At 39.8% G+C, this 64,111-nt stretch overlaps 1 protein-coding gene across 1 annotated transcript; it reads right to left on the minus strand.

Annotated features, from left to right (window-relative positions):
- Nucleotides 1-13,968: 13,968 nt before the first annotated feature.
- On the minus strand, nt 13,969-40,277 carry LOC128685374 (toll-interacting protein). Its single transcript, XM_070082808.1, has 3 exons — nt 40,082-40,277; nt 16,047-17,500; nt 13,969-15,562 (listed from the first exon to the last, which is right to left on the minus strand). The coding sequence occupies exons 1-2, from the start codon at nt 40,223-40,225 to the stop codon at nt 17,387-17,389; spliced, it is 258 nt and encodes an 85-aa protein (XP_069938909.1). The 5' UTR covers nt 40,226-40,277; the 3' UTR covers nt 13,969-15,562; nt 16,047-17,386.
- Between the last annotated feature and the right edge of the window lie 23,834 nt (nt 40,278-64,111).

Below are 64,111 nucleotides of genomic sequence, written 5' to 3' on the forward strand. Positions count from 1 at the left end.
CCTCCTTTTTCTTAGAGGAATAAGCCTTGTGCATACATCGAGTGCCACCGAGTTAATCTGTTCTAGGCATAAGTTGGGGTCTGTGTTGCTTAGTATATCTTCCCAGCTTATATCGGTTAGGACTTGGTTTACTTGGTCCCACTTTATGTTTTTGTTATTGAAGTTGAATTTGGTGAATGCTCCCTCGTGACTAATCTCATTATGTCGGTCTGGGGCTCCGCGCATACATGACTGAACCTCAATTATGTTGTGATCTGAGTATATTGTTTTTGATATGGTGATATTTCTTATCAGATCATCATTGTTAGTGAAGATGAGGTCTAGTGTATTCTCCAGTCTAGTAGGCTCTATTATTTGCTGGTTTAAATTGAATTTTGTGCAGAGATTTAAAAGCTCGCGTGAGTGTGAGTTTTCATCAGAGCTGCCTCCTGGTGTTATTACTGCAAAGTTAGGTTTAACATTTGTTTGATATAAATGGTGTCGAGTCTACGCCAAAGTGTGTAGCAATGCTTATAAAAGCAATTATAATAAAAATTATATAATCATGGGGAGCGCTAAACCCGTAGGAGTATACAGCGCATGGGGGGGAGGTGGAAGGTATTCAGGATCAATTCAGGGAACCGGTATTATAATAAAAAAGAATCGCTAAACCTACATGGGTCATACAGTGCAGCAGGGGATGGAAGGATGCAGGGGTATTGGGATGATTATTAGGGCATGGAGTGCAGCGGGACAGTGGATATAAAAGCAAAAGGTAGTCATATCTCTTATTAAATCAATTATTTAGCACGTCATTGCAGTGTATTTTTCAAATAAACATTTGTTTTTAAATAAATGTCTCATATCATCGATGTCCCCGTTAACCCTTTGACTGTTTCAGGTCCCTCTCTGAAACTGTCATTCTATGTCGCTCAATTTTTGAAAAAAAAATTATTTTTTCTTATGAAATGATAGAGAATCTTTTCCCGATGGTAATGACACCAAAAGTTCGAAATTTGGTCGAAAACTCGTGGAATTATGCTCCCGCGAAGTTAGCGGTCTCGGCGACATATGCGTATCGGCGATTTCGCCGACTTTGAGCCCTATTTTCAGCCAATTCCTTTGTTCCAGTTGACCAAACTCATAGCTATTTCTTTAGAACTCCATTTTATCTATCAGCTGAGTACAAGAAACCTCCCATTTACTAATTTGGACTACCCAATATGGTGGTCAGAAATTGGCAATTTGGCCAATTTCACACAAAATAAAAAAGATGCCAATTTCAAAATAGGGTCCAGAATAAACAAGGTAGACATTCGTGGCACTAAAATAACATATGCTCTGTTCATTAGTCACATCTCTAGGCCCCTCTTATATTATTATTGCTTTCTATTTTGATTTTTTATTCATACAAAAAAATACAAAATTTACTGTTATGCAGACGACTGCATTATTGTAAAAATGGTATAAATAATATCAGTGCACTAGTGAAAGAATATTAGACTCCCCAGTTGACGTGTATTGGACGTGTGGTGTGATTTATTTACTCTTGAACATTGGTAAAAATCGAACATTTCCGCTACTTTGAGCTCAGTTTCAAGGTCGTTTTCATCGTAAAAGTAATGAAAATCATCTCTATTTCTGTAATATGTTTTCCATTTTATCACCTAAGACCATGAAAACGCGAATACAACGATAAATACTATACGAAAATACACCTCAAAGTCGGCGTTTTATTCCAAAAAAACGATCCGAGTTTTTTTTTTTCTCATTACGCAATGTGTGCTGCAGGATTTTTTTTATGTGGTGCACACTGACCACACAGACCCATTCTCTCACATGTGGGCCTACCAGCTTTCTCCCACTTGATTTGAAGCTGCTAGAATTATTGAGTATATATACGTCAGAAACATTGGCTCGTAAGACGTATTTATACGTCGAAAACAGTCAAAGGGTTAATATGCACACTACTGTAGTGTCGTGCACATGGCCACAACACAATATAGTGCCGTCCTCATGGCCACAATACAAGATAGTGTCGTCCTCATGGCCACAAAACAACAGTGTCGTCTTCATTATTCTCATTGTACATGCTAAGTCATTTAATTCTCACCAGGATGATATGAAAGCAAACAAAAACAATGACACATGCATTTTGTTGTTCGTACAAGTTTTGGCAATTTTTTGTTTGTAAAGTAAAAGGACACAAGTGCAACTAATGTGACATTTATTGTGGCAACGTTTCGCTCTCCAGGAGCTTGATAAAGCTCCTGGAGAGCGAAACGTTGCCACAATAAATGTCACATTAGTTGCACTTGTGTCCTTTTACTTTACATATTGTCGGTAATTCTACCAACTTTATTACAATTTTTTGTTTATAATTTTCTTAAATTCAGCATGTGTAAATATGAATAATATAATAATTGCATATTAAAAAAGTGATGCTGATCTGACCCTTCAAGATATTTTGTATGAAGGAGGTTGTGCAGTGGCAGCAGAGTGTTACAGACAAGAGGACAATATAATGAAAAATCTGGGAGCATTGGTTGTAATATTTTGCGTAATGTGATCTGGCAGCATCGAGGTCAAATTGGTATATATTGACCTCAATCCATAATTTAGAAATTGTTGACATGTTCCCCACTAAAGAACTGGGATAATAGTGGAAAACCTCTACATTTCGGCAACAAGGATGGAAAAATAGAGGACTCAGATTTTTCCCAGCAGCACACCTTAGCTAAGTGATGCTTACCTATAACGTACAGTAGTTTTGCATTGGCCATCGTCAATTCTAGCTGTTAGGGTATATTCCACAAATAATAACTGTGATCCAGTAATTAAATGGTGAGTGCTCAGGTTAAATTTTCCTCTCTTTCTATTTATATATGCATATATTTTTAGTAAAATGCTGTATACTCAACAGAACCCCCCTCCCTCCTTTCAAATCACAAACCATCATACAGTCCACTCAATATCTTGTAATTTACCAAAATTACTGGTATTAAATTTTATGTTGTTAATACTTGATAGGCCCGACTTCGTGGGTGGGAAAGTGTGTGTGGCTCTCGGAGGAGAGGCATATGTTATGTTAATCAAGGGGAAGAGCTAAACCCGGAGGATTATACAGCGCCTGGGGGGGGGATGTGGAAGGCATTCAGGCTTAATTCGGGGAACTGGAGCACAGATCCAATTCCCTAAATCAAGAGCCCCTCACCAACAACAAGGAACCTTCCTTGACGGGAACGAGAGGCATAGTGCAGCCCAGTGTCTCTGAAACCCCACCAAGCTCTGAGGTACAACTAACATTGGTAAGTACAATAAATTGTTGCTGAGTTATGCCCCCCATAATTTCCTACACAAGTTTTAGTCAGTAAGGAAGAGCAACCACGTGATCTTGTCATGTGTTGTGTCCATGAGAGAAAGTTCATCACCCTCCCATCATGATCACACTTCGTTTATGAACATATCTACAAAATAATTAACTTTTGTCCCCAAAATCAGGAACCATTCAGTGATTTTTTATTTTTTCCCCACTGAGATTTCTGCGCAATACCTTGAGAGCTTCTCATCATATAGACTTGAAATTTTCACCCATGTTGTATGTTACTTAGGAGTCAGGAATCGCGGGAAGAACTAAAAGCCATAAATGAAATCGAAAGAAACCCAAAGTATTTCTTCTATGCCAAATCAAAATCGAGAACAACGTCCAGTATTGGGCCCCTATTTAAACAAGATGGGTCCTACACAGATGACAGCAAGGAAATGAGTGAGCTACTCAAGTCCCAATGTGACTCAGTTTTTAGCAAGCCGCTAACCAGACTGAGAGTCGAAGATCAAAATGAATTTTTTATGAGAGAGCCACAAAATTTGATTAACACAAGCCTATCCGATGTTATCCTGACGCCAAATGACTTCGAACAGGCGATAAATGACATGCCCATGCACTCTGCCCCAGGGCCAGACTCATGGAACTCTGTGTTCATCAAGAACTGCAAGAAGCCCCTATCACGAGCCTTTTCCATCCTATGGAGAGGGAGCATGGACACGGGGGTCGTCCCACAGTTACTAAAAACAACAGACATAGCCCCACTCCACAAAGGGGGCAGTAAAGCAACAGCAAAGAACTACAGACCAATAGCACTAACATCCCATATCATAAAAATCTTTGAAAGGGTCCTAAGAAGCAAGATCACCACCCATCTAGAAACCCATCAGTTACACATCCCAGGGCAACATGAGTTTAGAACAGGTCGCTCCTGTCTGTCTCAACTATTGGATCACTACGACAAGGTCCTAAATGCACTAGAAGACAAAAAGAATGCAGATGTAATATATACAGACTTTGCAAAAGCCTTCGACAAGTGTGACCATGGCGTAATAGCGCACAAAATGCGTGCTAAAGGAATAACAGGAAAAGTCGGTCGATGGATCTATAATTTCCTCACTAACAGAACACAGAGAGTAGTCGTCAACAGAGTAAAGTCCGAGGCAGCTACGGTGAAAAGCTCTGTTCCACAAGGCACAGTACTCGCTCCCATCTTGTTCCTCATCCTCATATCCGACATAGACAAGGATGTCAGCCACAGTACCGTGTCTTCCTTTGCAGATGACACCCGAATCTGCATGACAGTGTCTTCCATTGCAGACACTCCAAAGCTCCAGGCGGACATCAACCAAATCTTTCAGTGGGCTGCAGAAAACAATATGAAGTTCAACGATGAGAAATTTCAATTACTCAGATATGGTAAACATGAGGAAATTAAATCTTCATCAGAGTACAAAACAAATTCTGGCCACAAAATAGAGCGAAACACCAACGTCAAAGACCTGGGAGTGATCATGTCGGAGGATCTCACCTTCAAGGACCATAACATTGTATCAATCGCATCTGCTAGAAAAATGACAGGATGGATAATGAGAACCTTCAAAACTAGGGAGGCCAAGCCCATGATGACACTCTTCAGGTCACTTGTTCTATCTAGGCTGGAATATTGCTGCACACTAACAGCACCTTTCAAGGCAGGTGAAATTGCCGACCTAGAAAATGTACAGAGAACCTTCACGGCACACATAACGGAGATAAAACACCTCAATTATTGGGAGCGCTTGAGGTTCCTAAACCTGTATTCCCTGGAACGCAGGCGGGAGAGATACATGATTATATACACCTGGAAAATCCTAGAGGGATTAGTACTGAACTTGCACACGAAAATCACTCACTACGAAAGTAAAAGACTTGGCAGACGATGCACCATCCCCCCAATGAAAAGCAGGGGTGTCACTAGCACGTTAAGAGACCATACAATAAGTGTCAGGGGCCCGAGACTGTTCAACTGCCTCCCAGCACACATAAGGGGGATTACCAACAGACTCCTGGCAGTCTTCAAGCTGGCACTGGACAAGCACCTAAAGTCAGTTCCGGATCAGCCGGGCTGTGGCTCGTACGTTGGTTTGCGTGCAGCCAGCAGCAACAGCCTGGTTGATCAGGCTCTGATCCACCAGGAGGCCTGGTCACAGACCGGGCCGCGGGGGCGTTGACCCCCGGAACTCTCTCCAGGTAAACTCCAGGTACTTAAAACTTCCACCCATAGTGTATGTTACTGAAACTCAACCATGGTGTATGTTACTGATACTTTCACCTATGATGTATGTTACTGAAACTTTCACATAATATGTATGTTACCGAAATTTTCACCTACGGTATGTTACTGAAACTTTCAGCCATGATGTATGTTACTGAAAATTTCACCCATGAAATATTACTGAAACTTTCACCCATCGTATATGTTACCTGAAATTTTTACACCATATTTCATCTATGATGTTTGTTACTAAAGCTTTCACCCAAAGTGCACATTACTGAAACTTTCACCAATGATGAATGCTACTAAAATTCTTACCCATACCTGAAGTTTACCTGGAGGGTTTCGGGAGTCAACACCCCCGAGGCCCGGTCTGTGACCAGACCTCCTGGTGGATCAGGGCCTCATCAACCAGGCTGTTACTGTTGGTTGCACACAAACGACACACGAACCACAGCCTGGCTGGTCAGGTACTGACTTAGGTGCCTGTCCGGCACCTTCTTGAAGACAGCCAGGGGTCTATTGGTAATCCCCCTTATGTAAGCTGGGAGGCAGTTGAACAGTCTTGGGCATCTGACACTTGTTGTGTTGTCTCTTCTCATATTTTCGTGGTGTCCCTGCTTTTCAGTGGGGGATGTTGCATCTCCTGCCCAGTCTTTTGCTTTCATAGGGAGTGATTTTCATGTGCAAATTTGGGACTAGTCCTTCTAGGGTTACCCAAGTGTATATTACCATGTATCTTTCTCTCCTGCATTCCAAGGAATACAGGTCAAGGGACTTCAACCATTTCCAGTAATTTAGTTCTTTTATGGTTCTTATACGTGCAGTGAAAGTTCTCTGTATATTCTCCAGGTCTACAGTTTCACCTGCCTTGAAGGTGGCAGTTAGTGTACAGCAATATTCCAGCCTAGAGAGAACAAGCAATTTGAAGAGAATTATCATGGGCTTGGTATCCCTAGTTTTGAAGGTTCTCATTATCCATCCTATCATTTTTCTAGCAGATGCAATACGTATATACATTGTTGTGATCTTTGAAAGTGAGATCCTTTGACATTATCACTCCCAGGTCTTTCACATTAGTTTTTCCCTCTATTGTGTGACTGGAAAATCAAGGTTGGAGCGCTATGCACGTGAATGTAGATCTACGTTTGGACAGTTTGAGGGTTAATACCATAACTCAGAGAGATTTAATATGCAACCCTCTTGACAGTACAGCTATTGAAATTACTGAATATATATAGATATATATATATATATATATATATATATATATATATATATATATATATATATATATATATATATATATATATATATTATATATATATATATATTATATATATATATATTATATATATATATATATATTATATATATATATATATATATTTTTTTTTTTTTTTTTTTATAGGATGGGGTCCACCTCTGGTGTAAATTGTGGGACCCATTGCCTCGGAGAAGTGCATAAAAAGACTTCAAGGAAGAATATTTGGATTTCTTCCTGAAGCCGTTTGAATATTCCACTTCCCCTACCACCCCATCTTTTAGTATATTTTTTTTTACCAATAGGAATATTTTATTACATAATATGGTACAGAAGATTTAAGAGATACATTGTTGATATAAATGTGGCATATACGGTACATGTTGTTACGTGTGTATCACCGATTATAAGGCGAAAATCTCATCCAGCTCCTCAGAGCTGGGGCGTGTGCCCAAAATACAGGAGGCATTACCCCTTTGAACAGCCGCACTGAGCCGCTGGAACAGAAAACTAGCTGCCCTGGGATCCCTAGTTACCCTGATGAGTCTTTTTCCCAGCTCCTTAAGGAATTTAGATGCACTCTTTCCCCATGAGCCAAGGGTCTCTGAGCCTATGGGAACAAACATATAATGATGGGCAAGTTCTCCATATTTTCTAGACTTTTGGGACTCCCTGAAGCTGGCAGCTGCCCCTCCTTCCTCCCTGGTGTATTGGAGATAGGTATCAGCCAAGGTAGATGCACATGTATAGTCCCACACCACCTGCTTCCCATCTGTCCAGGCTTGAAGGGTGATACCATCTGGACGCTTCTGGCTGCCATCAGATCTGCATAGTTGGGGTGGCTCCCTTACTGCTGGGCATCCAGCTGTTGTGAGGCTCCTCTTGATAATGTTATTAACCTCCTCATGTCTTGCAATCTTTCCCTCGGATTTACGGCACACAAGACCATGGTACCCGAATCGGTCTGCTGCTTCAATGCCACAAATACACCTGTGTTCGGCGAGAATAGGGGCGGCAAGTCGAAGGGCAACACCGATGCGGATGGTCTGTGGGTCGAGACGTGTGCCAAGGCTGGAGTTGGGAACAGCCAACAGAAAGTCCCCAGCATGAGGGGCTCTCACTGCCAGGAGGCGGGCTCTATCCTTCCCTGACACACTCTGAAGCATTGTTGAGGCAATATTTTCCACTATTGGACCATCCCAGTGCGATTGTTTGTAGTTGTTGGGGGGAGCAGGTCTGGCTCCAGAGCCCGTTAGATTATCCCAGATCATTGCTCCGTCAATGAATTTTTGGTCCTGGACTCCTACCTTGTCCCTAAGATGTTCAGGGAGAATCGCTGCTACAAGCTCTCTGGATGCAATACACGAGGACAGAAAAGCAGGTAACGCAATCTGTGATGACTTGCGGACACCAATGCCTCCTAGTCTGACTGGAAGTGTAGCTTGGTTCCACTGCCCGTCTTCTAGAGTAAGGTTAAGTACTTTCGTAAAAATCTGCCTCAGAATACTGTCATATTCGTGCAGTATAGGGTTATCATATGAAGGTGCACATCTTAGGAAATATGTCAACCTGGGCAGACTCAAGCACTTTGTGAGAAGGTACAAGGCATCGTGGGTGTCCAGATTGCCTATATTATATACATATATATATATAAATGTATATATATATATATGTGTGTATATATATGTATATACATATATAAATATATATAAATATTTATATAATTATTTATATAAAATTTTGTTGAAAATAAGAAAAAGTTTTGGAGTGAGATTAACAAGTTAAGAAAGCCTAGAGAACAAATGGATTTGTCAGTTAAGAATAGGAGAGGAGAGTTATTAAATGGAGAGGTAGAGGTATTGGGAAGATGGAAGGAATATTTTGAGGAATTGTTAAATGTTGATGAAGATAGGGAAGCTGTGATTTCGTGTATAGGGCAAGGAGGAATAACATCTTGTAGGAGTGAGGAAGAGCCAGTTGTGAGTGTGGGGGAAGTTCGTGAGGCAGTAGGTAAAATGAAAGGGGGTAAGGCAGCCGGGATTGATGGGATAAAGGTAGAAATGTTAAAAGCAGGTGGGGATATAGTTTTGGAGTGGTTGGTGCAATTATTTAATAAATGTATGGAAGAGGGTAAGGTACCTAGGGATTGGCAGAGAGCATGCATAGTTCCTTTGTATAAAGGCAAAGGGGATAAAAGAGAGTGCAAAAATTATAGGGGGATAAGTCTGTTGAGTGTACCTGGTAAAGTGTATGGTAGAGTTATAATTGAAAGAATTAAGAGTAAGACGGAGAATAGGATAGCAGATGAACAAGGAGGCTTTAGGAAAGGTAGGGGGTGTGTGGACCAGGTGTTTACAGTGAAACATATAAGTGAACAGTATTTAGATAAGGCTAAAGAGGTCTTTGTGGCATTTATGGATTTGGAAAAGGCGTATGACAGGGTGGATAGGGGGGCAATGTGGCAGATGTTGCAAGTGTATGGTGTAGGAGGTAGGTTACTGAAAGCAGTGAAGAGTTTTTACGAGGATAGTGAGGCTCAAGTTAGAGTATGTAGGAAAGAGGGAAATTTTTTCCCAGTAAAAGTAGGCCTTAGACAAGGATGTGTGATGTCACCGTGGTTGTTTAATATATTTATAGATGGGGTTGTAAGAGAAGTAAATGCGAGGGTCTTGGCAAGAGGCGTGGAGTTAAAAGATAAAGAATCACACACAAAGTGGGAGTTGTCACAGCTGCTCTTTGCCGATGACACTGTGCTCTTGGGAGATTCTGAAGAGAAGTTGCAGAGATTGGTGGATGAATTTGGTAGGGTGTGCAAAAGAAGAAAATTAAAGGTGAATACAGGAAAGAGTAAGGTTATGAGGATAACAAAAAGATTAGGTGATGAAAGATTGAATATCAGATTGGAGGGAGAGAGTATGGAGGAGGTGAACGTATTCAGATATTTGGGAGTGGACGTGTCAGCGGATGGGTCTATGAAAGATGAGGTGAATCATAGAATTGATGAGGGAAAAAGAGTGAGTGGTGCACTTAGGAGTCTGTGGAGACAAAGAACTTTGTCCTTGGAGGCAAAGAGGGGAATGTATGAGAGTATAGTTTTACCAACGCTCTTATATGGGTGTGAAGCGTGGGTGATGAATGTTGCAGCGAGGAGAAGGCTGGAGGCAGTGGAGATGTCATGTCTGAGGGCAATGTGTGGTGTGAATATAATGCAGAGAATTCGTAGTTTGGAAGTTAGGAGGAGGTGCGGGATTACCAAAACTGTTGTCCAGAGGGCTGAGGAAGGGTTGTTGAGGTGGTTCGGACATGTAGAGAGAATGGAGCGAAACAGAATGACTTCAAGAGTGTATCAGTCTGTAGTGGAAGGAAGGCGGGGTAGGGGTCGGCCTAGGAAGGGTTGGAGGGAGGGGGTAAAGGAGGTTTTGTGTGCGAGGGGCTTGGACTTCCAGCAGGCATGCGTGAGCGTGTTTGATAGGAGTGAATGGAGACAAATGGTTTTTAATACTTGACGTGCTGTTGGAGTGTGAGCAAAGTAACATTTATGAAGGGATTCAGGGAAACCGGCAGGCCGGACTTGAGTCCTGGAGATGGGAAGTACAGTGCCTGCACTCTGAAGGAGGGGTGTTAATGTTGCAGTTTAAAAACTGTAGTGTAAAGCACCCTTCTGGCAAGACAGTGATGGAGTGAATGATGGTGAAAGTTTTTCTTTTTCGGGCCACCCTGCCTTGGTGGGAATCGGCCGGTATGATACTAAAAAATAATAAAATATATATATATATATATATATATATATATATATATATATATATATATATATATATATATATATATATATATATATATCTCCTGAATTTACATATTTCATGAAAGAGCCACACTTGATTACTGCACCATACACCAGGGAAGTCTTGATTCTTCATGCTGTGAACAAAGCAGTAGGAAAAATAAGAACATAAGAAAGGAGGAACACTGCAGGAGGCCTGTTGGCCCATACTAGGCAGGTCCTTTACAATTCATCCCACTAACATACATTGCAACAATAATGAGAGAGTTGAAAATTCCAGAGGTGCAGCAAACTCAAGTATCTGGAATGACAGAGCACATTCAGCTGATATTTGTTTGAGCATTACTTACACGAGCCCTCCAGACACGAGACAGATTACTACTTATGCACCGTCTTATCAACTAATCAGGCACAATTAAGCAATACTTTACTATTATTAACTGTTGATCTTTCTTACTGTGATGAATACACCAACTTGCAAGATGTTATCAGAAACAGTCTATCAACCAGGTGGCCCTGGTCATAAATACAGTGGACCCTTGGTTTTCGTCGATCTTAGTTATCACCAATTTCGGTTTTGGCCGGCTTTTTTCATCGATTTTTGGCTTTAATTTTCATTGATTACCTCCGTTTTTGTCGATCGTATGGAACCTGTCTAGTCCCCAGCGTGCAGACAAAGCCGCCTCCCGCACGCATTCTCAGCCAGTGTAGCATTGTTTCTCGGTCAGTGAACATATCCTGCCAGGTCATACGAAACATTTCATAATGATCCATTGTTTTTGCCACTTGTTTATCGTGTGTGACTGCTAAATAAGTGACTATGGCCCCAAAGAAAGCTCCTGGTGCCAGTGCTTTGGTAATGAAAGTGAGGAACACCACAGAACTGAAAAAAGAAATCCTAAGAAAATATGTAGTGGAATACACATTACTGAACTCGGCAGGATGTATGGGAAGTCGCCATCAACAATCAGCTCCATTGTGACAGAGAAAAGAAATCATGAAAGCTGATGTTGCAAAAGGGGTGAATGCAATAACCAAACAGAGATCCCAAACAATTGAAGTAGAGAAATTGTTGTTGGTGTGGATCAGAGACAAAGAGTTAGCAGGAGATAGTGTTGTGCAGTCCATTATTTGTGAAAAGGCAAGGCAGCTGCATGAGGATCTCATAAAGAAATTGCCTGAAACAAGTGGTGATGAAAGTGAATTCCAGGCCAGCAAAGGCTGGTTCGAAAATTTCAAGAAGCGAAGTGACATACACAGTGTTGTAAGGCATGATGAGGGTGCCAGTTCAAACAAATAAGCGGCTGAAAAATTCGTGCGGGAATTCAAATGTTATGTAGAGTCTGAAAAATTCCAACCCCAAAAAGTGTTCAGTTGTGACGAAACAGGCCTCTTTTGGAAGAAAATGCCAAAGAGGACCTACATCATGCAGGAGGAAAAGGCACGCCCAGGACACAAGCCCATGAAAGACAGGCTAACTCTCTTGTTGTGTGGTAATGCTAGTGGGGATTTCAAAGTGAAGCCTTTACTGGTGTATCACTCTGAAAATCCCAGAGTGTTCAAGAAAAACAGTGTTGTCAAGAGTAAATTGTGTGTGATGTGGAAGGCAAACAGTAGGGCATGGGTCACAAGGGAAATTTTCCTGGAATGGTTTAATGAAGTGTTTGGCCCCAGTATGAAAAAATACCTCCTGGATAATAAATTGCCACTCCAGTGCCTCCTGTTAATGGACAATTCTCCTGCTCATCCTCCAGACTTGGAAGACCAATTGTCTAAGGAATTCAGTTTTGTAACAGTGAAGTTTTTGCTTCCTAACACCACTCTTCTCCAGCCCATGGACCAGCAGATCATTGCAAACTTCAAAAAACTGCACACCAAAGCAATGTTTCAAAGGTGTTTTGACATAACCTCGGGCTCTGAATTGACCCTAAGAGAGTTCTGGAAGAATCACTTCAATATCTTCCACTGCATAGGCCTTATTGATGAGGCTTGGTAGGGAGCGACTTCCAGGACAATGAACTCTGCTTGGAGAAAATTGTGGCCAGATTGTGTCCAAAAGAAGGATTTCGAAGGGTTTGAGGCTGACCCTGTTGACCCTACACCTGTTGTGCAATCAATTCTGGCATTGGGGAATTCCATGGGGTTGGATGTGAGTTTGGAGGATGTGGAAGAGTTAGTGGAGGACCAAAATGAAGAGCTAACCACTGATGAGCTGCAAGAGCTTCATCTGCAACAGCAACAGACCACAGCTAAGGAAATTGCTTCAGAGGAGGAGGAAGAGAGATGGAAGAAGGTGCCTTCTTTAGAGATTAAGGAGATTTGTGCAATGTGGACTAAAGTGCATTCATTTGTAGAGGAACATCACCCTGAGAAAGCTGTTGCAATCTGTGCTGGTGACTTCTACAATGACAATGCTATGTCCTGTTCTAGGCAAATCTTAAGAGACACCAGAAACAGACCTATCTGGACAGATATTTTGTGCGACAGGGGTCCAGTGACTCTCAAACTCGTCCTAGCGACAGTAAAAAAAACAAAGGAGGGAAGTGACCCCAGATAAGGACTTGGTACCTAAATTCTCTATGGAGGGGGATTCCCCTCCCAAACAATAACCTATCTTCCCTCTCCCTTCCTCCCTGCCTTCCTTCCAGCAACAACAGCCTTCAATAAAGGTAAGTGTCATGTTTAATGTTCATTCTTTTGTGCACGTAAATGTATATTTAAGGTAAAAAGAATTTTTTGTTGATACTTCTGGGTGTCTGGAACGGATTAATTCCATTTACATTACAGTGGACCCCCGCATAACGATCACCTCCGAATGCGACCAATTATGTAAGTGTATTTATGTAAGTGCGTTTGTACATGTATGTTTGGGGTCTGAAATGGACTAATCTACTTCACAATATTCCTTATGGGAACAAATTCGGTCAGTACTGGCACCTGAACATACTTCTGGAGTGAAAAAATATCGTTAACCGGGGGTCCACTGTATTTCTTATGGGGAAAATGGTTTCGGTTTTGGCCGATGGCTCTGGAATGGATTAAACATGAAAACCAAGGGTCCACTGTAACTGGAATGATAAACCTCAGAACCACTGTTATGTAAGAATAAGATATGGGGTATCCAGCACAAGTATTATTTATGTTCCACTTCCACGGGGAAGTGGAACATAATTCTTCCTCCATATACCATGCATGTCGTAAGAGGCGACTAAAATGCTGGGAGCAAGGGACTAGTAACTCCTTCTCCTGTATACATTACTAAATTTACAAAGAGAAACTTTTTTTTTTCTTTTTAGGTCACCCTGCCTTGGTGGGATATGGCTGGTTTGATGAAAAAAAAATATATTAAATAAAATATCATGTCTGACTAATGATTTATTTATCATTATAAGGCAAGCCTCACATTAATATATGACCTCAATCAAGAGATAGCTATATAATGATGCATTCACAACATTAGGTCATCTTAGTAATATTTTCAACTAATCAAGATTAAGGTCTCACATATATTAAAAGTTGAATTAATGTAAGCCACATTTCACATTTTTCATGTTTTTGACAAATCAACAAGTTCATATCAGTGGAATATAAATCGGTAGACTATCTTATTAATGCCAATATTAGGGGATCTAGGTGTTTATAATTTTGAGGTGAATCGAAAGAGGTGTAGGAAGTGTTAACAGAGTTGTTGGAAGATGGGTGCCACACATTCATTCTTGCTAAGCCCATATGGATCATGCAGTGCCCAGAAGAATGGAAGGCATTCAGATCTGATTCAAGGAATTGGAGCACAGGTCCAGTTCCTTAGATCACGAGCCCCTTCACCAGCATCAAGAAACCTCCCTTGAGGGAATCAAAAGGGGTGCCCATTCCCTTTAATCATACCTGATTACCTCTTTCTCTATCTTTGTATGATCCCTATGGATGTAGCACTTTCCAGTGAATATAATAATAATAATGATAAGTACTGACTTAAACATCCAGAAGATATATGAGCATGTTTGATCAAAATGAGTGAAAGCATGCTGGAATGTTATTCAGGTAAGACAGCTAGCTGGACTAGAGTTTTTAAGGCTGGTAAGTACAGTGCCTGCACTTTATGAAGTGGGAATGTTGAAGTTTCTTAGGTTAACATTAGACAGTGATGGTAGTAGATGGCAAAAGCTGGCAGAGAGACAATGAGAGACACATGACATTTCACCTGCTGTGCAACAAAACCTCAACAAGACCCCCCACAGTAGGTAAAATGTTAAATAATATTTTTTTACTATGTTCATGTCTTTGATCCACCATTAAAGAGATGTCTGTGGCCTTCTCAAAAATGCAGTTATTTTCTTTGGGTTACCCTGCCTAGATTAGAAATAGCTGATGTAATAAATAAAACCATCAATGGAACTGGATAATCAGAAGCCATATTACATTTTGATTAATATTACAGAATTACATCAATAACAAAGCATTTCAAGAATAATACAATGATATATTTCACAAATTTTGTGTGGTAAACTGTAAGAAACACATGTCAAAGAGGATTAATAATCCCTTACGTGCATACTTCATTATGCCACTATCAGACTTATGATACCTCATGAAAGATTCATGGACATTTTTAACTGAGGGAACAAAATGACCACAGTAACACTTCACAAGTGCACATGTACATTACTGTTGTTGTAACAATATACCATTATTATGAAACTACCTTTACACAGCAGGAATTATAATGTGACTTGCCATAACATGGACTGCCATTCTTCGATATGAATACGTTTTAAAACAACACTATTTGATGTAAAGAAGCATTATCTAAGGAAAGTAACAGTAGTTACAAAAAAATCATCATTCTTTAAATATTTTATATACACCTGACAAAATCAAGCTAGGTATATCCTTCGAGGAGCAAGTTCAAAACCAACTGAAATACCAATCACCTTCAGTCTCTATTATTATATCTTTCTTCTTTCTTTCAACACACCGGCCGTATCCCACCGAGGCGGGGTGGCCCAAAAGGAAAAACGAAAGTTTCTCCTTTTACATTTAGTAATATATACAGGAGAAGAGGTTACTAGCCCCTTGCTCCTGGCATTTTAGTCGCCTCTTACAACACGCATGGCTTACGGAGGAAGAATTCTGTTCCACTTCCCCATGGAGATAAGAGGAAATAAACAAGAATAAGAACTAGAAAGAAAATAGAAGAAAACCCAGAGGGGTGTGTATATATGTGCTTGTACATGTATGTGTAGTGTGACCTAAGTGTGAGTAGAAGTAGCAAGACGTACCTGAAATCTTGCATGTTCATGAGACAGAAAAAAGGACACCAGCAATCCTACCATCATGTAAAACAATTACAGGCTTTCGTTTTACACTCACTTGGCAGGACGGTAGTACCTCCCTGGGTGGTTGCTGTCTACCAACCTACTACCTAGATTATTATATCTACCAACATTAAATGCATGTACAGCAATTGGCCACAGACATCCTGGCAGACTATTAAAAAGTGAAGAGACTATGTATAATCCTATTGGTTAGCCTTTTCAGTTAACATCTACTCACAGCCCCACATGTTCATACACATTTTCTCAAATTTCACACTCCATTCAGTGAAAGGAATGCATTAATCAATATCATCATTTCTTTAAGAATTTTTAAATACATTTTCAGCATCATGTTTCATTTTTACATCCTTTTCACATGATTCTATGTGCATTAAGATAGTAAGAGCTTTACCCAATTTAAATCCAAAACTGGCTTTAGGAATATTCAGGAAATGGTTAAAAGTGTGGAGAAGCTATTATATGTGGCCAATCCTGAACACAGTAAGTCATAAAATATAGTGAGATACTTAGACATGATTCCTGTGCAATTTGTCCAACTTGAGCATGGTACTGAGTTAATTATTACAGAGAAAAAAAAACTTTTTAATTTATTTTTATATCCAGACCTAGCTTCATTTTAAGAATATGTGCAGGCACTTGTAATAATAATGAGCAACACCTATACTCCAGAAGAGAGGAAACAAAGACTGGATACAAGAATATTTTAAAATATAAATAGAGCTAATACATAAATAGTGTATCACATAACTTCTCTCACCTAAAAGGAATATATCATTACCAGAAAATGGACAACACACATTTTTTTAAGTAAACAAACTAAGTAATATTCTTTACAACAGAGTATCTTACCTATATTTTTCCATTATATTAGATCATATCAAATTTTTCAGATTGATCATTCCCAATTCTTCAGATATATCAAATCAAACTCAATTTTCCCAACAAATTAAATCATACCTAATTTCAGCACATATTCTCAAATCCAAACAAAATAAAATTCAAACAACTTTCATGTGCAAAAAATGCACAAAATAAAACTCTCTGTAAACACAACACTTACACTGTACTGCACTATACCAGAAAACTTTTTAATAAACTGTACCATATGTCACTAATTTATTACATCCATTCAGCATAGATGTTCACTGCAAAAAAGATCAATACCAACACAATAAAAAATTATAAGAGAAATTCATAAGCAACTATTTAATAAAAAGCTATGTCCTTGATGTTAGCATTGTTTATGTACATTAAAATAATTTGTTTAATATAAATCTGGGCAAAAATATATAGTACATACTTCACAAAGATACAGTACTGTATGTCTTATTTCTGGTCAAAAATACCTCAAATTTGACAGTTTATGATGCAGTATAATAGAACAGCTTAATAAAATTTTGATTTCACAATTGTGTTGGTCATCTTCAATGGAAAGAAAAAATGCTCAGGATTCCTGCATCTGGAGAAGGGAGTTGATGGCAGCTTCTTTGTTGCCCTGTGAGGCCTCCAGCACAGATTTCACAACCTCAGCATCCACACCAGGAAACATTTCACCAACCTGTCAATAAATAAACACATTACCAATATTAAAAGCAATTTAAGAGTACACAACAGAACTGCAAGTATTTTAAAGGTAAGAACCAGGGTTTAGTGATGCATCTCAGTTTAAAGATGAAACATTAACTTGTTTCTCAACAGTGGCAATCCTGTACTGTATTTGTTCCACTCTCGTGTCTGCCTTTTGGATAATTTAGCAGTGATGTACCTTACAGCTGGACTCAGATTTGTGATATGTTAGCTATTAGAATTCTAACAATTTAAAAATTATAAAAAAAATTTTCACAACTCAAAGAAATACTTCTTGAGTATATTTATAGTAAAAGATCAATCAATCATATATACATACAGCCTCTCCTCAATGACAGAGTTCCATTCCTAAGACCACGTCGGCAAACAAATTCGTTGCTAACCAAGGAGCATACTATAATGGTTGTGAGTTTGAGTCAGCCATCTTTGATATTGTTTCAATGTCACCTTTGCACCATTTATAACATTTTTAGTATAATTTTTAAATGTTTATATAGTGTACTGTATATTGTAATAAATAGAATTGAGGAAATCAGCTATAATATACATTATTTATGTATGCATACTAGTCAAAGTAGCCTGTCATAAGTCTGAGTCGTCATTAAACGAGTATGTCACTAAGTGAGGAGAGGCTGTACTAACAGGGGGAGGGAGGGGGTGTCTGACTTACTGAAAATTCTGTTATATTGAATGTTTCAATTATTATTATTATTATAAAAAAGAAGTGCTAACCCTACAAGGGACATACAGTGCAGCGAGGCAATGGATAGTGCAGGATCATAGAGTAGCAAGGGTAGAGAAGACAACAGGAGTTAGAAAGGGCTGTGAGGAGTGCTAGAGGAAGTATCATCAAAGTTTGTGTAGTAAATCAGTTGCTGTCAAAAAGTCAATGAGGGAGTCTTAGTCAAAGGTGGGTCTGTCAGCAAGGAGGGAATATAAAGTAGGATGCTAGAGCGGTGATGACGTTGGAGGTAAATTCTGCGTGCTTGTTGACAGACCAGACAGTTCAACAGAATATGGCTAACCGAAGCTAGAACCTGACAATTCTTGCTCATGAGATACCCATGAGTAAGATGGGTGTGCCTGATGTGAAGACGGGAGAGTGCATTCTCCCAACCTCGGCATCGATGATAAGAAGATGGCCAGAAACCTAAACTTAATTTGATACAATGTAATTTGTTTTGTATTATATCCGAGTATTGTTGCTAATGGTTACAAGGGTGGTTAGAAATTACAGCAAAACAGTCTTTGAATGGAACACCTCTATATGAAACTGAAAGGGCATGTACTTCTGACTGTGCAGCAGTGTCTGCTTGTTCATTGTCCTGTACGTCAACATGACTGGGGACTCAACAGAAAATATTGTTGTTTTTGATAGAGATGTAGCATAACCATAATTGTATATGAAGAACCAGGGAATGAGGTGAATCAAATTTTTATAGCTTGCAAAGCATAAGAGTCTGAGATTACCACAAATGGTGACACAGGCATAGATGAAATACAGATAACTGCTACAAAAAATTGATACAATTTAGCTGTAAAAATGCTAGCCGAGTCTAATAAATGCCCTCACACTACGCTGTCAAGAAACACTGATGCAAATCCGACACCACCAGGGGATTTATAACCATCAGTGTACACTGCGATGGCATGAGAATGTGACTGGAAGTGATTAAGAAAGAGAGAGCAAGAAGCAACTGTAGGCATTTTGGCTTTCACGCATGACAGTGGGGAAGAACAGACATGAACTGTCAGAACCTCCCAAGGGGGAAGGGAAAAGTTAGATGCTACATGAACACATAAAGGGGGCAACTGAAGAGAAGACAATAGTGAATGTAGAAGAAGAGAAAAGGGACGGAGTAAACAGGGGTGCCGAACAAGCAATGGACCTCTACTAACATCCGTAACTAACCTATATATGGAAGGATTGCGAAGGTCATGAGAGAGAAAAAAATAGCAGAGGCAATGAGTATCATGGTAATTGTTGAAGGATGGAATATTAGCCTTTGCATATAGGCTCTCTACAGGTGAAGAGCAAAAAGCACCCAGGCATAAATGTAATCCCTGGTGATGGGTGGGATCAAGATTAGAAAGAGTTGTAGGAGAGGCCACTGAATATATCTGGTCATCATAATCTAGTTTCGATAAATGGGGGGCTGAATGCAGTCGAAGAAGAGTTTGATAATCAGCTCCCCCCCCCATGAAAGATGAGTGAGGTTTTAAGGAGATTTAATCGGTCTCCAGGTGAACCAACGGTCAAACAAAAGACTGAGAAACACAGTTGACAGCATTCTGGAGAGAATCTGCAATGAGGCAATAGCACCTGCACAAGCTATAGTGAAGTCATCAACATAGTGATGACTAAATATTAGATGGAAGAACAGATGCCAGATCATTTATAGCAAGGAGAAAAAGTGTGGTGCTAAGGTCGGGGGAAAGCACATTATTAACCCGATCATGGAAATGCTTCTTGGATAAGAAGTTGTTAAAGAAAAATGGCAGATTGCCTCAGAGTCCTAAGGTCATGGAAGTAGACATTCCATAGACATTCTCTGCCCCCCCCCCCTCTCTCTCTCCTTTTTTTTTTTTTTTTTTTTACACAGGGGTTGACAAGGTTAGGTTAAGGATCCCTAAATTTATTGAAAAGCTAAGAGCTGTTACCTACATATATCAGCTCATTTGAAAGCATTTTTATTGTTATGAAACATACAAGTAAGGAACAGGATGAAGTTGCAGCCATCTGTGGGCCAGCATTTTCATTTGATCAACTATCTCGTTGACATCATAATGCTGTACGAATGTGTTCCATACTCAAGTCGTCCTGGGGATAAATAATCTCTGATGAAGTGATATTCTGGAGAAGGGTACAGCCAGAGTGAATTTGCTGCTTTCTGCCCATCTTGTGGTATAGAAACTTGCTTCACACTGTCCTCGAAGTGGATCCAAGTGTGGTACTTTCACAATACTGGCCTTGTACATAACAGTAAGGCCACCCACATCCCTCCTGTGTTGAAGGCTCTGCTGAAATGACAGATCTATCCAGGATTGGTCCAGGCGAGAGACGAGATGTCTTGCTCTGTTCTCTACTCTGTCAAGCAGTCGCAGAGAAGGGGGGCAGGCGAACCAAAAAAATGGAGCAAACTCAAGGTGTGAGCGTACTTGTGCCTCATACAAAATCTTGCAACCCCTGCTGTCAAGCAGATGTGAGATACGGCGAAGTGCTGTAAGCTTCTTGGCTGCCTTGTTTGCAAGATTTACAACATGGTTTTTCATGGTCAGTTTGGAGTCGAATTTCACCCCAAGGATATCAACTTCTTCCCCAGGTGCCAACACCCTCCCATTCATCCTTATTACTGCACCGGCATTACCATCTTGGTGCCTAGAGATCATCATTTGTGTTTTCTCAGGTGCAAATGTTACTTGCCATCTATTTCCCCAAGCTGGTATAGCTCTTAGTTGGTGATTGATGTAGCTTAGAGCAGCTGGCATTTCTTCTTTTGGATAAGTGAATGTCAGTGTACAGTCGTCTGCATATGCATGGGATTCTGGGATGAGATGAAGAAGGTCATTGAAGTAAACATTCCATAACAATGGTCCCAGAACACTTCCTTGTGGAACACTTGCCCCAATAGGATGTCTTTCTGATTCTGTTCCATTGAAAACTACCCTTAGATTTCTACCATGAAGGTAATCACTGAGGAGACATAGTGTAGAGCCTGCAATTCCCAGAGCTTACAGTTTTGCTAAGAGGCCCTGGTGCCACACCCAGTTGAAAGCACCAGCAATGTCCAGTGCTACCACATAGCTGACTTTGGATTCATCCAGTGACTGGTGCCACTTAGTGGAGAGGTTTAACAATAGATCAGCAGCAGAGTAACCTTTCCTGAAGCCATACTGACAGTCACAAAGTCGTGTGGTAGTCAAAAAACTCTTGTCATTTGTCTTGAGATTATTGTCTCAAGGAGCTTGCCCTGATTGACAGGAGTGACACTGGTCTGTAGTTGTTGATTTCTGCTCTGCTCTTATTTTTGTGAACAGGGACTACAATTGCCTCTTTCCACAGAGAAGGCCATTTATACTGTACTAGGCAGTGCTGAAAGATGCAAATTAGAGGTGCTGCTAGCTGATCTGCACATCTCAGCAATCTTGGGATCAACTTGTCTGGGCTTGCTCTCTCTCTCTACTCTCTCTCTCTCTCTACTCTCTCTCTCTCTACTCTCTCTCTCTCTCTACTCTCTCTCTCTCTACTCTCTCTCTCTCTCTCTCTCTACTCTCTCTCTCTCTACTCTCTCTCTACTCTCTCTCTCTCTACTCTCTCTCTCTCTACTCTCTCTCTCTCTACTCTCTCTCTCTCTACTCTCTCTCTCTACTCTCTCTACTCTCTCTTTCTACTCTCTCTTTCTACTCTCTCTTTCTACTCTCTCTTTCTACTCTCTCTTTCTACTCTCTCTTCTCTCTCTCTCTACTCTCTCCTCTCTCTACTCTCTCCTCTCTCTACTCTCCTCTCTCTACTCTCTCTACTCTCTCCTCTCTCTCTCTACTCTCTCCTCTCTCTCTCTACTCTCTCTCTCTACTCTCTCTCTACTCTCTCTCTACTCTCTCTCTCTACTCTCTCTCTCTACTCTCTCTCTCTACTCTCTCCCTCTACTCTCTCTCTCTACTCTCTCCCTCTACCCTCTCTCTCTCTCTCTCTCTTTCTCTCTCTACCTCTCTCTCTCTCTCTCCAGCTGTCAGATATCTGAACCCTCAGCAGCATCTCTGGTAGTTCCCTGCTCGTACTGGGAAGGACCACCATTCAGTCTGAGGTTCAGGGAAAGACACAATCAGCAAAGTTCTCAGTGGCCAATAACATTATCTTCCCTGGCAATTTTGTTCTTGCTCTGAAGACTATGGCAGACCAAGATTTGTCTTGATCCAGCTGATTGGAAAGCAAATTTTGATGGTGTCGATGTATACCATTCTGGGGAATGCGTAAGGGTTATATCATTTGCCACTTAATCTTTGAGTATGTTCACTGTCTGGAAACCTTTGAAACAGAGTTTCTATAGCAGCAGATTCTCCAAGTGGTTGGACTCTTGCCCTGACCAACCCTGCAAAGGAATTTGTTTCACTCATCTCCTGACCAACAGAGAACAGTTACATGTAGAAAGCAGTCTGGAGACACTCAGCCTAACCTCTGCTCTAACTCTAGCTCTGGTCGTGATGATAGTAATCAAGCCGCAGTATCCCTGATGGCAAGCAACTATCTGACTTGTGTCACAGCTTCTGTGAGCAAAGTTAGTCTTTACAAAGAATGACATCACTTCTTGGCTAACTTGCTCACTCCAGTTATGGTGTTTGTGAACAAAGCTTTTGAAGGAGACCACATGCTACTTGACAGCAATACTTGCAGAGTCAAGGGCACCCCTGAACCATCCTTGAACAGTGTTCTGTGTGGTAAACTGCAAATTCTTGCTGTCAATGCTCATGGTAGAGATTTCACCCTAAGGAAAAAAACCACACTGATAGATCTCGCAAATTTCCTCTCCCTGTGAGAGTTGATGGCAGACCAGAATCTTTTGCTGAATCTTCCAGCAACAGCCTGTGCTTGAGAAGGTGGCCTTTACAAATGAATTATATTTTGATTTTTTATTCACATAATGAATTTTTATTCAAACCAAAAAATAGAAGATATACTGTTATGCAATATTGTAATAATTGTATAAATAATATCACCACATTTGTCAATGTATATCAGACCCACCAGCTGGCGTGTATTAGATGTGTGAGGTCATTTGTTTACTCTTGAACATCAGCAAAAATTTAACATTTCCGCTACTTTGAGCTCAGTTTCAAGCCATTTCCAGTACTAAAACCAATCAAAATCATCTCTTTCTGTAAAATATCTTTCATTCTACCAAATGAGACCAAGAAATCGCAAATACAGCTATAGAAAAACATACGAAACAACACTGCAAAGTCGCTGCTTTAACCCCTTCAGGGTCCAAGGCCCAAATCTGAAGTGGTGCCCCAGTGTCCAAGAATTTTCAAAAAAAAAAATTTGTTATTTTTTCTTATGAAATGGTAGAGAATCTTTTTGTGAATGTAATAAAACAAAAAGTATGAAATTTGATGGAAAATTGATGAAATTATGCTCTCGCGAATTTTGATGTGTCAGCGATATTTACGAATCGGCGATTTTGCCGACTTTGACTCCCATTTTAGGCCAATTACATTATTCCAGTCAACCAAATTCTTAGCTATTTCACTAGTATTACAGTGGACCCCCGCATAACGATCACCTCCGAATGCGACCAATTATGTAAGTGTATTTATGTAAGTGCGTTTGTACGTGTATGTTTGGAGGTCTGAAATGGACTAATCTACTTCACAATATTCCTTATGGGAACAAATTCGGTTAGTACTGGCACCTGAACATACTTCTGGAGTGAAAAAATATCGTTAACCGGGGGTCCACTGTACTTCTATTCTATCGACTGAGCACAAGAAATAGCCAAGTCAACTGTTTCAACTACAAAATAAAGTGATCGGAAATTGTTAATTTGGCCAATTTAACACAAAGTTCAAAATATTCCAATTTCAAAATAGGGTCCAGAATAAACAATGTAGGTATTCCTGGAACTAAACTAACATTTCCTCTGTTCATTAGTTACGTTTTGAGGCTTTACAAATAAATTCCATTTTTATTTTTTATTCACATAATGAATTTTTATTCACACGAAACAACAGAAGATTTACTGTTATGCAATACTGTAATAATTGTATAAATATCATCACCATATTTGTGAATGCATATTAGACCCACCAGCTGGCGTGTATTAGACGTGTGAGGTCGTTTGTTTACTCTTGAATATTGGCAAAAATTTAACATTTCTGCTACTTTGAGCTCAGTTTCAAGCCATTTCCAGTGCTAAAACCAATCAAAATCATCTCTATTTCTGTAATATGTCTTCCATTCTATCAAATGAGACCAAGAAATCGCAAATACAACTATAAAAAACATACGAAAAAACACTGCAAAGTCGCTGTTTTAATCGAAAAATCATGATTTCAGTTTTTTCTCTCATTATACACAGTGTGCTGCAGGATCTGTTTTATGTGGTGCACACATACCACATAGATGTATTCTCTCATATCTAGGCCCAAATGTACCACTCACAGTTTATCAGAGTGAGCTGAGCTCATGACGTAGATCTACGGTTTGGACTCTGAACGTAAAGCCGTAGATCTACGGGACGGACCCTGAAAGGGTTAATCGAAAATTACGGTCTCGGTTTTTTCTCTCATTATGCACTGTGTGTTACAGGATTTGTTTTATGTGGTGCACACATACCACATTAATGTATTCTCTCACATCTAGGCCCAAATTTACTGCACAGCTTATCAGAGTGAGCTGAGCTCATGGCGTAGATCTACGGTTTGGACCCTCAACTCAAAGCCGTAGCACTGCGGCACGGACCCTGAAAGGCTTAAAAGTTTCTCAAAATATTCCCGTCATCTACCCAATACCTCCAGCTCCCCATCTACTAATTCCCCTACTTTGTTTTTAATTGACAAATTCATTCATTCCCTAGGCTTTCTTAACTTGTTTATCTCACTCCAAATTTTTTTCTTATTTTCATCAAAATTTTTTGACAGTGCCTCTCCCACTCTATCATCTGCTCTCCTTTTGCACTCTCTCACCACTCTCTTCAACTTTCTTTTACTCTCCATACACTCTGCTCTTGTTATAACACTTCTGCTTTGTAAAAACTTCTCATAAGCTTTTCTCTTTTATCACACCCTTTACTTCATCATTCCACCAATCACTCCTCTTTCCTCCTGCATCCACCCTCCTATAACCACAAACTTCTGCCCCACATTCTAATACTGCATTTCTAAAACTATTCCAACCCTCTTCAACCCCTCCCCCCCACCCCACTACTCATACTTGCACTAGCCAACAGTTGCTTATATCTCACCCTAACTTCCTCCTCCCTTAGTTTATACACTTCACCTCTCTCTTACTTGTTGCCATTTTCCTTTTATTCCATCTACCTCTTATTCTAACTGTAGCTATAAGTAACTGAGCCGATATATCAGTTGCCCCTCTATAAACATGTACATCCTGAAGCCTACAAATCAACCTTTTACCCACCAACACATAATCTAACAAACTACAGTGGACCCCCGTTTTACGATCTTTTTTCATTCCAGAAGTATGTTCAGGTACCAGTACTGACCGAATTTGTTCCCATAAGGAATATTGTGAAGTAGATTAGTCCATTTCAGACCCCCAAACATATTTACAAACGCACTTACATAAATACACTTACATAATTGGTCGCATTTGGAAGTGATCGTTAAGCGGGGGTCCACTGTACTTTCATTATGTGCTTTATCATACCTTGTATACTTATTTATCCTCTTTTTTATAAAATATGTATTACTTATTACCAAACTTCTTTCTATACATAGCTCAATTAAAAGCTCCCCATTTTCATTTACCCCTGGCAAACCAAATTTACCTACTACTCCCTCCACAACATTTTTACCCACTTTAGCATTGAGATCCCCAACCACAAGTATTCTCTCACTTGGTTCAAAACTCCCCACACACTCACTCAACATTTCCCAAAATCTCTCTCTCTCTCCTCTACACTTCTCTCCTGGTGCATAAATGCTTACTATAACCCACTTTTCATATCCAACCCTTATTTTACTCCACATAATCCTTGAATTTATACATTTATATTCCCTCTTTTCCTGCCATAACTTATCCTTCAACATTATTGCTACTTCTTTAGCTCTTTAACTTCTTTAACTCTATTTGAAACCCCTGACCTAATCCCATTTATTTCTCCCCACTGAAACTCTCCCACCCCCTTTAGCTTTGTTTCACTTAAAGCCAAGACATCCAGCTTCTTCTCATTCATAACATCCACAATCATCTCTTTCATAAATACCTCACGAAAATACATCACAAAGTCGCTGTTTTAAACTAAAAACAAGGTAGCAGTTTTTTCTCCTGCACTGCTTGCTACAAATTTTTTTTTATACAGTGCACACTGACCACACAGACCCATTCTCTGATATGTAGACCTACCAGCTTTCTCCCACAAGATCTGAAGCGGCTAGAATTTTATTGTAGTATTACGGAACCAACTCTGGCTTCAAAGCCATATTATAGGATCATCACCAATGAGGTTAAAATTTATCACATGAATAAACAAAGCATTAGATTCTTGTCCAATTCTAATGCTATACAGCCTCTCCTCACTTAACGACAGAGTTCCATTCCTAAGACCTCGTCGGTAAACAAATTTGTCGCTAAGTGAGGAGCATGCTATAATGGTAGTGGGTTTGTGTCAACCATCTTTGATATTGTTTTATTATGTCACCTTTACACCATCTATAACATTTCTAGCATATTTTTAAATGTTTATACAGTAGTGTACTGTATATTGTAATAAACAGAATAGAAAAAATCAGCTCTAATATACATTATTTAGGTATGCATACTGGTCAGAGAGCCCGTTGTAAGTTCGAGTCATCAGTAAACGAGTACGTTGTTAAGGGAGGAGAGGCTGTACAGTGGACCCTCAGTTAACGATGCTATCAGATAGCAATAAAATTAGATACAGATGCGTTTTTGCGTCAAAATATTGGACATTCGCCCCAAATGTGCCCACGCGGCCTGAGCCCACGTAAAGCCAGTGTGCCATTGTTTACAAGCCAGGGAGGACGATTCCACGCGTACGTGCGATATATTTTGTATTATTCCATTGTTTTTAGTGCTTGTAACTGCTAAATAAGCCACCAGTGCCAGCCCTGTGATAAAGAAGGAAAGAAACACACTAAAATTCAAGAAAAAACTTGTAGATACACAAATAACCCGCACATAAAAGAGAGAAGCTTACGACGACGTTTCGGTCCGACTTGGACCATTGACAAAGTCACACTAACCAGAGGTGGAGCAGGACGGCTATATATAGGCAGGAAGAGGTGGTGGTAGTGTATCGTTCCAGTCACGGTATTGTGCCTTTTTTGTTATTTAAAAACTTGTAGCAAAGTACCAAAGTGGAGGAGGAAAGGAGAGGGAGAATGTGCCTTCTGCAGTGATTCAGTGATTCTACGATATGCACGATACTAAAGCAGCAGGTATCGATAAAGGCTATAGTGCCAGCCAGCGATAAAGTGTAGAATTAACAGTGTAACAAGTAAGTTAAGCGAGTAAGCGATAGAAAAACGATATGAAAGTAACTCTCTAATGTTGTTGGATGTGTATCGGACCAACGAACATACGCTGGCCTGCTACGTATCTTCCGCTACCCTAAACCTCTGCCAGCATCTCCTCCAAGGTAAATGTAAATATAAAAGTTTAAGTATAAAAGTAAATATAAGTGTAAATATAAAAGGACCCCAATGGAAATAAGTCACTCTGACTTTTTTGGGTTATCCTAAGTACTTTACACATATGGTGCTATGTACGATAATCTATGTACATAACTGTATTTGTGTGTACCTGAATAAACTTACTTATTTTTAAATTAAATTGTAATTTTTTTTTTAACAAGTCGGCCATCTCCCACTGAGGCAGGGTGACCCAAAAAGAAAGAAAATCCCCAAAAAGAAAATACTTTCATCATCATTCAACACTTTCACCTCACTCACATATAATCACTGTTTTTGCAGAGGTGCTTAGAATACAACAGTTTAGAAGCATATATGTACAGGTCCGCCATCACAAATCCGGCAATCAGTTATTCGGTTCCTTCAGTTATTCGGCACTAATTTTGGCTAGCATAATTTCAAATTTCCAGGGTCGCCACACCAACCTGCTGGTACTGTTTGGTGTGCTACTTGCTGCATAAGCCATTCCAATTTCTTTTTCTCCATTTGTTTTAACCTGCTTACTTTTAGCCCTAGCCATGGTTCCAATGAATAAAAGAAATGCTTCTCATTATGTAAAGCACCTACACAGTACATTATCCATTAAAGACAAGGTGGCTTTGAAGCCACTGTTGGATGCCATGAGCTCAGTCTCATGAAGCAGGAGAATATGCTTTATTATTACGCTAATATCAACACTACAGCTTATTTGCCTATCACAATTGATCTAATATGACATAAGAAACAATATAAATAACATAAAACATGTTAAATACTCCAGAATGAATAATATTTGGCATAACACCAAGCAGTTCGACAGAGTTAAGAAGAGGATACGGTAAACAAATACCATTCTCCTATCCTTGTCTTGGTGGCTTATATTAGAGAAAACGGAGTATAGCAGAGGGCTAACTATGATATACACTCGTACTCCACCATAAACATGAAACAAAAAAGTTATTTTCTCTTTATAGATTATCACACATAGCAGCATGTGTGTAGAGAACCTAGGATAACCCCAAAAAAAGTCAACGTGGCTTATTTTTAGTACCTGGCTTGGGTTAGCCATATATGATTTTTGGTAAATATTCGATTCCCAGCCAGGGTAGAAACATTAGGCGTATTTCTTTACACCTGTTGTCTATGTTTACCCATCAGTAAATGGGTACCTGGGTGTTAGTTGACTAGTGTAGGTGTTATCCTGGGACACTGACCTAATTTTCTTGAAATACTCAGCATAACAAGTGCCTTTCTATACAGTAGTATGTCACTGATGTCAGCTAAGCCTGTATACCTTGCACATGTACGTGTAGTAAATAAAGATATTATTATTATTATTATTATTATTATTATTATTATTATTATTATTATTATTATTGTTATTATTATTATATTATTATTATTATTTTCTCAGTTGTTTGTTGGGTTATCTTATTCAAACTTGGGCAATGTACGATGGAAAGATACTTCTTCACGTACACCAAAAATGAAAGAAATCAGACCATAAATAGCGGAGTTCACTTCTCAGCCATTAGCGGCCACTTAGCGGTATATTTTTGTATGGTTGTTATGGTTATATTCTCATTTTTTCGGTCTCATTTGATAGAATGAAAGATATATTACAGAAATAGACATGATTTTGATTCCTTTCATGACGAAAAGTACCTTGAAATTGCGCTCACAGTAGCGAAAATGTTCTATTCTTCAGCGAAGCTCAAGAGTAAACAAATGACGTCACCGTCCAATACCTGTCCGCCTGCCAGTCTAAATTCCAGTATAAAGTCAAGAATGGATTGACATTATTTATACAATTATTAAAATAATGCAGTAGTCTGCATAACAGTAAATCTTCTATTTTTTTTTTTTTTTTGTGAATAAAAATTCCAAATGGTAAGCAAGAGTAATATAAGAGGGGCCTGTAGCTGTGACTAATGAACAGAGAAAATGTTATTTTAGTGCCAGGAATGTCTGCATTGTTTATTCTGGATCCTATTTTGAAATTGGCATCTGTTGAAATTTGTGTGAAATTGGCCAAATTGCCAATTTCTGACAACTTTATAGGGTAATTGAAATAAGTGAATGGGCAGTTTCTTGTACTCAATTGACAGACTAGAAGTAAATAAGTTTATTCAGGTATACACAAATAGTTACATAGATTATCATACATAGCAGTGTATGTATAGAGAACCTGGGATAACCCAGAAAAGTCAGACAAAGTGACTTATTTCCAGTACCTGGCTTAGGCTTGCCATATATGATTTTTGGTAAATATTTTTTTTTCTCGGTTGTTTGTTGGGCTATCTCATTGAAACTTGGGCAATGTATGATGGAAAGATGCTTCTTAACGTACAACAAAAATAAAAGAGATGGACGATAAATAAGGGAGTTCACTTCTCAGCCATTAGCCGCCTCTTTGCAGTATATTTTCGTATGGTTTTATGGTTGTACGTGTATTCTCATTTTTTGGACTCATTTGATAGAATGGAAGATATATTACAGAAATAGGCATGATTTTGATTGCTTTCATAATGAAAAGTACCTTGAAATTGAGCTCAAAGTAGCGGAAATGTTCGATTTTTGCCAATGTTCAATGAACTGTGTAAGTCAAGATGGTTAATTTTATTAAGTGTATTCTAACCTAACCACTCTGTAATTCGGCAAACTCAGTAATCCGGCACACAACAGGTCCCAATGATGCCGGATTTGTGATGGAGGACCTGTATAAAGATACACAATACATCCCTCCAAACTGCCAATATCCCAAACCCCTCCTTTAACCCTTTCAGGGTTTCGGCCGTACTAGTACGGCTTACGCCCCAGGGTTTTTGACGTACTAGTATGCCTAAATTCTAGCGCCCTCAAATCTAGTGAGAGAAAGCTGGTAGGCCTACATATGAAAGAATGGGTCTATGTGGTCAGTGTGTGCAGTATAAAAAAAAATCCTGCAGCACACAGTGCGTAATGAGAAAAAAAAACTTTGACCGTGTTTTTGGATTAAAACAGCGACTTTGCACTGTATTTTCGTATGGTATTTATTGTTGTATTCTAGTTTTCCTGGTCTCATTTTATAGAATGGAAGACATATTACAGACATTGAGATGATTTTGACTGGTTTTACAATGAAAAGTACCTTGAAATTGAGCTCAAAGTAGCAGAAATGATCGATTTTTACCCAAGTTCAAAAGTAAACAAATCATGCCACACGTCCAGTACACGTCAACTGGCGAGTCTAATATTCTTTCACAAGTGCGCTGATATTATTTATACCACTTCTACACTAATGCAGTAGTTTGCATAACAGTAAATCTTCTATTTTTTAGTAAGAATAAAAATTGAAAGTGGAAAGCCAAAGAAATATAAGAGGGGCGTGGGGATGTGACTAATGAACAGAGAAAATGTTATTTTAGTGCCAGGAATGTCTTTCTTGTTTATTCTGGACCCTATTTGGAAATTGGCATCTTTTGAAATTTGTGTGAAATTGGCAAAATTGCTAAATTCTGACGACTTTATTGGATAATTGAAATCGGTAAATTGGTGGTTTCTTGTACTCATTCGATAGAAAAAATGGAGTTCTAGCGAAATACTTATGATTTTTGTCGACTAGTACACTGGAATTGGTCGAAAATAGGGCTCAAAGTGGGCAAAATTGCCGATGTGTAAACATCATTGAGACCGCTAACTTTGCGAGACCAAAATTCCGTAAGTTTTCCATCAAATTTCATACTTTTGGTGTCATTATGATCAGGAGAAGATCCTCTATCTTTTCATAAGAAAACATAATTTTTTTTTTTTAAATTTGGCGACCCTGAGAACAAGTCTCGGAGAGGGCCTGGGGACCCTGAAAGGATTAAAGTGCAGGCACTGTACTTCCCATTTCCAGGACTCAAGTCAGGCTATATAAAAATAACCGGTTTCCCTGAATCCCTTCACTAAATATTACCCTGCTCACACTCCAAGAGCTCGTCAGGTCCCAAATACCATTCGTCTCCATTCACTCTTCTAACACTCTCACGCAAGCTTGCTGGAAGTCCAAGCCCCTCGCCCACAACACCTCCTTTACCCCTCCCTCCAACCTTTTCAAGGACAACCCCTACCCCGCCTTCCTTCCCCTACAGATTTATACGCTCTTCATGTCATTCTACTTTGATCCGTTCTCTCTAAATGACCAAACCACCTCAACAACCCCTCTTCAGCCTTCTCACTAATACTTTTATTAACTCCACACCTTCTCCTAATTTCCACACTCTGAATTTTCTTCATAATATTTACACCACACATTGCCCTTAGACAGGACATCTCCAGTGCCTCCAACCGCAGTGGCAGAAGCCTCCTCCACCACTAATATGTATGGCTTCTCGGTGGCCATTATAAACCCAACAACAAAACTTCCACCACTTAGTACTCCTCACATACATTATGACATATTTTATTCATTCAAGAGTATATATCATGCTTCTATTTTATTAATATTGTTTATTATGTCATATTAGATGAATTGTGATAGATAAATAAGCCGTAGAGTTGATAACAGCGTCATATTGAAGTACTATTCTCTCATGCCTCCTGACAGCAGGAACGGATTAATTAGATTTCCATTATTTCTTGTGGGGAAAATTAAATTGGATAACGATAAAATCAGTTAAGGACAAGCTCTCTGGAACGGATTAATATCTTTAACTGAGGGTCTACTGTATTTATGTTGTAATCTTGGTTCAATATTTTTCCCAGTTTGACCAAAATAATCTTTATCACATTTTTTACAAGGAAACTTGTAGACACACTCGTCAGCATTTTTGCGGGAAATTTTAATCAAAAGTTTTAATCAAAAATTTTAAATACAACTTTGATTGTAAAATTCTTAAGTAGAGAAGGTATATGAAGAAAGTTTTCATGGTAAGGGAGAACCAACATATTTTTAGTAGAATAAAAAGTAAAAAAGTAAAAAGTATTTCTAGAAATTTTAAAAGATTTATCAGTTATGTGTTTTGGATATTTTAGATCATTAGCTATTCCATAAATCTTCAAGATTTCTTCATTTATGAGCTCTCAGCTGCAAATACATAAAGCTATCAAAAACACTGATGAGAATACAGAAAGTTTAACTCTATCATGATGTGAAGAATAATAGTGCACATAAGAACAGTTATTAGATGGTTTTCCATAAAATTTTAAATTTAAAATCATGGTTCCCCTTAACCCGTTAACTGTCCAAACATAGATCTACGTTCTTACCGCTAGCGCTCCAAACGAAGATCTATGCTTTATTTTTCCTGCCTCCAAATTTGGCACAATTGGCCTAAGATGCCTGGTCAGCATAGAATGGGTCTTAACCCTCGGTGTGTGCACTATTACAAAAATCTGGGACCACTTAGTACCTTGTGGGAGCACCAGTTCAATTGAGCATCAGCTAGAGCATACAGCATGGCAAACACCAAGGATCTCTGATGTCATGCCATATTAACACTCCCTTTTCAAGAGGAAAGTGTCATCCTGCCAGAATGTCCTATAACCTATGCCCTAAGTAAAAAGAAACAATTCTGGAACTGCAATTTCAGCAGGCTGGCTGGCTGGCCGCCTGGATGGCTGGTGGCTGGCTGGCCTCCTTGCTGGCCACCTGGATGGCTGGTGGCTGGCTGGCCTCCTGGTTGGCCACTTGGCAGGCTGATTGGCTCTCTCTATCTCCGTATGTCTGTCTGTATCTCTGTCTATCTCTTTGTCTCTATCTGTCTCTATCTCACAGGAACATATACGTAAATACAATTATACATAGTGTAAATTACCTAGGATAACCCAAAAAATCCAGACAAATTGCTATACTGTGCTTGTAGATAATGATCATTTGTAATACCAGTTGGTTCATGAGCAACTCTGAGACAAGAGAGACAAGCAGACAGAGAGCTAGACAAAGATAGATACATAGAGTTAGACAGACAGAGACAGCTAGACAGAGCTGGACAGATAGCTAGATAGAAAGCTAGACAGATAGACAGAGAGCTAGACAGACAGATAGACAGACACAGACATGTTTATGTGAAACAGTGAAAACAAAAAGGGAAGGCTCATCAAATGTCACCACTGTCATTAGCAGAGTGATGAGATAAGAGGATGCTCATCAAATGTCACCACTGTCATTAGTGGGGTGATAAGATTAGACCACGCTTATCAAATGTCACCATTATCAGCAGTGGAGTGATAAGATAAGACGAGTGACACACTCTTACATGATGCTTCAAGGGAACGTATTATTATATACTCCCATATCCAAAACATTGCTGGGACCTGTAAATACTGTGTATATATTTCTAAACAATAGTATGTGACTAAGGTAGATGAAAAATGTTCACCTGTCACTGTGTTTGTGACTATATGAGTACTATTTCAGTACCTAATATTAGTGCCAGAACAAAGATAATTACTATAAATAGTAATTATCAGAACATAAAAATTATATAAAATAATATGAAAACGAGAAAAAAAGGTATATCGGCAACACTTCTGCAAGCAGCAGGACTCCATGTTGCCCTCAGATGAGCATCAAGGGCCAACTTCTCAGGCTCAAATCTCGGTGAGTACTGACCCTAAAAATTTTTTTTTATCCTATGACATGTAGAAAAATGTGCTCTTTATTTCTATAAAAAAATTTTTTTTTTTGCAAAATATTCGGAGCGCTGGGCGAGAGAATGTTTGGACAGTTAATGGGTTAACCCTTTGAGGGTTTTCGTCGTACTAGTACGTCTTACGCGTAGGGGTTTTTGACGTACTAGTACTCATAAATTCTAGCGGCCTCAAATCTAGTGGGAGAAAGCTGGTAGGCCTTCATATGAAAGAATGGGTCTATGTGGTCAGTGTGCACAGTCTAAAAAAAATCCTGCAGCACACAGTGCATAATGAGAAAAAAAAAACTTTTACCATTTTTTTTGAATAAATCAGCGACTTTGCAGTGTATTTTCGTATGGTATTTATTGTTGTATTCTAGTTTTCTTGGTCTCATTTTATAAAATGGAAGACATATTACAGAAATTGAAATGATTTTGACTGGTTTTACAAAGAAAAGTGCCTAGAAATTGAGCTCAAAGTAGCAGAAATGTTCGATTTTTACCAAACTTCAAAAGTAAACAAATCGTGCCAAGCGTGCAATACACGTCAACTGGTGAGTCTAATATTCTTTCACAAATGCACCAATAATATTTATACCATTTCTTACACTAATGCAATAGTCTGCATAACAGTAAATCTTCTATTTTTTGTGATAATAAAAATTCAAAGTGGAAAGCAAAAGAATATAAGAGGGGCCTTGAGATGTGACTAATGACCAGAGGAAATGTCATTTTAGTGCCAGGAATGTCTTTCTTGTTTATTCTGGACCCTATTCGGAAATTGGCATCTTTTGAAATTTGTGTGAAATTGGCAAAATTGCTAAATTCTGACCACTGTACTGGATAGTTGAATTTCATAAATGAGTGGTTTCTTGCACCCATTCGATAGAAAAAATGGAGTTCTAGCGAAATATTCATGTTTTTTGTCGACTAGTACAGTGAAATTGGCCGAAAATGGGGCTCAAAGTGGGCAAAATCGCCGATGCGTAAACATCGCCGAGACTGCTAACTTTGCGAGAGCATAATTCCGTAAGTTTTCTATCAAATTTCAAACTTTTGGTGTCTTTATGATCGGGAAAAGATTCTCTATCTTTTCATAAGAGAAAATAATTTTTTTTTTTTTTTAAATTTGGCCGACCCTGAGAACGAGTTTCGGAGAGGGCCTGTCGACCCTCAAAGGGTTAATAATTAATATGTTTAGAAAAAGCAATGAGTTATTTTGTTCAAACTCAACAGTAAAATTTATGGAATGAGCTAGACTATTTAATTTAACAAGGAAATAGAGTGAATGGAGATGAATGGTATTTGGGACCTGACGATCTGTTGGAGTGTGAGCAGGGTAATATTTAGTGAAGGGATTCAGGGAAACTGGTTATTTTTATATAGCTGGACTTGAGTCCTGGAAATGGGAAGTACAATGCCTGCACTCTAAAGGAGGGGTTTTGGGATATTAGCAGTTTGGAGGGATATGTTGTGTATCTTTATACGTATATGCTTCTAAACTGTTGTGTTCTGAGAACCTCTGCAAAAACAGTGATTATGTGTGAGTGAGGTGAAAGTGTTGAATGATGATGAAAGTATTTTCTTTTTGGGGATTTTCTTTCTTTTTTAGGTCACCCTGCCTCGGTGGGAGATGGCCAACTTGTTGAAAAAAACCCTGCCTCGGTGGGAGATGGCCAACTTGTTGAAAAAAAAAAAAGCTCATATCTACATTCTTGGGCATTATACATAAAACATCAACATATCTGTACCACTTAGCTCTATTAGGAAGGATTTTGTTAAGATGTCTTCTTTCAAAATATTCCATTCTGTATGATAATTTATCTATTTATGTGTACCTGTACCTGAATAAACTTACTAAACAATCCACAACCTTCCACCTCAGTGCAGTAAGGACACAGCATCCTTCTCCACTTTGTTCAGAATCACTGACATATTATATTAGCAACCACAATATAAGGTAAGAAATATTATTTCTATTACATTTATTGCCTTAAGCAACGCATTAAACATAATACATGACGACAATGAACAATATAACCCTGTTTTTCCCATAAGGTCTTCAGTTTCCTTAATACAGTTTTGTCTAACACTGCGTTGTCAGAAACCTAACTACCATATTAATCCGACTGTAGTTCTAACAGCAGAATGGGCGGTTTCTTATGCTGAACTGACAGAATGGAAGGCATACGAGTGAAACTGCTAAGAATTTAGTCAAATGGAGGACTGGAATTAGGTTATAATAGGACTCAAAATGAGCAAAATTACTAAGGCACAAATTGTGCACAGATCATTAACTGAATCTGCACTCTCTCAAAAGGTGTAGAATTAGGGGGGATATGATCGAGGTGTATAAATGGAAAACAGGAATAAATAAAGGGGATGTAAATAGTGTGCTGAAAATTTCCAGCCAAGACAGGACTCGCAGCAATGGTTTCAAGTTGGAGAAATTCAGATTCAGGAAGGATATAGGAAAGCACTGGTTTGGTAATAGAGTTGTGGATGAGTGGAACAAGCTCCCGAGTACAGTTATTGAGGCTAAAACGTTGTGTAGTTTTAAAAATAGGTTAGATAAATACATGAGTGGGTGTGGGTGGGTGTGAGTTGGACCTGACTAGCATGTGCTGCTGGGTCTGGTACAGTGCTCCATCCTTGAGTGGGGATGACCAGACAGGGTGGGTCATTGGTCTAATCTAGGGGGTGGGTCATTGGTCTAATCGGGGGGAGGGGGGGGGGATTCATGGACCTGCTCCGCATGGGTCAGTAGGCCTGTTGTAGTGTTCCTTCTTTCTTATGTTCTTATGTAATTCCATAAGTTTTCCAACAAATTTTTTTACTCTTGGTGTCATTACCTTCAGAGATTCTCTACCATTCCAGAAGAATTTTTTTTTTTATATAAATGTTGACACTGAAAGAAATATTAATTTTGGGGGTCTGTACAGTGAAAGGGTTAACCTTTTCACTGTCGAGACTTCTGATCACAAACTTGCTCAGTGTCGAAAAATATTTGAAAAAAAAATTATTTCTTCTTAAGAATATTTTTCTGATTGTTTTAAAAGAAAAAAATATTTGCGATCAGTACTTACCGAGATATAGAGGCATGAAGTTGACAGAAAGTGGACCACTTACAGCAACATTGGCGACTGCCACTCACTCGGTAATATTATTTTTACTTTCATTCTATTATTTTCTTTTCTTTTCTAATATTTTATTTTTTCAAGTAACTTTTGTGGCATATGAGACCAATATAATGCATAATGTACAGTGGACTCCCGGTATTCGATATTAATCCGTTCCTGAGAGCTCATCGAATACCGATAATATCGAAAACCGAATCAATTTTCCTCATAAGAAATAATGAAAATCAAATTAATCCGTGCAAGACATCCAAAAGTATGAAAAAAAAAATTTTACTACATGAAATATTAAGTTTAATGCAATAGAATAATTACAATAACAATAAAATAATTGACACTTACCTTTAATGAAGATCTGGTGATGATTGATGGGATGGAAGGAGGGGAGAGGTGTTAGTGTTTAGAAGGGGAATCCCCTTCCATTAGGACTTGATGTAGCAAGTCCTTTTCCAGGGTTACTTCCCTTCTTCTTTTAATGCCACTAGGACCAGCTTGAGAGTCACTGGACCTCTGTCGCACAACAAATCTGTCCATAGAGCTCTGTACCTCCCGTTCCTTTACGATTTGTCTAAAATGGGCCACAACATTGTCATTGTAATAGCTGTGTTAGGGTGATTTTCATCCATAAAGGTTTGCACTTCAACCCACTGTGCACACATTTCCTTAATTTTTGAAGTAGGCACAATGTATTCCACAACTGGTATAGGCTTCTCAGGGTTAGCCCCAAACCCTTCAAAATCTTTCTTAATTTCCATATTAATTCTCACCCTTTTTACCACAGGGTTGGCACTAGAAGCTTTCTTGGGGCCCATGGTGACTTATTTTGCAGAAACAAGCACCAAACACAGTGATAATATGGAATGTACCGAATGTATCCCTAGATGCGCGCACACTGGCTGGCTTGTAAACACTGGCACACAAGGGGCAGTTCAGGCCACATGTGGACAGGTCTCGTACGAATCGTATCGAATACCGGGTTTTCAATCGAATACCGAGGAAAATTTTTTGCGATATAATGCATCGAATACCGGATTTATTGAATACCGGGGTCCACTGTATTTATACTCACTCATTGTATGCAACACAATAACTGCACAAACATTATCATTATACTGTTTACAAAATTTGTTTACACAAACCCACGCTGCCTTCCCCACCCACATTGTCTTCTCTACTACCCATGCTGGAAATAAGTCACTCTGACTTTTTTAGGTTATCCTAGGTTCTCTACACATGCTGCTACGTATGATAATCTATGTAACTGTATTCATGTATACCTGAATAAACTTACTTACATGCTGTCTTCCTAACCACCCATGCTGTCTTCCCCACCCATACTATCATCCCCATCATCCATGCTGCCTTCCCCACCCACTCCATCACCCCGACCATCCACTCTGCCTTCCCCACCACTCATGCTGTCTTCCCCACAGTCATGCTGCCTTCCCCATACCCATGCTGCCTTCCCCACACCCACACTGCCTTTCCCACCACTCATGCTGGAAATAAGTCACTGACATTTTTGGGTTATCCTAGGTTCTCTACACATGCTTCTATGTACGATAATCTATGAGGAAATTTAGTGGTACCCCGAGTTTCGAACTACTCCCAACTCGAACAATTGTTTAAGTGTATTTGTGTAAGTTTGTTTGTAAGTGTATTTTTGGGGGTCTGAAACAGACTAATCTAATTTACATTATTCCTTATGGGAACAAATTCGTTTGGTATTGGCACTCGAACAGCATTCTGGAATGAAATAAGTTCAAAGCTCGGAGTACCACTGTACCTGAATAAACTTACAAACTATCTTCCCAACCACCCACACCATCTTCCCCACCATCCATGATGTCTTCCCTACCATCCAAGCTGCCTTCCCCAACACCCAAGCTGCCTTCCCCACCACCCACACTGTCTTCCCTTTTCACTATCTGTATCTGGTATCCTGGGCATTGCTTTTGGTCACAAACTTCTCAAAACCATAAAATTCATCTTGACTGACACTTCCATCTGTGTTAGAACTATCACTTGGGAAGAGAAGAGGCCCAAATTCGCCAAGGAGGCAGATATTTCTTACCACTAGTCATGCTGAACAAGGACTACTGAAATGGCATTCCCACAATGCACCACTGGCTCCCTGATTTTTTATACTGCACACACTGACCACGCAGACCCATTCTCTCACGTTGGCCTACCAGCTTTCTCCAGCTAGATTTGAAGCCGCTAGAATTTTGGCATAGTACTACGGCACCAACACTGGCTCGTAAGCCGTAGTACTGCGGCACCAACAGTAAAAGGGTTAATGAATATTTTAAGCTGAATATATTGTGGTCTTACCAAATGAGACAAAAGGCATGGTGAAATTTAAGTAACTAACTGTGCCTCATAAATCTGTGTTGAAAAAATATTTGGTAACATTACATTACATTAAGAACCTTCAAGCAGTCTTACCTGTTTGAGATCTTGCTCAGATATGACAGCTGGCTGTGGTGTGGACGCAGGCAGGTGATGAGTGGGTGGAAGTGTGTAGACAGGAACAGATGTGTAACCTGGGTAGGTATATGCACCAGGTGGCACCATCATCACTTGACCCATGTTTAATGTGTGAGGCAGGATTGGGGCAGTCTGAAAAAATTAAAAAAAAAATTTATTAGTTGGCTACTAAAAATGATCAGAGAGAGAGAGGAAAGAAAGTGTGGCATTTAGAGAAAGCTTCAACCTATAAGATCAGTAGTAGTAATAGTAGTACCAGCAGCAGTGGTGGCAGCAAAGGCAGCAGCAGTTTTTTATTTATTAAATAAAAACTAACCCAAAAAATTAAAACAACTCACATAAACGTAAAAGTAAATATAGTAGAAAACCTTAAGTCGCACAATCGTGACACGTGTTTTCAATATTATGGGATTTAAATTTAGATTTTCATTTCCAACAGAAGTGTACTCATTTCCATTAAGGCTCATGGGAGTGAAAATAATTTTCAGTGGAGGCATGGATTTCTGTTAAGCACTGAAGCAGAATTCATTTCCATTGGTGTCCATCAATCTTGAAAAGACTGATGGACTGACCACATCGACTCAAGGTTGAGGGACTGATTACCTCAAACTCCTCTTGTTCTTCACCATTCTCCTTTGTATGGACTGATGAAGCCACTGTTTACCTGGAGTTTACCTGGAGAGAGTTCCGGGGGTCAACGCCCCCGCGGCCCGGTCTGAGACCAGGCCTCCTGGTGGATCAGAGCCTGATCAACCAGGCTGTTGCTGCTGGCTGCACGCAAACCAACATACGAGCCACAGCCCGGCTGATCCGGAACTGACTTTAGGTGCTTGTCCAGTGCCAGCTTGAAGACTGCCAGGGGTCTGTTGGTAATCCCCCTTATGTGTGCTGGGAGGCAGTTGAACAGTCTCGGGCCCCTGACACTTATTGTATGGTCTCTTAACGTGCTAGTGACACCCCTGCTTTTCATTGGGGGGATGGTGCATCGTCTGCCAAGTCTTTTGCTTTCGTAATGAGTGATTTTCGTGTGCAAGTTCGGTACTAGTCCCTCTAGGATTTTCCAGGTGTATATAATCATGTATCTCTCCCTCCTGCGTTCCAGGGAATACAGGTTTAGGAACCTCAAGCGCTCCCAATAATTGAGGTGTTTTATCTCCGTTATCCGCGCCGTGAAAGTTCTCTGTACATTTTCTAGGTCGGCAATTTCACCTGCCTTGAAAGGTGCTGTTAGTGTGCAGCAATATTCCAGCCTAGATAGAACAAGTGACCTGAAGAGTGTCATCATGGGCTTGGCCTCCCTAGTTTTGAAGGTTCTCATTATCCATCCTGTCATTTTTCTAGCAGATGCGATTGATACAATGTTATGGTCCTTGAAGGTGAGATCCTCCGACATGATCACTCCCAGGTCTTTGACGTTGGTGTTTCGCTCTATTTTGTGGCCAGAATTTGTTTTGTACTCTGATGAAGATTTAATTTCCTCATGTTTACCATATCTGAGTAATTGAAATTTCTCATCGTTGAACTTCATATTGTTTTCTGCAGCCCACTGAAAGATTTGGTTGATGTCTGCCTGGAGCTTTGCAGTGTCTGCAATGGAAGACACTGTCATGCAGATTCGGGTGTCATCTGCAAAGGAAGACACGGTGCTGTGGCTGACATCCTTGTCTATGTCGGATATAAGGATGAGGAACAAGATGGGAGCGAGTACTGTGCCTTGTGGAACAGAGCTTTTCACCGTAGCTGCCTCGGACTTTACTCTGTTGACGACTACTCTCTGTGTTCTGTTAGTGAGGAAATTATAGATCCATCGACCGACTTTTCCTGTTATTCCTTTAGCACGCATTTTGTGCGCTATTACGCCATGGTCACACTTGTCGAAGGCTTTTGCAAAGTCTGTATATATTACATCTGCATTCTTTTTGTCTTCTAGTGCATTTAGGACCTTGTCGTAGTGGTCCAATAGTTGAGACAGACAGGAGCGACCTGTTCTAAACCCATGTTGCCCTGGGTTGTGTAACTGATGGGTTTCTAGATGCGTGGTGATCTTGCTTCTTAGGACCCTTTCAAAGATTTTTATGATATGGGATGTTAGTGCTATTGGTCTGTAGTTCTTTGCTGTTGCTTTACTGCCCCCTTTGTGGAGTGGGGCTATGTCTGTTGTTTTTAGTAACTGTGGGACGACCCCCGTGTCCATGCTCCCTCTCCATAGGATGGAAAAGGCTCGTGATAGGGGCTTCTTGCAGTTCTTGATGAACACAGAGTTCCATGAGTCTGGCCCTGGGGCAGAGTGCATGGGCATGTCATTTATCGCCTGTTCGAAGTCATTTGGCGTCAGGATAACATCGGATAGGCTTGTGTTAATCAAATTTTGTGGCTCTCTCATAAAAAATTCATTTTGATCTTCGACTCTCAGTCTGGTTAGCGGCTTGCTAAAAACTGAGTCATATTGGGACTTGAGTAGCTCACTCATTTCCTTGTTGTCATCTGTGTAGGACCCATCTTGTTTAAGTAGGGGCCCAATACTGGACGTTGTTCTCGATTTTGATTTGGCATAGGAGAAGAAATACTTTGGGTTTCTTTCGATTTCATTTATGGCTTTTAGTTCTTCCCGCGATTCCTGACTCCTAAAGGATTCTTTTAGCTTAAGTTCGATGCTTGCTATTTCTCTGACCAGTGTCTCCCTACGCATTTCAGATATATTGACCTCTTTTAGCCGCTCTGTTATTCTTTTCCGTCGCCTGTAAAGGGAGCGCCTGTCTCTTTCTGTTTTACATCTACTCCTCCTTTTTCTTAGAGGAATAAGCCTTGTGCATACATCGAGTGCTACCGAGTTAATCTGTTCTAGGCATAAGTTGGGGTCTGTGTTGCTTAGTATATCTTCCCAGCTTATATCGGTTAGGACTTGGTTTACTTGGTCCCACTTTATGTTTTTGTTATTGAAGTTGAATTTGGTGAATGCTCCCTCGTGACTAATCTCCTTATGTCGGTCTGGGGCTCCGCGCATACATGACTGAACCTCAATTATGTTGTGATCTGAGTATATTGTTTTTGATATGGTGATATTTCTTATCAGATCATCATTGTTAGTGAAGATGAGGTCTAGTGTATTCTCCAGTCTAGTAGGCTCTATTATTTGCTGGTTTAAATTGAATTTTGTGCAGAGATTTAAAAGCTCGCGTGAGTGTGAGTTTTCATCAGAGCTGCCTCCTGGTGTTATTACTGCAACAATATTATTTGCTATATTCCTCCATTTTAGGTGCCTTAAGTTGAAATCCCCCAGGAGCAAGATATTGGGTGCAGGAGCTGGGAGATTTTCCAGACAGTGGTCAATTTTTAACAGCTGTTCCTGGAATTGCTGGGATGTTGCATCCGGAGGCTTGTAGACTATCACAATGACTAGGTTTTGGTTCTCGACCTTTACTGCTAAAACTTCCACTACATCATTTGAGGCATTTAGCAGTTCTGTGCAAACAAGTGACTCTGCAATGTACAGGCCAACCCCCCCCTTTTGCCTGTTCACTCTGTCACATCTGTATAGGTTGTAACCTGGGATCCATATTTCGTTGTCCAAGTGATCCTTTATGTGGGTCTCAGTGAAAGCCGCGAACATTGCCTTTGCCTCTGCAAGCAGTCCACGGATGAAAGGTATTTTGTTGTTTGTTGCTGGCTTTAGACCCTGTATATTTGCAAAGAAGAATGTTATCGGACTGGTGGTATTGTTGGTACTGGGGGGGGATTTTTTTTCCGGCATTAGTATCTGTATCTGTTGGTTTGGAGTGGAGGCCATCGACTGTGGTTCCACTCCAGGAATGACTGGATTTGGTGTACGATTTCTGCCATTTCCTGCCAGTTTTTTTTCCTTCCTGGCACTAAAAAACCTCTCCCTCTTGAGTGGCTGTGGCTACCCAGGTTTTCCCATGGCCTGGATGTTTTGTATCTTTTTGTCCCCTTTAGATGGTATGCCTGGCAATTTAAGTTATAGCACAGTCTTTCCTGTACTGAAGAGGTACACAGTTCAGGGTGAAAAAGCTTACAGGAAGGGAGTTTGCATTTTCCTGTTGTCATATGGGCATGGCATTTCCTAGGGTGGTCATAGTTGCACGTCCCATCTGTTTTTCCAGATTTCCCATGCCAGCAGATACCGAGTGCATAGTATGTGCACAGGCTTGGTTTCCGTTTGCCTTGGGTTTCTGTGACTGTATTCCCTGTTGGTGCATGTTTCCCTGTCTTACTTCTATCCTCCCTAGCACCAACAATGGAGCTCCCACCATTTGTTTTTGGTAATATATCCTCACTATTGCTAGTGGAGTCCTCTTGTTTGCTATTTCCTGCGGTATTTCTAGTTTGCAATATTGGTTTTATCTTATCTTTGACTACACTTGTTTCCCTACTATGGCTCCTGTCCCCTATGAGGTCATTCATATGTATTCCTTCCTGCGTATAATTCCCGACTACCTGGACAAAATCTCCAGCTTCACCATTACTGTCTCCCAGGACAGCATCTCCAGCTTCCCCATTACTGTCTCCCAGGACAGCATCTCCAGCTTCACCATTACTGTCTCCCAGGACAGCACCTCCAGCTTCACCATTACTGTCTCCCAGGACAGCACCTCCAGCTTCCCCATTACTGTCTCCCAGGACAGCACTATCAGCCCCCCATTTACTGACTACCAGGACATCATCTCCAGCCTTACAGTTTCTGACTACATGGCCAGTATCAAGGGCAGTACCATTCAGCCCGGACTTTTTATGTTCCCATCTGTTGTAGAAAGCTTCCAGGTTTTCTATGAAAGCAGCTTTGATGTTGACCTCTTTTAATACCCTTGTGATTTTAGTCCACAGATTTATCTCATTTGGGCATACCCAAAAACACTTCCCTGTTTTAATACTGCTTGTAGCTAGTTCTTGGATATCTGCACAAGGGGCGTGACACCAATTTCCACAGAAATGACAATTTATGCATGTGGAAGCCCGTTTGTTTGACTGACCACAGACTACACACAGCTTCATAATGATTTGAATGGTTGATTTACTGCAATTCTACTAGCAACCTCTTGAATATTCTATTAATAACCTGCTAGGTGCACAACGAAACCGTTTGAAACCAGTCCAGGGTTCGGACCAGTCAAGGGTTCGGACCAGTCAAGGGTTCGGACCAGTCTATCTGATCTGATCAGTGGGTCACTTATTTAAACCATACTGGTCGGTGATTTGAGCTAACACATGAAGGATCTACTGGAAATTATCTACCCGAGTAATATGTGATTTGATTGATACAAAAGTGTGGCAAAACATTTCCTCATTAAAGATACCCAAGTGTTGCACATGTGTCTAATTTATCAACTTGTCACTTATCTGAAATATTCATCTACAAATGTTAAATTGTTTATATAAAGTGTATATGTACTTACACACATGGAGCAGAGATGGTGGGGGAGGTTGACGGTGGGGGATTTTGAAGGTGGGGGAGGTTGAGGGTGTGGCGTATGATGTCAGTGGCCCTGTAATCCTCCTACAACAACATTGTTTTGTTTAATCACTGAACATAACTGATACAGCTTTAGTATCTACATATCGTAGATGTGCTAAGTTGGTATTGCCTGGCTAAGTCCATGGAAATCATTGTCTTTTTCTTCTCAGTACTGCCCTTTGCATTTATTTTCTTAGGACTCATGGTTAGAAAAAAGAAATTTGGCCAAATGACTGTAAAAAAATATGCAAGCAAGCACGAGAGAACTGCTCCTACAGCGATGCAAACGTGTACTGCTTACCGGATGTTTTGGCATCAGCTGTGCCAACTAGTGGCAGCATTCTGAATAATTATTACATACGTATTATGTATTATTATTATTATTAATTTTGGGAACTGAAGCTCTATCATTATTATAACAATAATTATATTATTATTATTATTATTAATTTAGGGAACTGAAGCTCTATCATTATAATAATAATAATAATAATAATATTATTATTATTATTATACGTAATTAATTTAGGTAAATGGAGCACAGATCCAATTCCCAAGATCAAGAGCCCCTCACCAGCATCAAGGGGTGAGGGGCTCTTGATCTAGGGAATTGGATCTGTGCTCTAGTTACCTAAATTAACCCTTTGAGGGTCGACAGGCCCTCTCCGAAACTCGTTCTAAGGGTCGGCCAAATTTAAAAAAAAAAAAATTATTTTCTCTTATGAAAAGATAGAGAATCTTTTCCCGATCATAAAGACACCAAAAGTTTGAAATTTGATAGAAAACTTACGGAATTATGCTCTCTCAAAGTTAGCGGTCTTGGCGATGTTTACGCATCAGCGATTTTGCCCACTTTGAGCCCCATTTTCGGCCAATTTCACTGTACTAGTCGACAAAAAACATGAATATTTCGCTAGAACTCCATTTTTTCCATCGAATGGGTGCAAGAAACCACTCATTTATGAAATTCAACTATCCAGTACAGTGGTCAGAATTTAGCAATTTTGCCAATTTCACACAAATTTCAAAAGATGCCAATTTCCGAATAGGGTCCAGAATAAACAAGAAAGACATTCCTGGCACTAAAATGACATTTCCTCTTGTCATTAGACATGTCTCAAGGCCTCTCTTATATTCTTTTGCTTTCCACTTTGAATTTTTATTTTCACAAAAAATATAAGATTTACTGTTATGCAGACTACTGCATTAGTGTAAAAAATGGTATAAATATTATTGGTGCACTTGTGAAAGAATATTAGACTCACCAGTTGATGTGTATTGCACGCTTGGCACGATTTGTTTACTTTTGAAGTTTGGTCAAAATCGAACATTTCTGCTACTTTGAGCTCAATTTCAAGGCACCTTTCTTTGTAAAACCAGTCAAAATCATCTCAATTTCTGTAATATGTCTTCCATTATATAAAATGAGACCAAGAAAACTAGAATACAACAATAAATACCATACGAAAATACACTGCAAAGTCGCTGATTTATTAAAAAAAAATGGTCAAAGTTTTTTTTTTCTCATTATGCACTGTGTGCTGCAGGATTTTTTTTAGACTGTGCACACTGACCACATAGACCCATTCTTTCATATGAAGGCCTACCAGCTTTCTCCCACTAGATTTGAGGCCGCTAGAATTTATGAGTACTAGTACGTCAAAAACCCCTACGCGTAAGACGTACTAGTACGACGAAAACCCTCAAAGGGTTAATAATAATAATAATTATTATTATAATAATAACGAATGCTGTCAACTCGGTGCACTGTTTACCTCACTGTGGGAGTAGTTCTCTCATGCTTTGCTTACATTTTTGACAGTCATTTGGCCAAATTTCATTTTTCTAAGCATGGGTCCCAAGAACAATGCTGGGAAGAAAAAGAGCATAATTTCCATGGAATTAAAGCATGAAATCATAGATAAACAAGCGAGATGTCCAGGTTTTGCATTGATGGGGAAGCAGGGAGAGCCGGCTCATAACTCAAGAGCAAAAAATTGACCCAGGGACAGCTCGTATCTCAAAAAACTCGTACGTTGGGACACTCACAAGTCAATTTTCCTCTGTACACTGCAAATTTGCTGTTTCAAACCCAAAACACGGTCGCAGGTTTTTTCTCATTATGCACTGCTTGCTACAGGATTTTTTTATACTGCACACACTGACCACGCAGACTCATTCTCTCATATGTAGGCCTACCAGCCTTCTCCTGCAATATTCGAAGCCACTAGAATTTTGGCATAGTATTACAGGACCAACACTGACTTTAAACCCGTAATATTATTTATTTATTTATTTTATTTATTTATTTACAATTTGAGCATACATATAGAGGTACAAAAAAATACAGATAAGAGCAGCATGCCAAAGCCACTTATACTATGCATAGCATTTCGGGCTGGCTTAAAATTAACTAAGCAATGATGAAATCAGTGATAATACATTATTGTGGCACCATTATGGCACCAACACCAAAAGGGTTACAATAGGACTCAAATTGGGGAAAATCAAATCAATTTGCACTGAACTAATAAGTCTGTGCCTGCATGATTTCATAAGTTTTCCATCAAATTTCATACTTTTGGTGTCATTACCTTCAGAAAAAGATTCATTAACAATTCAGAAGAAATATTTTTGTTTTAAAAAAGGTGGACACTGAAAGTAATATTAATTTTGGGGGTCTAGAATGTGAAAGGGTTGAATGGGAAACTGAGCACTTTTAACCCTTTTGCCATTCAGACCCTCTAAGTTAATATTGCTCCCACTTTTTAATATTTTTTCTTCTGAAATGACAGATAATCTTTTTCCATACGTAATGACATGAAAGGAACAAAATCTGATGGAAAATTTATAGAATTACACAGCTGCAAAGTTAGGGGTCTGGGCAAAATGTACACACTGGCATTTTTGCCAAGTCCTATTTAAAGTCAATTCCATTGCTCCATTTGACCAAATTCTTAGCTATTTCACTGGTATACCTTCCATTCTATTAAATAAGTACAAGAAACTACTCTTAAAAAGTGCACAGAAGTTGATAATTTGGCTAATTTTACACAAAATTAAAAAATATAGCAATTTAAAAAGAGTGTAAAACAAACAGTGAAGACATTCCTGGCACTAAACCAACATTTCCTCTGTTCATTAATCATGTCCCCAGGCCTCTCCTATATTACACTTACCTTCCATTTTAAATTCATAATAACACAAAAATTAGAAGACTTACTCCATTTATAGTATAATAAAGTATAACCAGGAATGATTAGTTATGGTTAACAATGCCCCAATAATTGAACAGACCAGGGGGTGTGGGTAGGCCTTACCTATCCTCAGAAACATCAGCAAAAATCAAACATTTCTGATACTTTGAGCTCAATTTCAAGCTACTTCCAGTCCTGAAGCCAACCAAAATCATCTCTATTTCAGTAGTATGACTACCATTTTATTAAATGATACCAAGAAATTGCCAATAAAATAATAAAACCTATCCTAGAACACACCTCAAAGTCACTACAGTGAACCCTCTTTTTTGTAAGCATCGGAAGTCGTAATTTTCGAAAATCATAATTTTTTTTGTCAAAACATTGACTCGCAAATCGTTTGACTCGCAAATAGTCATTCGTCCCAGATACGTACGCACACCTCGAGCAGCCCCACACTCCATTCTCAGCCAGTGTGCCATTGTTTATCAGTGAGTGAGGACAATCCCACAAGTTTATACGATACATTTCATAATATTCCTTTCGTTTTAGTGCTTGCAACTGCTAAAAATCCACCATGGCTCCAAAGAAAGCTTCTAGTGCCAGCCCTTTGGTAAAGAATATTAGAAACACGATACAATTCAAGAAAAAGTTTGCAGATAAATACGAAAGTGGTGGTGGTAGAGGGTGGTAGTGATGGTGGAAGAGGGTGGTAGCAGTTGTGATAGTGCTAGAAGGTGGTAGTGATGGTGGTAGAGGGTGCTTTCTTCAGTGATTCAGCAATTCTACTAACTCCTCCAATATTGCTGGATTTACATAGGGCTACAGAAAACACCGACGCCTCGGCTGCAGCCTTCACCACCATTATGGACGACTTATGCTCTCAGTGACCCTTATACACCTAACAACAACACAACACCAGTCATGACATACATTATGACTTATTTTATTCATTATAGAGTATATTCCATGTTTCTATGTTATTAATATTGTTTATTATGTCATATTAGTTGAATTGTGATAGATAAATAAGCCATAGAGTTGATATTAGTGTCACATTCCAACAATAAACTCGCCTCCCCTCCCTCCACCATACACCAACAAGAGTCTTCAATAAATGTAAGTGTGATTTTAAATGTTCATTTATACATTTTATTAGTGCTTTACATTTATTTGTCATTCTTTTCTGCATGTAAATCCATATTTAAGCTAGGGAAGTGACCTCTGAAGTGACCTAGAGGCCTTATGGAGGGGGATTCCCCTTCCAAACAATAAACTCTCTTCCCTCTCCCCTGCTCCATGTCTTCCATCTATCAACAACAGCCTTCAGTAAAGGTAACTGTCATGTTGAATGTTCATTCTTTTGTACATGTAAATCTATCTTTAAGGTAAAAAAAAAAATTATTTTTTTGTTGATAATTCTGGGTATCTGGAACAAAATAATTATTATATTTTTTTTATTATCACACTGGCCGATTCCCACCAAGGCAGGGTGGCCTAAAAAAAGAAAAACTTTCACCATCATTCACTCCATCACTGTCTTGCCAGAAGGGTGCTTTACACTACAGTTTTTAAACTGCAACATTAACACCCCTCCTTCAGAGTGCAGGCACTGTACTTCCCATCTCCAGGACTCAAGTCCGGCCTGCCGGTTTCCCTGAACCCCTTCATAAATGCTACTTTGCTCACACTCCAACAGCACGTCAAGTATTAAAAACCATTTGTCTCCATTCACTCCTATCAAACATGCTCACGCATGCCTGCTGGAAGTCCAAGCCCCACGCACACAAAACCTCCTTTACCCCCTCCCTCCAACCTTTCCTAGGCCGACCCCTACCCCACCTTCCTTCCACTACAGACTGATACACTCTTGAAGTCACTCTGTTTCGCTCCATTCTCTCTACATGTCCGAACCACCCCAACAACCCTTCCTCAGCCCTCTGGACAACAGTTTTGGTAATCCCGCACCTCCTTCTAACTTCCAAACTACGAATTCTCTGCATTATATTCACACCACACATTGCCCTCAGACATGACATCTCCACTGCCTCCAGCCTTCTCCTCGCTGCAACATTCATCACCCATGCTTCACACCCATATAAGAGCGTTGGTAAACCTATACTCTCATACATTCCCCTCTTTGTCTCCAAGGACAAAGTTCTTTGTCTCCACAGACTCCTAAGTGCACCACCCACATTATTTCTTGTGGGGAAAATGGTTTTGCAAATCATCAATTTTGACATTAATCACACTCTCTGGAACAGATTAATTATGAAAAATGTGGGTCCACTGAATTTTAAAGCAAACACACTGTCAGGGTTTTGCTTTTTGCATTATGCACTATGTGGGGCAGAACTTTTTTTGAAGATTGAGACACTTATGCACCATATGGGAATCTTTATTTAGGAAACGTTTCACCACACAGTGGCTTCATCAGTCCAATACAAAGCAGAGAGGTGCAAGAAGAGGAGGAGATTGAGGTAATCAGTCCCTCAGCCTGGAGTCGATGTGTTCAGTCCATCAATCTTGTAGAATGTGCAGCATAGGGCCGTAGACGTGGCTTATATACTGTATTGGACTGATGAAGCCACTGTGTGGCGAAACGTTTCCTAAATAAAGATTCCCATATGGTGCATAAGTGTCTCAATCTTCAACTTGTCGGTTTTCAAAACCATTCATCACAACTGTCAGACACTGTATCATCATGGGATCTTGATACAAAGAATTCTCCTACTTGTCCTACCTTTGGACGAAGACCTACTTCGACTAGTGGATGGTACCACTATGACCCCGCCTCTCCCTGCTTCGCCTCTCCTGACTACAATATATAAGCCACGTCTACGGCCCTATGCTGCACATTCTACAAGATTGATGGACTGAACACATCGACTCCAGGCTGAGGGACTGATTACCTCAATCTCCTCCTCTTCTTGCACCTCTCTGCTTTGTATTGGACTGATGAAGCCACTGTGTGGCGAAACGTTTCCTAAATAAAGATTCCCATATGGTGCATAAGTGTCTCAATCTTCAACTTGTCGGTTTTCAAAACCATTCATCAGAACTTTTTTTATACTGTGAACACTCACCACCGACTCATTCTCTCATATCAAGGCTAAAATTTACCATTCACAGCTTATCTGAGCAAGCTGAGCTCATGATGAAGAATTACGTCAAGGACCCTGGCGTCAATGATGTATGTAGTTCTATGCAATAGCCACTGAAAGGGTTTATATCGGGGATCTGAAGATTGAAATGTGTTAAAACATGTCTGAAATATCAATGCTAAGTAGAGCTGTAGTATAACTTTTGGACTCAATTAAACTTTGTGATATACAGTGGACCCTCAGCTAACCCCTGAATGGGTTGCAATGATTAATATGTATATATACAGTGGACCCCCGGTTAACGATTTTAATCCGTGCAAGAGGGATAATTGTTATGCGAAATAATCGTTATGCGAATGAATTTTCCCCATAAGAAATAATGGAAATAAAATTAATCCGTGCAAGACGCCCAAAAGTATGAAAAAAATTTTTTTTTACCACATGAAATGTTAATTTTAATACACACAAACTGAAAAAGGCATGCACAATTACATGACACTTACTTTTATTGAAGATCTGGTGATGATTGATGGGATGGGAGGAGGGGAGAGCATTATCTTCTTACTGTTTAGAAGGGGAATCCCCTTCCATTACGACTTGAGGTAGCAAGTCCTTTTCCGGGGTTACTTCCCTTCTTCTTTTAATGCCACTAGGACCAGCTTGAGAGTCACTGGACCTCTGTCGCACAACAAATCTGTCCATAGAGCTCTGTACCTCCCGTTCCTTTACGATTTGTCTAAAATGGGCCACAACATTGTCATTGAAATAGTCACCAGCACGGCTTGCAACAGCTGTGTCAGGGTGATTTTCATCTATAAAGGTTTGCAGTTCAACCCACTGTGCACACATTTCCTTAATCTTTGAAGTAGGCACAATGGATTCCACAACTGGCATAGGCTTCTCAGGGTTAGCCCCAAACCCTTCAAAATCTTTCTTAATTTCCATACTAATTCTCACCCTTTTTACCACAGGGTTGGCACTAGAAGCTTTCTTGGGGCCCATGGTCACTTATTTTCCAGAAACAGCACCGAAAACACTGTAATAATACGAAATATTCCGAGTGTATGCTTGGATGTTACCGCGGAGGCTGGCTGGTAAACAATGGGACGGGCGGCACATGTGAGGGCACATTGGACGCGTCTCGGACGAAAATCGGTGAGCGGGTTTTTAATCGGTATGCGCGGCAAAAATTTTGCGATAAAAGTAAGCGGTATGCGGAAAAATCGCTATGTGATGCCATCGTTATGCGGGGGTCCACTGTATAATTATTACCTTTTCATATAATTTTATTTATTATTTATTATTATCACACTGGCCGATTCCCACCAAGGCAGGGTGGCCCAAAAAAGAAAAACTTTCACCATCATTCACTCCATCATATTGCTTATGTTTGCGATAATAGCTAAATCGTAAATGTATTGCTTTATATTATTATTTGACTTAGTTATGTTGTTAGGTAGGATGTAACATATTATGTGCTCAGTTCAAGTCTTGATTGTCTAACTACTGTAATTATCGCTCTTTGCTCGTTTCCCTGCTGGCTTCTTGCTGGGCAGCGACCCACGGAGCTATCACGTGATCGAAGGGGAATTGTCCTCACCTCGCCTGAAGTACGTTTATTCAGTCTGGTCTAGACTCGCTGGGTGGTTGGACGTATTCCAGACAAAGTGCCTAAATCTCCCTTATAGGCACTTGTTGGAAGATCGTCTCGTCTCATTATTGTTAGTTCTGGAGACTGTTCACAGAACACTGTATAGACTTAGTGATTTTCGACGTTGTACTGAGGTTGTGTGTCGCATAGACACTCTGAGCAACTCAGGTCCTGAGCTGTAGCTTCTGACCTAACTTGTACTGGTATCTGTGTATTATCACAGTCAGGGATTTTCTTATGCTGAACTTAGATTCAGTAGTATGGGAGTTTGGTGACTTGTGGAGGATCTGCAGATGGTCCCTACTTAGTGTCGTTATATTATCTCCTTGTTCCTGATTCTGTGTCGCAGTTGCTTGTTATATTGCTATTAGCATTCTTTTTATTGTTCAAGCAGACTGTTCTGATTGCCAGTTGGTCAAGAAGTTAGTTTATTTGAGGACTTTGTCAATCACTTGTTTAAGTCTAGTCGAGTCTTGAGACATAGCGAACTACTTAGAGCACTTGCACACATACACAAACTTACTTGTACATATTTGTAATATCTTATTAAATGTTAATGTACCAGATGGTACTTAAGAATTATAAATGTGATATGTGCTTTCAGCACAATACTATTGTATACGAGAGAAGTGATTATTATTATTATCATTTTGATTATTATTAATTTAATATAATATGATATACCTCTAGACGATACTTAATAAATTTATTAAATTTTAATTTCTCTAGTTAGTAGCCTACCAGTTGTAATCCTGAAGCACTATTGAATCATACTGAATTCTAATGGATAATTGGACAAGGATACTGACTAATTGTTACGAAAACCCAGTAACAGGCTGGATGCTAGAAGGGCAGTCCTTTCTAGTATTCACTGGAGATCTCTAAGATTTTAGAATCGCATTTTTTGTAACAAATGGGGGGCCTGTCTGGGAGGCTCTTGATCCAAGGTGTTGGAGAAATTGTCCAGTTTGACATACTAGTAACTCTATGATCAAACACTTTTAGTATTTTCCTAATCTGAAGACTTTGAGTTTAGTCTTGTACAACATACTAGGTGGATGTATGTACTTGACTGAGTCTCTTGATCCAAGGAGATGGAAATACTGTTTATGAGCTCTAACTTTAAGACGACCAACACTAAAATTCCTATTAGGATTATAGTTTCCCATAATCACTCTCTCGTAGTACATTTATTTTCCTTATTTATGCCATAGTGAAAAAGTTAATTGATACTCTGACTTTGTCTGAGTTAAGTACATTAAAACTTCAGACGTGTTGGCAAGTAGCCAAATACATGTATATCGGTGTGACATATAACAGAAATTACACCGCAGAAACTGTCAGAGCATTAATTAAAGATATATTGTTTCCTGCTCATACAGAGATGTCTGATTATGATTCAGATTCAGAAAGCCTACTGTCACAATTAGGAAGTATGACTCTACAGTGGACCCCCGCATACCGTACGCATCGCATACCGTTCAATCTGTATACCGCTCGCTTTTATCGCAAAAATTTTGCCTCGCATACCGCCCAAAAACCCGCTCACCGCTCTTCGTCCGAGACGCATCCAATGTGCGCCCTTAGCCAGCCTCACATGTGCCACCGGTGGCATTGTTTACCAGCCAGCCTCCGCGGTAACATCCAAGCATACAATCGGAACATTTCGTATTATTACAGTGTTTTTGGTGATTTATCTGGAAAATAAGTGACCATGGGCCCCAAGAAAGCTTCTAGTGCCAACCCTACAGCAATAAGGGTGAGAATTACTATAGAGATGAAGAAAGAGATCATTGATAAGTATGAAAGTGGAGTGAGTGTCTCCGAGCTGGCCAGGTTGTATAATAAACCCCAATCAACCATCGCTACTATTGGTGGTACAGCTGCTGCTGCTGCTGTAGTACCGTCTGCTGCTGCTGTAGCATCGTCTGCTGCTGCTGTAGCATCGTCTGCTGCTGCTGTAGCATCGTCTGCTGCTGCTGTAGCACTGTCAGCTGCTGCTGCTGTTGTACCACCGTCAGCTGCTGCTGCTGCTGCTGTAGTACTGTCTGCTGCTGCTGTAGTACCGTCTGCTGCTGCTGTAGCATCGTCTGCTGCTGCTGTAGCACTGTCAGCTGCTGCTGCTGTTGTACCACCGTCAGCTGCTGCTGCTGCTGCTGTAGTACCATCTGCTGCTGCTGTAGTACCATCTGCTGCTGCTGTAGCATCGTCTGCTGCTGCTGTAGCACTGTCAGCTGCTGCTGCTGCTGCTGCTGCTGTAGCACCGTTGTTGGTGTGGCTTATTGAGAATACCAAGAAACAATTAACCCCAGAGGATTTGCCACCCAGGATAACCCAAAAAAGTCAGTGTCATCGAAGACTGTCTAACTTATTTCCATTGGGGTCCTTAATCTTGTCTCCCAGGATGCAACCCACACCAGTCGACTAACACCCAGGTGAACAGGGAAAAATGCCTGGTACTAGTGCTCATATTGGTGAATTTAAAGCCAGCAAAGGTTGGTTTGAGAGATTTAAGAATCGTAGTGGCATACACAGTGTGATAAGGCCTGTTCTGGAAGAAAATGCCAAACAGGACCTACAGTACTCAGGAGGAAAAGGCACTCCCAGGACACAGTGTCTCATCAGTCATTGCTGCATCTTCAATAAAGGTGTCATTTATTCTTCATTTAGTAGAGTAGTACATGCACAATATATATTGTGCATGTACTACTCTACTATTGTGCATGTATCCTTCTCTTTGTGTGTAGGAAAATGTATATTTCATGTGGTAAAAATTTTTTTTTCATACTTTTGGGTGTCTTGCACGGATTAATTTGATTTCCATTATTTCTTATGGGGAAAATTCATTCGCATACCGATCATTTTGCATAACAATCAGCCCTCTTGCACGGATTAAAGTCGCTATGCGGGGGTCCACTGTATTTGATTACTTAGAAGAAAGAGCACCTAAGGCAGAAGTGAGCCTAGTGTCTGAGCCTAGTGTAGCTCAGTTCTCGCTCACTCCTTCCCTCACTGACACAATAGTACAGAGTATAGCTGGTAGTATGACTCAGCCTAATACTAGTACTGTGTATGCTACACCTGTATCTAATTATCATGGACCAGATCTAGACTCTCTAGGGACGGTTGGACGAGGTGCCCGACCTAAGGATCGTCCAGAAAGACATGTTAATTTCCCTACTCCTCCATTACCCACTGGTCCTATCTCTCAGGAACAGTTTGAGAGGTTAGAACGTCTCATTATGTTGCAGACTGCACAAATAGAGGTACAGAGGAAATTGAACGAAGAAGATTTCCAAAGAGAAAATGTTCGTCTTGGAAGACAACAGACTGATAGATCACAGGACACATTTAATGTGCAGAAAGCTGCATCTATGGTTCCTAAGTTTTTTGAGAGTGACTTAGACACCTATTTTGATGTGTTTGAGAACCAGGCACATGCTATGAACTGGCCACGTAAGCACTGGGCTACCTTGTTGCACACAGCTTTGACAGGAAGAGCTCAAACTTGTACTGCTGCTTTACCATTTGCCAAGTACATTAGTTATGATGCTGTCAAGCAAACTATTCTAGAGACACATAACTTGTTACCCATAAGTTATCAACGTACATTTCGTACGTTACAACGACGACAAGATCAAACTTGTGTAGAGTTTGCTCGTGAGAAAAAAGTTGCATTTGAGAGGTGGTGTAGGTCTGCCAAGTGCAACAACTATGACAGCCTTGTTCAGTTGTTACTACACGAAGAGTTTAACAACTGTATGTCTGCTGACATACAAGAATATCCGATCGATCATACTACCTCGGATATTCTGGAAACTGCAGCATTAGCAGACAATTACGAGATTTCTCACAAACTTGTACGTACTAAAACACAGAGAAACAAGGTAACTAAAAATTGTCCTAGAAGTTGGCAACCTAAAACAGCTGCTCATTGCTGGCCTGATGTACCTGCTACTGTAACTTCTCGTACCTTTACCAGGAAAACTCACAATCCTGAATCTGTCTCTGTGGCTAGACAGAAATCTGATATCGAGAAGAAGAAAGTTAAATGTACCTATTGTAACAGAAAAGGACATGCAAGAGAGTATTGCTATAAGTTGGAAAGAGATGCGAGAGACAGTCGTGTGGCTGGCGCCCCCACACAAGTCGTATCCTCTTCAGAGCAACAAAGGCACCAAAATCCTAGTAATACCTCTGATCCTACTGTTTTAGATAATGTTACTCAGGATAGATGACTAGCGTCAGAGAGTGCATCTGACGAAAAGATTCGTTCAGCGATGAGTCCTTACTTTTCGAGGTAAAGTAGGATTTGACGAATCACATCTAACTGAGATAATTACTTTCAGAGGCACTGGCAGTTATCTCACGTTATTAAGAGAAGATGTACTGCCCATAACTGATGATACCTATTGCAAGATAGATGTATTGTTAGAAGCCTATGGAGGGACTGTTATAAATGTACCTTTGCACAAAGTTTATATTGAAACAAGCTATTATACTGGTTATATTTCAGTGGGTATATCCAGTGGTATATTTACCATCAGGTCAGTAGACTTGTTGATAGGGAACGATATCCTTCATGCTGGTATATGTAAGGAACCACTTGTGATTGATAATAACACTGATGATAATTATGCCATTGAAGCTTGTAGAGAGAAACCTATTTTATTTCCTCTCAACACAATTACTAGAGCTATGTCAAAGATTCAACAACCATCCTTGTCTCCTGTTGAGTTAGTGGATGACAATGATTTGGGCTTGAATATGTTGTTTAGTGACGCTCTGCGCCCAGGGTCATTAACACCAACTCCCCCTGGTCATCAACCTAGTCAAGACACAACTGACGTTAAATTTCTAACTCATGATGATTTAATCAAGGATCAGTTTGTTGATCAGTCACTGGAAAGACTGAGAGATATAGCAGTTACTGAGAGTGAAGCAAAGGATCTCGATAATTGTTAATATTATAGTAACGGTGTACTGATGGAGAAAAATACATGTAAGTTGTCAGCTGATAGTGTTTCCACCACAGTCAAGCATCTCGCATCTCGTAGTGTTACCAGTTACATTTCGTGAACAAGCCATTGATTTTGCTCACAATAGTCCCATAGGAGGACATTTGGGTGTCAAGAAGACACTCGGTAAACTGGCAAAACCTTTTACTTGGCCTAAAATGAAGGAAACAGTAGCTGATCATGTGCGACGTTGCCACGTGTGTCAAGTGACAGGCAAGCCAGCGCACACACCTCCACCTGCACCTCTCATTCCTATCACCGTGGATGGTGAACCATTCTCATGTCTTATTATTGATTGTGTTGGTCCTTTGCCTAGAACTAAACTAGGAAACCAATACTTATTTACTATTATGGACGCTGCAACACGCTATCCCGAAGCTATTCCTATGAGAAAAATTAATGCTCGTGCTATTGTGAGAGCGCTGATGAAATTTTTCTCCCAGGTTGGATTGCCACGAGAGATACAGTCAGATCAGGGATCTAATTTGACTTCTAAGATCTTTCGAGAAGCATTACCCCACCTAGGAATAAAGTCTGTACTTTCAACCAGCTATCATCCACAGTCACAAGGTGCTCTAGAGAGATTTCATCAGACACTGAAGTCCATGATGAGAGCTTATTGTGAACATTTTTCTAGAGACTGGGATGAGGGTATACCTTTTCTTCTGTTCGCTATGAGAGAAAGTGAACAAGAAAGTCTCGGGTTTAGTCCGTTTGAATTAATATTCGGACACCAAGTGCGTGGTCCTCTCGCAGTGTTGAAAGACGTGTGGACAGGAAAATCAAATCCATCATCGAGTACTTCACCTTCATTAATGCAGCAACATTTGACAGCCGCTAGAGCTAGCTTCGAAAAACCTAGTTTCAGCCCAAGCTAGAGTGAAGCAACATTATGACAAGCGTGCTGTCTCTCGCTCTTTTAAAGCAGGAGATAAGGTGATGGCTCGGAAATTAGTACCAGGTCATGCTCTACAAGCCAGGTATGATGGCCCCCTGGAAGTAGTGAAAAAGCTTAGCGACGTAAATTATTTGGTACGTACGCCTGGGAAAAAGAAATCTAATCATGTATACCATGTTAACCAGCTTAAGACATACTACGCTAGTCCTCTACCTACTACTTCTATTCTTCCTAGGACAGAGGAAGAAAACGTCAGTCTACCTGATATCTCTAGAGGTATAGAGGTTCGTTTAGAAAATTCAGTGACTCTACAATCACTAGACGATTTTCTTAGTAACCTGGGGATTGATAAAGCTAGTGATATTAAAAACATGATTTTGCATTTCCCTGAATTGTTCAGTGATGTTCCTAAACGTTGTACTCTAGGTGTACATGACGCTGATGTACAGGGAGCATCACCCATTAAGCAATCACCATATAGGATGAGTCCAACAAAGCATAAAGCATTGAGAGAAGAGGTTGATTTTCTGTTATCTCACGGACTTGTTGAGCGCAGTAAAAGTCCATGGGCATCTCCCTGTATTTTAGTGCCTAAACCTGACGGTAGTTTCAGGATGTGCACTGATTACAGGAAAGTGAACTCTGTCACCTTGCCTGATGGTTATCCTCTACCTCGCATTGACGACCTTATTGACCGTGTGTCAGGAGCCCAGTCTGTCAGCCGTTTAGATCTCTTACGAGGCTATTATCAAGTCCAGCTCACTGAACGTGCTCAAGAAATATCTGCTTTTACTGTTCAAGATGGATTGTTTAACTACCTCGTCACCCCTTTCGGCCTATGTAACGCGGCTTCTTCATTCCAACATATAATGAACGAGTTGACCCACAACTTAGAAGGAGTAAAAGCCTACCTTGACGACTTAGTGGTGTACAGTGACGAGTGGGAACAGCACTTGACGCGTCTCGGAGCATTGTTTGAGAGACTGGCACACTACAACTTCACTGTTAACTTAGCTAAATGTAGTTTTGGTCAAGCCAAGATTACCTATCTAGGCTTTTGTATCGGCCAAGGTGAGGTTGCTCCTATTGAGGCTAAGGTTTGTGCAATTTCTGAATTTCCAGTGCCACAGGATAGGAAGGGAGTACAGAGATTCCTGGGTATGGCAGGATATTATCGCAGGTTCTGTCCAAACTTTTCTCAGATTGCAGCTCCTCTCACTGAGCTTACTAGTAGCAAAGTTCAGTTCACCTGGACTAGAGATTGTTCAGACTCATTCAAAAGGTTGAAGCGCTTGCTATCTCTGCTCCTGTGTTGAAAAGTCCTAATTTCAATCTTCCCTTCTTTTTACATATAGATGCAAGTGGCTATGCAGTGGGTGCTGTGCTACTCCAACAGTCAACATCCACTGACATTCTCCATCCTATATGTTACTATTCATCTAAACTTAAACGACACCAGAAAAATTATGCCACTATTGAGAAAGAGGCTCTAGTTCTTGTGGTGTCCTTGGAACATTTTGACGTGTATTTGGGCACTTCCCCATTTAAAATTAACGTTTTTTCAGACCACAATCCAATCACCTACATAAACACTATGAAGAGTAAAAATGCTAGGATCATGAGATGGGCTCTCAGAATCCAACCTTATTCTATTAGTATAAAACACATAAGTGGTCATTGTAATGTAATTGCTGACGCTCTGTCATGTCCTTAATAATTATCAGTTACATTAAATTAACGTAATTTTATGCCCAAATTCCTTTTGTTACTTGCTATGTCAAATTCAGTAGAGTAACTTAATCCCTCCAGCCCATATTAACTATATATACTCATGTCTAATTATTATATTTATATATTCACAGTATTGATATGTGTGTAAGGAGACAGAAGCTGAGTGATGAGTGGGTAGTGTTGTGTGGGCGATGTTACTGTGTGTGGCGCAACAATGTCCTGCCGCAGACCCCCCCCCTCACTACACACCTTAAGCTGTTTCATACTCAGATGTCCATACTGCATAGCATTCCACAACCACTACTTAAGAGTGGAATGCTGTCTCCTGTCTATAACACAAGACTATTATGCTGTCTACACTACTACATTCGAGCCTCAACGTGTCAGGCTTGTCTGCGCTATCCTGTCTCTGCACTGATGTACATAACCACGAGTATGCGGAGATACGATACTGTGTACTGCCCTAGTACTAGAGGCATATCTTATTGTATATACACTGTGAAATTATAGAGTGCTTGGCACAAGATTGACCCTTATATTTTTTTATATTAAACTGTTAGTAATGTAACCTGAGTAATCAGTAATGTGAAAGACATTAATGCAACTCCTAGTGCGACCGTTTGTCGTGTTGGGGGGGTGTTGCAACCCCTGAATGGGTTGCAATGATTAATATGTATATATATAATTATTACCTTTTAATATAATTTTATATTGCTTATATTTGCGATAATAGCTAAATTGTAAATGTATTGCTTTATATTATTATTTGACTTAGTTATGTTGTTAGGTAGGATGTAACATATTATGTGCTCAGTTCAAGTCTTGATTGTCTAACTACTGTAATTATCGCTCTTTGCTCGTTTCCCTGCCGGCTTCTTGCTGGGCAACGACCCACGGAGCTATCACGTGATCGAGGGGGGGGGTGTCCTCACCTCGCCTGAAGTATTCAGTCTGGTCTAGACTCACTGGGTGGTTGGACGTATTCCAGACAAAGTGCCTAAATCTCCCTTATAGGCACTTGTTGGAAGATCGTCTCGTCTCATTATTGTTAGTTCTGGAGACTGTTCACAGAACAGTGTATAGACTTAGTGATTTTCGACATTGTACTGAGGTTGTGTGTCGCATAGACACTCTGAGCAACTCAGGTCCTGAGCTGTAGCTTCTGACCTAACTTGTACTGGTATCTGTGTATTATCACAGTCGGGGATTTTCTTATGCTGAACTTAGATTCAGTAGTATGGGAGTTTGGCGACTTGTGGAGGATCTGCAGATGGTCCCTACTTAGTGTCGTTATATTATCTCCTTGTTCCTGATTCTGTGTCGCAGTTGCTTGTTATATTGCTATTAGCATTCTTTTTATTGTTCAAGCAGACTGTTCTGATTGCCAGTTGGTCAAGAAGTTAGTTTATTTGAGGACTTTGTCAGTCACTTGTTTAAGTCTAGTCGAGTCTAGAGACATAGCGAACTACTTAGAGCACTTACACACATACACAAACTTACTTGTACATATTTGTAATATCTTATTAAATGTTAATGTACCAGACGGTACTTAAGAATTATAAATGTGATATGTGCTTTCAGAACAATACTATTGTATACGAGAGAAGTGATTATTATTATTATCATTTTGATCATTATTAATTTAATATAATATATACCTCTAGAAAATATTTAATAAATTTATTAAATTTTAATTTCTCTAGTTAGTAGCCTACCAGTTGTAATCCTGAAGCACTACTGAATCATACTGAATTCTAATGGATAATTGAACAAGGATACTGACTAATTGTTACGAAAACCCAGTAACAGGCTGGATGCTAGAAGGGCAGTCCTTTCTAGTATTCACTGGAGATCTCTAAGCTTTTAGAATCACGTTTTTTGTAACAATGGCATCAGCTAATGTTAAATCCAGCCAACAATACATTTTAACGCAAAAATTCTGCCTCAGCTAACGCTAAAAAACTCACCCAACGCGATTCGTTCGAGATGCGCGTGGGTGCCAGTGTTTAAAAGCCAGCCAGTGCAGTCGCATCCATGCATACAATCAGAACATTTCATATTATCACAGCATTTTTAGTGACTGTACCTGCAAACTAAGTCACCATGGGCCCCAAGAAAGCTTCTAATGCCAACCCTGCAGGAAAAAGGGTGAGAATTACTATGGATATGAAGAAAGAGATTAAGGAAATGTGTGCAAAGTGGCTTGAAGTGCAAACCTTTATGGATGAAAATGACCCTCACACAGCTATTGCAAGCCGTGCTGGTGACTATTACAATGACAATGTTGTGAACCACTTTAGACAAATCATAAAGGAACGGGAGGTACAGGCCTCTATGGACAGATATGTTGTGCGACAGAGGTCCAGTGACTCTCAAGCTGGTCCTAGTGACATTAAAAGAAGAAGGGAAGTAACCCCAGAAAAGGACTTGATACCTCAAGTCCTAATGGAAGGTGATTTCTCTTCTAAACATTAACAACTTCTACACTCTCCCCTCCTCCCATCTCATCAATCATCACCAGATCTTCAATAAAGGTAAGTGTCAGTTTGTGTGTATTAAAATTAACATTTCATGTGGTAAAAAAAAATTTTTTTCATACTTTGGGGTGTCTTGCACGGATTAATTTGATTTCCATTATTTCTTATGGGGAAAATTAATTCAGCTTATGAAAATTTCATCTAACGATGAGCTTTCAGGAACGGATTAATATCGTTAGCTGAGGATCCACTGTAAATCCAAACAGAAATCTCCTGCCTTTAAGGACTGCTTGCTGTCTTGGGAAGTAACTAGGCAGAAATATAACGGGACAAGGAACACAGCTGAGTAAAATATGATTACATTTTCTCTAGCTGTAGGAGGGACTATGTAAATATCATATTTTTTAAATGAATTCAAATCCCTTCTTTTATAGCCCAGGCT

The sequence above is a fragment of the Cherax quadricarinatus genome, chromosome 8 (genome assembly GCF_038502225.1).
Source record: "Cherax quadricarinatus isolate ZL_2023a chromosome 8, ASM3850222v1, whole genome shotgun sequence".
NCBI lineage: Eukaryota > Metazoa > Arthropoda > Malacostraca > Decapoda > Parastacidae > Cherax > Cherax quadricarinatus.

What these genes read in the sequence shown, in the direction of transcription:
- LOC128685374 (XM_070082808.1), bottom strand. Translation starts at nt 40,225, where the DNA reads ATGGGTCAAGTGATGATGGTGCCACCTGGTGCATATACCTACCCAGGT. An exon ending in CTGAGCAAGATCTCAAACAG is followed by an intron (nt 17,501 to 40,081) that starts GTAAGACTGCTT and finishes ATTTATTGACAG; the next exon opens with GTTGGTGAAATGTTTCCTGG.